This window comes from Podarcis vaucheri (genome assembly GCF_965113315.1).
Source record: "Podarcis vaucheri genome assembly, chromosome: 5".
In the NCBI taxonomy this organism is placed as follows: Eukaryota; Metazoa; Chordata; class Lepidosauria; order Squamata; family Lacertidae; genus Podarcis; species Podarcis vaucheri.
The window spans coordinates 33,297,664-33,369,752 of NC_138763.1; positions in this window are offsets into that span (position 1 = coordinate 33,297,664).

Sequence of the window (72,089 nt, forward strand, 5' to 3'; positions counted from 1 at the left end):
ACCATTGTAATTTTTAAATACTACTTTCAAATATATATTTTTCTTTATTTTTTAATTTTTCTTCCAGAAACATATTGTACAGGGAAAAAATATGGTGATTACTTTAACATGGTTGGACTAAGGCTGTAACACAAACCACACTTACCTGGGAGTAAGACCCATTGAATTAAATGGGATCTTCTTCTTTTTCTTCTTCTCCCAAATATAATAGAAGACAAGAGTTTAGAAAAATATATATGAAAGAAAGTGTGTCAGCTCTGACTGACGATACAAATAATTCATCAATCCTAATTTAAACATATATATTAATGTAAGTCGTCCATATGTCCAAATAGGTAGCCAAATGAGATCAAATATTAAAAGATACTAGCAGCCTCATTAATGTTGTTGCTCGGGAAAATTCCAACCCAAAAAATCAGTGCAGTTTTGGAAGGTTCAGTTGGCCATCTAGTTTTAAAATGGCGTCCAGATGTATCCAAACATAGACAAAAACCTTCCCCTGGTTTTCAAGAATCAGGATGAAAAAATGGGTTGCAATATTTTACTAAGCCTCTATTGGAAAGCCAGGTCAGCAACAGAGGGTTTCAATCTTGATCTTCCTTGATTGAATTATACCATCAAAGTATGGTATCTTTCTATTCAATATGGGTTGGATTTAGACTAAGGTTTCATACGCACTTACCTTTGCTACACATTTCTAGGCACAGGTCCATGCTTTCCAGTGCTGTGTCTAAGGGCTCTTTAATTATTATTACAGTGGAACCTCGGTTCTCGAACGTCTCCATTGACAAACGATTTGGAACCCAAACGCTGAAAACTTGGGAGTAATTGCTGCCATTTTCGAGTGCGCCTCAGAAGTCAAACGGCTTCCATTACATGTTTTTCCATTTTTTCAATGGATTTTACCGATCACCCATTGATCCTCGGTCTTCAAATGTTTCGGAAGTTGAATGGTCTTCCAGAACGGATTATGTTCGAAAACTGAGGCTCCACTGTATTTGCCCTGGCACTTTCCCCATGAAAACCGACTCTTCGCTGCTGAATCCATGGAAAACATGAATTGCCATTTGTTCCAATTCAGCGTTAATTCAGGAAAAAAGTCAGAAATGGATTGGGAAAGCGCAAACCTGTGCCTAGAAAGTGTGGGACAAAAGGCAAGTGTGGATGAGCCCTAGGTTAGTTGATTTTAGTTCCTATTGAAATCAATAATGTCAAATTAAATCCCATTTATTTAAATCTCAACTAAGAGCAACTAACTTAGACCCCATCTTAGACTTTTAAAGCAGTATTATAGCAGTTTAAACAGTAATGGTGGCACCTCCCCAAAGAATTCTGGAAAGTGTAGCTTGTTAAGGGCATTGAGAGTTGTAAGGAGAACTCTATTCCTCTCCCAGAGCTACAATTTGCAGAGTTACCTGGAGAGAGGAACTGTTGTTAAACCACTTTGTAACTGCAGCTCTGTGAGGGGAATAGGGGTCTCCTAACAAATCTCAGCACCCTTAACAAGCTACAGTTCCCAGGATGTTGGTGGGCAAGCCACCACTATTTAAAGTGGTATGATGAAACTTTAAATGTATAGTGCATATGGGTCCTAATTTTACTGGGGAAATGCAACTGAAATATTGTATAAATTTCTGTGCAGGATGAAGACTCCCCGCCCCTCAATTTTTTACAGATAACTGGAATCAGAAAAAAAAAATGTATATAATGACCTTTCACAGATATCCTTCCTGGTTCAGATATTGTAGAGGTATTGCCCCTGCAGAAATATTGCTGTTGCTTTCTAACTAGAGGTGACATACTTTGCCCACACTTTGCAGAGATCAAAATTTTTGTCATCATGTATGAGAGACCAAGTCCTCTACAATTACAGTGACACATTGGTGCTCCCTGGACTTAGAAATTAAGCTGCTTTTACAATGTGGATTGTTGCCTTTTAATCACCCTACATTTATAATAAAAATATGTATTAAAAATAATTTGTGTATGCAGATTGAGCAAATCCTCTGGTGCTAATTATCACAAATCTAAGTTGATGAATAGTAGCCTCCCTGCTGACCTACTCAGACCTTGAGGAAAATCATTCCCTTTTTTTTGCCTACTAAACCATTGAGCTATCTAGAGATTTTTTTTTTATTTTAGCTTTGCTAGACCTATACAAATTTAACTGCCAGCCACTTTATAACAAGGTCCACAGAGATATATACTCAAAAGTGGTTCTGAAAACCTGGATAAGGAAAGCAAACACCTTTTATTTCAAATTATCTCACTTTATCTCTGCAAACAGTCACCAATTGGCACAAAACTGATTTAATCTGGATGAGGTTGAGAGCCAAGGCATAACTTTGAAGCCCTCATAGAGTATTGGTTAAAGGTACCCTGCCTGTTTAAAATTTTAAAAGATGATGCTGTTAAGGTGCTACACTCAATATGCCAGCAAGTTTGGAAAACTCAGCAGTGGCCAGAGGATTGGAGAAGATCAGTCTACATTCCAATCCCAAAGAAAGGCAGTGCCAAAGAATGCTCCAACTACCGCACAATTTCACTCATTTCACATGCTAGCAAGGTTATGCTTAAAATTCTACAAGGAAGGCTCAAGCAGTATGTGGACCGAGAACTCCCAGAAGTGCAAGCTGGATTTAGAAGAGGCAGAGGAACCAGAGACCAAATTGCAAACATGCGCTGGATTATGGAGAAAGCTAGAGAGTTCCAGAAAGACATCTACTTCTGCTTCATTGACTATGCAAAAGCCTTTGACTGTGTTGACCACAGCAAACTATGGCAAGTTCTTAAAGAAATGGGAGTGCCTGATCACCTCATCTGTCTCCTGCGAAATCTCTATGTGGGACAAGAAGCTACAGTTAGAACTGGATATGGAACAACTGATTGGTTCCAAATTGGGAAAGGAGTACGGCAAGGCTGTATATTGTCTCCCTGCTTATTTAACTTATATGCAGAATTCATCATGCGAAAGGCTGGGCTGGATGAATCCCAAGCCGGAATTAAGATTGCCGGAAGAAATATCAACAACCTCAGATATGCAGATGACACAACCTTGATGGCAGAAAGTGAAGAGGAATTAAAGAACCTTTTAATGAGGGTGAAAGAGGAGAGCGCAAAATATGGTCTGAAGCTCAACATCAAAAAAACGAAGATCATGGCCACTGGGCCCATCACCTCCTGGCAAATAGATGGGGAAGAAATGGAGGCAGTGAGAGATTTTACTTTCTTGGGCTCCATGATCAGTGCAGATGGTGACAGCAGTCACGAAATTAAAAGACGCCTGCTCCTTGGGAGAAAGGCGATGGCAAACCTAGACAACATCTTAAAAAGCAGAGACATCACCTTGCCAACAAAGGTCCGTATAGTAAAAGCCATGGTTTTCCCAGTAGTGATGTATGGAAGTGAGAGCTGGACCATAAAGAAGGCTGATCGCCGAAGAATTGATGCTTTTGAATTATGGTGCTGGAGGAGACTCTTGAGAGTCCCATGGACTGCAAGAAGATCAAACCTCTCCATTCTGAAGGAAATCAGCCCTGAGTGCTCACTGGAAGGACAGATCGTGAAGCTGAGGCTCCAATACTTTGGCCACCTCATGAGAAGAGAGGACTCCCTGGAAAAGACCCTGATGTTGGGAAAGATGGAGGGCACAAGGAGAAGGGGACGACAGAGAATGAGATGGTTGGATGGTGTTCTTGAATCTACTAGCATGAGTTTGATCAAACTGCGGGAGGCAGTGGAGGACAGAAGTGCCTGGCGTGCTCTGGTCCATGGGGTCACGAAGAGTCGGACACGACTAAACGACTAAACAACACCCTGCCTGATTTGGTACTCTGTTGTGCAGCAGCTCAGCTTTGATGCCAGATGAGATGATTGCATCTTCATAAAGCATTTTCTCCCTGAAATGAAAGCACGTGTTGTGGTGGGGTCTGCCAAGCCAACCCTCTGTTGCTAAGCAGGTAAAAGGGAGCTGGCCTGGGGCAACGATAGGATGCCCAGGTTGCTGGGGCAAATTGCATGTTGCAATGTGGTGGGTGGGACCAAAGGCTTTAAATATTGGGGCACTCAGCTTTTGCTTTATCTCTCGCTGAGTGCATCAGATCACCCGCCCTGAGTTCCGGTTGACCTTCCTATGCCTGTCATGGGGTCGTCTGCCGTTGGGGCAGGGGCCTAGTAGGAATTTTGTCCATTTGGCTGATTGGCTGGTGCCATTTGGTTTTTGCCTACTACTTAGCAACTTGTAAGGTTGCGGTTAGGCACTGGTTATAAAAATTGGTGGAGGAGGGGTAAGGATAGGCTGGGCCTGCCCCTCCAATGGTGGTGTGGAAGGGAATTCTGTTAAAGGAATCCAGGGGCTTGCCACGATTTCGTCCAATCCCTGAAATGGGACCAGGGCTGGCAAGCCCTGGGGAGCATGTGGGTGAGCAGTGAGGGCCTGTGACTCAGCTCCATTGCTCCCCATATATTGTTTTCCCTTCACTGGCTTCCGAGGGAGTTCGGAAGTCAGTTTTGTCCCAGGCGGGGGGACAGATAGTCTTAACCAATGCCTAAGCAACCACTCACAGATTATGTATTTTAATAAAGTTGTGGCCAAAATTATGCCAAAAACCTTAAACAAAAATTATGTGTGAATTGTGAATTATTTTGAGGGGTGGCTTGGGGACCTCGGCACGCAACAGTGACTACAAATAAAACAGCTGCCACAGTTTATTCACACAAAGCCCTGATCTATGATTAGAGAAGAGACAGACCAAAAAGTGCCCTTGAACACACATTTATGAAAATTACTTACGTGGGAAGAACATGATTCTCCATCTTTACCCTCCAACACTGATTGTTCGACAACCAGTGTTTGTGACATAGAAGAAACCTAAGAATTCAATTTCTCTCATGAAGTCAAAGTGCCTTGAAAGAGGGATCTGCTAGAACAGGGAAATCTCGTTTCTTTGAAAAACATCCTGAAGACAAGTGAACTGGTGACTCACTCTGAATGTCAACATGGCAAATAAGAACCGTGTATATGTCTTCCTTTGAGACCTGTGCTGACATGGCTATCTAGTCCCTTAAAAGACCTGTCTCAGTTGTTTACCAAACTACTTTAATTGCGTCCAAGGAAGGAAGGAAGGAAGGAAGATCGCATGGCTATGTTTGGAAGGCAAGTCTAGTTTTGGCTGAAGAAGCTGTGAAAACTCCTTGTTACATTAGCCATAAGTATAAGAAAAAAAGAAGAGAGAAGCCCAGTACAATGCACGAAGCAGCTGCACGTAACCCTCACTTTAGCATCCCATGTACCAAATGTAGTTAACCACATCATTCCCAGCCAGCATCGTATAGTCAGGGTGATGAGATTGTTTAGTAAAGGTAAAGGGACCCCTGACCATTAGGTTCAGTCGTGGCCGACTCTGGGGTTGCGGCACTCATCTCGCTTTATTGGCCGAGGGAGCTTGTGTACAGCTTCCGGGTCATGTGGCCAGCATGACTAAGCCACTTCTGGCGAACCAGAGCAGCACACGGAAACGCCGTTTACCTTCCCACCAGAGCAGTACCTATGAGATTGTTTAGTACCTAGGAGCAAAAGCTTGAAAGAGGCTGCCATAGCAAGAAATCACTTATTACGAATCAACTATAGTAAGGAGGATATTGGGTGGAAGAAGCCTGTCTTCTATACCAATTTCAATTACTATGGTCTAATTTACATTCAGTCATCCACTGAACAAGTACAGATTATGTGGACCCATGTCTCTTGAGTCAGTGTATCTTGGATGAGATTCAAGCGATAGTAGAACCCTTTGTAGTAAAGGCTTTTCCCCATGCTGTTTCTGGCAGGCACCAAAGCAAAAGTGTCCGAAAGCTCATGTGATCCTGCTGTCATCAGGCATTCTGGGCTCATTTTTTCCATCTGAAAGTCAGACAGCTCTAGAATTGGAAGCGTCACCTTTGATCTGCCCCCTTCTTGACTAGAGACAGATCTCAGGGCCCAGCTATTTCATGCAAAACACTGTAGCTAATTTAATTTCTAGAAATAATAATATGCTCTTTTATTGCACCCTCTTACTGGTATATCAAATTCTTTACCAATATTAACTTAATCCCACAGCAACTCTAGCAGATATTACAGTGGGGAAAAATATTCTCTCCCCCCAAAAAGTTAATAGAACTGAAAAGTTAAGTTAGTTGGGGTCACCAATAGCTCACCTAAATCTCTTTAACAACAACCAACAACAAAGGACAAATATAACCTACCTATATTTACAGATATTGCTGGAAACAGGATTAGCCAGTTCAGGGATTTTGCTATTGCAAAAAGGTGTTGGGGGACCTATTACATGTCCTATTGTTTTGACAATCTACGAAGTGCTTTGGCTCCGTTCAGACATGCTTCCAGGTGAAACAGCCAGGAATGAGCCTCAGGCTTACATATTTCCTGCTCCGCTCTTGTCTAGCAATTCCCTCCCTCCCTTCATGGCTTGCAGCAAACCATTCCCACCACATATGAACCAGCACACTGTTTTGCACTTGCCATTACAGGTAGCTTGCAAACTAGAATTTTGCAAACTAATTTGGGATTGCAGTGGTACCACGGGTTACATACGCTTCAGGTTACAGATGCTTCAGGTTACAGACTCCGCTAACCCAGAAATAGTACCTCGGGTTAAGAACTTTGCTTCAGGATGAGAACAGGAATCGTGCTCTGGCAGCGCAGTGGCAGCAGGAGGAGCCATTAGCTAAAGTGGTACTTCAGGTTAAGAACAGTTTCAGGTTAAGAACGGACCTCCGGAACGAATTAAGTACTTAACCCGAGGTACCACTGTATTTTCTAATCATGGTTCATCTACAAGCTTAGAAATGGAATAGTTTTTTTTTTTAATATTTATTGCAAGTTTTTAACAAACAAAAGAAATCACCAAACATATGAAATACCATCACCAAAAAGTAACAATCAAAAGAAAACAGAAACAACCAAAGAAATAAACATAGACAAAAAAGAATGCAACAAAAACCACTGTTCATAAAGCATATTTCCAAATGGAATAGTTTAAGCAGGCACCTTAAACAAGCACCAAGAGCTGTATGTCTTCGCACAGCACATGAATAACATTGCAATCCTACGCACACTGGCCTAGGAGTAAGTTGCATTGAACACAGTAGGTTTTACTTCCTAATAGACACACACAAGGTTGTGCTGTAAGCTGCCATCTTTTCTCCCACGGGCACGGTGATGACCACAGACTTTCGAATGGAACTGGACAAATGCATGGGGAATAAATCTGTCATCAGCTGGTAGTCATGACGGCTAGGTAAGACTGCTAGTTTAAGAGGAAGTACACTGCTGAATTCTTGTTTGTTTGGAGCATGGAAACAACAACTGGAAATGAATATTGCTTTTGCATTTCCCAGGGGCATCTGGTTGGTTGCAGTGGGAAACATGATGAATTAGAATGTAGTCCCAACATAGACATTGGGGGCGGGGGGAGGTCTCTCTGGCTCAGCCTGCTGTTTCACATACTACTGAGATTATATATTATTCTTGTCTTGGTAATGGACTGGATGAGAGCCAACAAACTGAAGCTCAATCCAGATAAGACTGAGGCACTGTAAGTGGGTGGTTCGCTAGACTGCAGGAATGGTAGGTTGCCTGCTTCTGACAGGGATTACACTCCCTCTGAAGGGGCAGGTATGTAGCTTGGGGGTGCTCCCGGATCCATTACTGTTGCTTGAGCCTCGGATGGCCTCAGTGGCACAGATCCAGATTTGGCTGGGGACCCAGCTGTGCCCTTATCTGGACAAAGATAGCCTAACGTCTGTTGTCTATGCCCTGGTGACCTCTAGGTTAGATTGCTGCAATGCATTATACAAGGGGCTGCCTCTGAAGATGGTACAGAAACTTCAGCTCTAATACCTCTAGGACCACCTCTCCCTATATGAACTGACCTGCAAGCATCAACTGAGACCCTTATTTGTGCGCCCCCTCCATGAGAGGTCCAGAGCTTGGCCACACAAGAATGGGCCTTTTCCATGGTGGCTCTCCATTTGTGGAGTGCTCTCCTAAGGGAAGCTCACCTGGTGCCTTCATTACATATCTTTAGGTGCCAGGAGACAATTTTCTTCTGTAACCAGGCCTTTCACCAATTAAACAATCTATGGCCTTTTAAACTGTGTGGGTGGGAGGATTATTGCTTTTGTTTGTTATTCTGTTATGTATTTGTGTGTTTCCATACTGTAAACTGCCCTGTGATTTTCACATGAAGTCTATACATTTAATAAGTAAATAAATTAAATAAAAATAGTGTATCTCTAACTAAAAAGCAGCAGGAGGAATTGAGCTTTCAGCAATGCACAATAGTTGGAAGGACACTCAAACCTAACAGTTTTGTCTCTGTTTCCATTTGTCATATGTTGGAGGTTTAAATTATCCTTGGCCTGGTTAAGGCAGGACAATCTTTATAACATTTTAATTATTGTAACATCTACCTTCTGCCCTTCGTCCCATTTGGATTTCTACCTGCCACATTCTCCCCAGTTGAGAACTCTTTTAGTTTCCAAGTCATCTATAAATTGTCTAATTAAATATATTTGAAGTTTTGATCTTGAGTCTCAATATTAAAGGAAATGAGCTATAAAATATTTCCGCAACATTCAAAGAAATCCAAAACTTTTTGTAAAAAATAAGTATTCTTAAGCTTTGGCAAATCCTGCACCCACCATTACTATTTTTTAAAGGCAAGAATGTTAGAAAATGAAGTGAATAAGGAATAATGAATAAAAACCAAGCTGATTGTTATTATTTCTGATGTCAATAAATTAACATTTCCTTGACATTTCAGCACACCTGGCAGTATGGTCCAAACAGTGCTAAGAATCATTACACACACACACACACGCGCACACACACACACACACACACACACACACATTCATAATGGAATTGTGATTTAAGGGAAAAGTCTAAAAGAAAGCTGAGGGTCACTGATCAGAAATGCAGACATGAGTTATGGTCTGAGCACATACCATATGAGCACATGGTCTCCAGCTAGCCTCAGTTTAACATAGTCTCTCAGACACATCCTCCAAACTATTTAACTTTTAACTATTCTCCTTAGAAAAACCCCACAGCAATTGCTGATTAAGAAATGAGAATGACTACATTTCTTAAACATCTGGGAGAGGCCTCTGCTGAAGGCAAGGTATGGCCCTGAGTTAGCAGAGAATCATCAAATCCTTCTCAATCTAAATGTCGTGAAGATGAAAATAGATGTTTATAAAAAAGAATTTTAGATTTCATTTTCACAGATCTATATAAAATGAATTCGGTGATAGCAAAGAAATAAATAAGCCATGTTCACTGTTTCCCCAGGTGGTTTATTATTTTATGGCATTTCCCCATGTCTCAAGATACAATGCAACACTGGAGGTAGAACCTATCTGTGGATTTCCTAGGAATTATGTATGCTTCTCACCAGACCACATTGTACAGTTTTGCCAAGCACAGATTTATTCTCCTCCCCCTCCTCACCCAGAAAAGACACCTACATGTTAGCCTTCCTACATTACATTTGCTTTCATCTTAAAAAAAGCACCTGTGTGCACTCTCATGTATTTAGGGAGTATCTTGAAAGAAACCATCAAGCAACCATCAATAATCTGGGTGGCTGTTCCTATTGCTTTGGCTGGATCATATGTCAACTAATTTCAATTTTAGAATATTTTAGAACCTTCTTTGTCAAATACTGACAGATGTCTGTATTTTTTAAGGCTTCTTAAAAAAAAAATCTGATTAAACTATGCAATGGAATGCTTCCACTGCATTGCCTATATAAAGGAAAAAGGAAATGTATGCATTTTGTATTTTAGACTGAATCTCAATGGCAAGACTTTAGAAGGCTAAAAATGTAGGGCTTTATTGTAGCTGTCTTTTGGGGTTGCAAATTGTTAACATCTGTCTCTTAGTATCATTTTTTACAATAGTCTACTCTCGAGATACCCTGCTAATGACTGTAATTTTCTAGTCAGCTGCTATTTGTCAAGGTAGTTTAAAGGTCACTTTTTTGCTATGTGAAGAAAATGGGTCTGGGTGGGTATTCCTTTTCTTTTACAGGAAACAGAGATTATATTAGGATTTGGTTTTTATACAGAAATCATTATACTGCCCAGCACAGCCAATATCTCTTTCCAACATCTCTATTCCTTTTTTCCACCCTCACATTTATTTCCACCTTTTCCATGGCATTTTGATCCGTATTCCTTCTAATGACCACATTGCTTCATCTTTGTTTTCTTCTCCCCAGCTATGTCAAGGGATCATTACTTATTCATAATCTATTATTAAAATGTCAGAGCTTGATTAAACAGACGGGATCATTAGCGTCTTTCTTGTTCCTTAGCCTTAGGGTTCTTTCATACTTCTTCTGTTTGGAACCAGGGTGGGCAATATGAAGACCTCAAGGCATTTTGTGTACAGACTCTGGTAAGAATGATCAGAATTATAACATTTCCTGAAGGGAGAAGTACAAATTTCTACCCCTTGTTGTTACAGAGAGAATTTTGAAAAAGCAGTGTAAAACATTTCCATTGTAAACCAAACCTTAATGGATTGGAGATATGGGTGCGACCACTTCAAAAAAACCTTTCCACCACTCATTTAAAGTGATACCAGTATAAAAGCAAAACACTTTAGCAACATTGAGGGCTAGCAACAGTCTTAGAATTTCCATAGGTAAATGTTTCTTTAGCCTTTGCTCTGGTAAATTCTGCCTCTGGTTTTTTAATAGTAGACCTATTGGAAGTAATCTTTCATTGGGGCCAATCAAATAATGGCCTTTCTGGATAGCCTTATCCAGCATTGTTCTCTCAGGCATTCTTTGGCTCCATTGCCTGAGGGATCTTTGCCTCTCAAATGACAAAATCTAGCGACAGCCTTGAAATCTTCAAGAACTCCCTGGGAAATGTTGTGAGCGACATATGGCTCCTCTCAAAATTCCTCTTACATTCTGGTTCTGCCTGAGCAGGACAGCCCTCACCTGAACTTGTTATTTGACTTTAGGTAGAAGATTGATGACAGCATTATTGCCAACTGGGTGGTAGGGCTGGGGTTGGCTGGAGAACCTGAGAAGGCCCAAGTTTTGACCACAAATGGAATTATGGAATTAAGAGGCCACCTTATCCCTTGCTGTGGTCTGTGGGACAGTTTCTTCTGCAAGTTCCAAGGATTTCAGAAGCCCACTCTGCAGTAACTGCAAGCAGGGCTTTTAGCATAGCTGCCCCTGTTATGTGGAATAACATTATTGAGATACAAAGGGTACCCACTATCTGCACTTTGTGGAAACAATTGAAAACATATTTTTAAAAAAAATCCGGCAGGCTTTCCCAGCAGGTAGATAGATGGGTCCTTATCAGGAGTGGCTGTTTCGTATCTTTTGGTTTTTGTGCTTTTAAACTGCCTGTTTGCTATTTTTATTACCTTGGGACAATGTTTTTATTATTATTGAGAAAATTATTATGGATAATTGTTTATCATTTCAAATTTCTGTGCATAACAACTCCTAGGTCATGGTAAACTGTTCATAGGTCTTTTGAAAAATTGAACCACTATTTTTACTCTTATAAACTATTCATCATGTAGACTATTTTCTCAAAGTTTCTGGCATTATTCAATATTTCTCTCTCACACACACAGTACAGTCTTATACAGGTCACTAATCTGTTTCTTTGATAGCTAAACCAGTCCCTAAAGCAATCTGCTGGCACAAGCAATATTCAACTTATTAACACTTGAGCCAGCAGGAGGGCTTGGAGACAGAGGTCTTATAGCAGTCCTCCTTGTGTTACCAATAAACAAATAAGAAGTAAATTAACAGAAAAAAGTAAATTGGTTTTATTTAATGTGAGATCTGAATCAAGTCTCCACAGCCCTGGTCTCGAATTCACCATGAGTTGGGAGATCTTGGGAATTAGACTCTTCTACTGCAAAACTGATCTACAAGTCAGTATGTTTGCTTATAAAATCATTTCTATACATGCAGTGCTCTCAAAACGCCTTATGAACCATCTAAAAACTGAACAGTAGAAACAATACACTAAACAAATAGAACCAAGGTGGTAATGAGGAGGACAACAGGGTAACATGAAAACAGCAGTTAGTACCATAAAAAAAGTTTTCACTCACTGCTAAAACAATCTATGTGAGGTATTCCTCCTCTGCAAATTGGGTTGGGGGATACAAGGCAGTATAATAATAAATCACACCTGGAAAATGTTTTTGGAAAAACAATGCTGGGGTTGTAGGGCTGTCAGGGTGGATGCACACATGAGCATACACTTCAGTGTATTAAAAGCACTTCAGAGTATTAAAAGAACTGGCAGATGTGATCTCAGAACCACTGGCAGTCATCTTTGAGAATTCCTGGAGAACAGGCGAAGTCCCGGCAGACTGGAGGAGGGCAAATGTTGTCCCTATTTTCAAAAAGGGGAAAAGAGAGGACCCAAATAATTACCGCCCAGTCAGTCTGACATCAATAGCAGGGAAGATTCTGGAGCAGATCATTAAGCAAACAGTCTGTGAGCACCTAGAAAGGAATGCTGTGATCACCAATAGTCAGCATGGATTTCTGAAAAATAAGTCATGTCAGACTAACCTGATCTCGTTTTTTGACAGAATTACAAGCCTGGTAGATGAAGGGAATGCAGTGGATGTAGCCTACCTTGATTTCAGCAAAGCATTTGACAAGGTGCCCCATGATATTCTTGTAAAGAAGCTGTTAAAATGCGGTCTTGACTATGCTACCACTCAGTGGATTTGCAACTGGCTGACTGACCGAACCCAAAGGGTGCTCATCAATGGTTCCTCTTCATCCTGGAGAAGAGTGACTAGTGGGGTGCCACAGGGTTCTGTCTTGGGCCCGGTCTTATTCAACATCTTTATCAACGACTTGGATGATGGACTCAAGGGCACCCTGATCAAATTTGCAGATGACACCAAACTGGGAGGGGTGGCTAACACCCCAGAGGACAGGATCACACTTCAAAACGACCTTGACAGATTAGAGAACTGGGCAAAAACAAACAAGATGAATTTTAACAGGGAGAAATGTAAAGTATTGCACTTGGGCAAAAAAAAATGAGAGGCACAAATACAAGATGGGTGACACCTGGCTTGAGAGCAGTACATGTGAAAAGGATCTAGGAGTCTTGGTTGACCACAAACTTGACATGAGCCAACAGTGTGACGCGGCAGCTAAAAAAGCCAATGCAATTCTGGGCTGCATCAATAGGAGTATAGCATCTAGATCAAGGGAAGTAATAGTGCCACTGTATTCTGCTCTGGTCAGACCACACCTGGAGTACTGTGTCCAGTTCTGGGCACCACAATTCAAGAAGGACACTGACAAACTGGAACGTGTCCAGAAGAGGGCAACCAAAATGGTCAAAGGCCTGGAAACGATGCCTTATGAGGAACGGCTAAGGGAGCTGGGCATGTTTAGCCTGGAGAAGAGGAGGTTAAGGGGTGATATGATAGCCATGTTCAAATATATAAAAGGATGTCACATAGAGGAGGGAGAAAGGTTGTTTTCTACTGCTCCAGAGAAGCGGACACGGAGCAATGGATCCAAACTACAAGAAAGAAGATTCCACCTAAACATTAGGAAGAACTTCCTGACAGTAAGAGCTGTTCGACAGTGGAATTTGCTGCCAAGGAGTGTGGTGGAGTCTCCTACTTTGGAGGTCTTTAAGCAGAGGCTTGACAACCATATGTCAGGAGTGCTCTGATGGTGTTTCCTGCTTGGCAGGGGGTTGGACTCGATGGCCCTTGTGGTCTCTTTCAACTCTATGATTCTATGATTCTATGATTCTATGACTTCAGGTTACAGACTCCACTAACCCAGAAATAGTACCTCGGGTTAAGAACTTTGCTTCAGGATGAGAACAGAAATCATGCTCTGGCGGTGTGGCAACAGCAGGAGGCCCCATTAGCTAAAGTGGTGCTTCAGGTTAAGAACAGCTTCAGGTTAAGAATGGACCTCCAGAACGAATTAAGTACTTAACCCGAGGTACCACTGTATTCGGTTTCCATGTGATAAGCTGTGTGCCTATATGGATGCATACACAGAAATTATTGATACAAGGAGGGTCCTGATTTGGCTACAATCCTCCCCCATGTGTAGTAGGGAGGATATGTTTGTGTAGTAGGGATAGTAGTAGAGAAATTCAATTAAGTTTGGATTTAAAGGCAAACCAGTGAAATCTGCATTTTCAAAACAACATGCAAAGCAAAAAGCATTCTTCAAATATTCACACATCTCTGAATTTTGCGATGGAGTTCTCTGGGCAAGGAATGTGTGCAAAAATGCATCTACTAGGGTAGAGTGTGCAGAGTACATGCATATGTTAGTGAAAACAACATATAGAAACACATTAATTTAGGGGTAATAGTTAACAAGAAAGAAATGTTACTGTGGGCAAGTAGCATGTAAAAAAAGTGTACATTAGGATAAATCTGTACTGAAAAGCTGGTGAATTTTCATGAGGACTTAAGCAATAATAACCTCAAACTGATGTGAATATGAGAACTGAAGACTGGATAAACAACAAAATTAAAGTAACAAAAAATGACAGTTTTGCTCCATTCCTAGTGTTCAGCCCCTTCTCATTCCAGCTGAGCACATGGCTGGAAGAAAGTTTGGCAAGCAGGGGGCATAGCCACTGGTCATCGTGATCCCACTTCTCCCATCCATTCATGTATTTCAGTTTCTATGCTTTTGTTGCTTTTTCTCAATGAAGAGTTACCAGAGGTAGGAGTTCTCTTCCAGTAGCATGTGTGTCTCTGGATTGAATGGGCTGGAGACAGTGGTGTTTCATCCAATGGAGGGGGATGCTGTGGATGTAATCCAGTACTGCAATCTGAAGAATCAATCTTAATTCACTTAACATTCATTTGTTCATTTCCCCCACAATCTATGATTAAATAGACACTTTATATGCATCTTAATTCACATTAGCATCAAAATAAAGGAGACGTAGAAAAGTTTCTACCCTGCCCACGTCCCCACAATTCTGAAAGAGACAACACGGTGCAGAGGTCTCATTATCATTGAGGTGTTATTTGGATCATGGATTCATTGCAGACTAATGTACACTCCAAGGCGGTTAATGTCACATGTGTCATTGCTTCTGACAGCTCCAATTAGGTGAAGGTTGCCATCATGGCAAAAGGGGAGGATGGGTCAAACAGAACAGTGATTGGGGTGGGTAGTTTACTGCTCAGAATGCAAAAAAGGAAAGGGGAGAGGAGAGGAAACCTCACAGTGCAGTGAATAGATAGGCTCACAAAATGAGTCATACTCTTAGAGTAGCGGATGTGAAGAACACTTTCCAACAGTGTAGCGCTTAGCAGCATATGTGGGTAGAGAGCACAAGATGTTCTCTATCTTATCACTTATGAATCTGGAAAAATAATTACTATGTAACCTTATTGTGGAAGGTGACAGCAGCGCCATTAACTGAAAGCTCTCATGGACCACAAGTCATTTGATCATAGTGCTCAATAGATAGATAGATAGATAGATAGATAGATAGATAGATAGATAGATAGATGAATGATAGTTAAACCTGTGAAAATGGTCCCTATCCATTTTACACATCCACTCACAAACACACTCATATATCTTCTGAGTTTGTTGAAGTTGAGCTAATGATGCTAGCAAAAAATTATTTTTTAAAAAATTATTCCAGTGGGAAAATATTTCCATAGAAAAGCATGCCTGTGTTATATTCATTTTTGCCTAAGTAAAATGAATTCCTCATGCATTCTTGCTTTGCTCGAAGTCATGCCACAGTGTGAACCTACCCAGTCCTAGAACTGCAAGTTATTCTCAAACAGATGCTGGAGACAAAGTGCTCTGTTAAAGCCCACCCTTTATGTATGCCCTAAGTCCCCTTTCCTTATAACCATTTAAAAACAAACAAACATAACTTTCTAGAAATTATGCACATAGGTAAAGGGTAAAGGGACCCCTGACCATTAGGTCCAGTCGTGACCGACTCTGGGGTTGCGGCGTTCATCTCGCTTTATTAGCTGAGGGAGCCGGCGTACAGTTTCCAGGTCATGTGGCCAACATGACTAAGCTGCTTCTGGCAAACCAGAGCAGCGCACAGAAACACTGTTTACCTTCCTGCTGGAGCGGTACCTATTTATCTACTTGCACTTTGATGTGCTTTCAAACTACTAGGTGGGCAGGAGCTGGGACCGAGCAACGGGAACTCACTCCGTCACAGGGATTCGAACTGCTGACCTTCTGATCGGCAAGTCCTAGGCTCTGTGGTTTAACCCACAGCACCACCCGCGTCCCTCCTAATTATACACATACATTATAATAAAATGAGACAAATGTAGCAGATGAAACATAAAATGGGGGCATCAGATAAACATGCATATGTCTAACTGAGTGTCTGCTGAAATAGAAAAGAACCAACTGAGCTTCCTGGGGCAAAGTAGGGTTGGCCAAAGAATCTGATTGACTTGTAATATGTTTGCAAAATGGACTCCCATTCAGGTGTATGTAGGTGAGATCCTGCACCTATATGTGTGCATGGTCCTCTAGCTAATCATGGGCCCTGATGGCTTGGGAGGAGGATGGCATCATTGATCCTATGGGAGAGTTCACGTGAGCATGACCCCCATAACATCCAGTGTTTCAATGTAGATTGTATGCTAATAAATCCTTAGGGCAGTGCTGGGGAACTTGTGGTCTTTCAGATATTGTTGAGCAACACCTTTCCTGGCCATTGATCTTACTGGGAGATGAAGTCCAGCTACTTCTGGGTGGTCACAAGTTCCCACTACACCAGTGTGGTATAGTGGTTAAGAGTGGTAGACTCGTAATCTGGTGAACCGGGTTCACGTCTCCATTCCTCCACATGCAGCTGCTGGGTGACCTTGGGCTAGTCACACTTCTTTGAAGCCTCTCAGCCCCACTCACCTCACAGAGTGTTTGCTGTGAGGGAGGAAGGGAAAGGAGAATGTTAGCCGCTTTGAGACTCCTTCGGGTAGTGATAAAGCGGGATATCAAATCCAGACTCCTTTTCTTCTTCTCTTCTTCTTCTTCAATCCCATTCTCCTTACAATCCTTCAAGTTTGTTTGACTAGCAATGGAAAACTAAGCACTCACCAAATGTAACTCATTTTTGTCAAATATGTACATTTCTCTGCCCTTTGCAGCTCACTGGCATCTCTTCCCAGAACAAAAATGATGAATGCACCAAAGAAGGTTAATTACCCAACAAAAAAAATCTGAACCACTAAACAAATTCATTTTGATTGGTAGTTATCCACCATTGCTCAGCAGGATATCATAATAAGCTTCAACAGGAAATGAAGCATGAAAAGTAGGTGAAAATAAATCAGGTGGGGTCATGCACACGCCCAAAATTATTGATGGACCCAGAAGTCAATAAACAGAAATATATATTTTAGTTATTTCCCCTTTTTAATCTTACCCACTCTTCATTTCTCCTACTTTGACTGGAACATAGTTCTTTCTGCCCACCTCAGGGAGGGCTCTTGGAAAAGGGATTGTCTGATGACATATATTAATGCCACTACTTCAGTTGTATAAGCTTTTATTCTAATAAAACCACTCTGGCATGTAGTTCTATGATCGAAGGTTTGAAGATATCAAAACAGAGCCCTGCATGATGCACTTTAAAGGAGCAATTTAATTGAGCTACAATGTCAGGGTCACTGCGGAGACAACCTGGGTTAATAGCCTTCAAGAAGATCGGGAGCGTGAGGAGGCACTGACCAAATCTCTCAACATAATGGACAGCAGCAGTGTGCCGAAGATAAGAACCCTTTACTCAGCAGTTGCCTGAATATGATGGACGATCATAGATTTTGCATATTATCACTAATTTATGCAAGAGTTAGTGTTCCAGGGCTGAAATGAAACCATAAAACTGCTCGGGGGTTGTTAGGTGAATAGCGCTGATGGGTGGCTCTCTTAATCCCCATTTAGAAACTCGCTGACTGGAAAAGCCACACTTTGCAACTATCACAAATCAGTCATTAGCATATTGACTATCATGCATAAAAGCAAGAATGATGTATGCAGATTAGTAATTTTAAAAAGCCCAACAAAGCTGACCATATTACTTCTGTGCATATTCTCTCACGGAAATGCAACACATTTCATTCCATCTTTGCACATCAATACGTTTCTGAATATTTCTAGGCACAGATCTTTAAGCAATGAAGACTTAAGACTTTGTCTGATTCCACAGCATTGACCTCAGGGAAATGACCACCTGCCACATATTAAAAATTAGACATAGATTCTCACCTACCTTGGGGCTATTTTTTTGCCTCTGATTAGTATAATCTCACAACTACTTTGGATGTGTTATTGTCTAGGGACAGCAATGAAATAAATAATTTAATTCAAAGTTGCACCGAATGGAGATATTTCGGTTACTAATGTCCTTGGTGTTCATGCTCAGAGCAGTGGTCAGTGACACTGCATTAGACAAAAGTACTGAGCTCTGTAGCGAGACATGGATTCATTCTTAATTTGTCCATTCTTGTCATGTTAATTTTTTAAAAAAAGCCAGACCAACTTTCCGCTCTCTGTGGCTAATACGAGTTTCAAGGGGAGCTGGAATAATAACAAAGAGTTACCCCTGCAGTCACATGGCCCCAGCTCAAATCACATGCTTAGATGCTTTGAAGCATTGAAAAAGATGGTCCTTAGAAGCTCTCAGGTGAGACAGGGTTAAGATCTACCTTTGTGTGTCCCCCCCCCTCTTTCTCTTTTCTTTTCATTTTCCTTTCTTTTTAAAATTTTCATTGGCTTTTTTTTTTTGTGTGTGTGTGTGTGTGTGTGTGTGTGTTCCTCTCTTTCTCTTTTCCTTTCCTTTTCCTTTGTTTTATATTTTTTATTTAGTTTAGGGTTTTTTTTACTGTATTGTATCATGAAAAGTTTCAATAAAAAATTATGAAAAAAGGAAAAATATGGCCCTTAGTATAACTTCAAGATATATATTTTGATTTTATCTAGTATTTTTTCCCTTTTTTCTCTTTTAAAGGGGGACACATCTAATTATACTGAACACCAATGCAGTTACCTAAAAGTAAAAACCCTTGAACACAGTGAAACGAACTTCCAACTAAACATGCACAGTTGATTACTTAATCCTTAAAAATAATTTAAGATGTGGGTGATTTCCCCCCCAAATATCATGCCCAATTTATGAATTTTGTTCAGTAGCACGAAAACTAGCAGTATGCTAAAAGTATTTTCATAAACCCTGAAAATGTATAGCACACGCAGTAATTTAAATAATAAAAGGAAACAAAAATGATGGTATCTTTTAACATACATTTCTGTGCAAACAGATTAAAAACAGATGGTTTGAGGGAAATAATCCTTCATATAAATTAGCTATTACTAAGTTCTAATATAAAATTAAATTTATTGTGGTTGTGAACTTGGCAGGAAGTCATCTTGGCATGAAGACTAACCTTTGTTTATTGATATTTAAACTTGAGAATGATGTATATTTTGTATTGTAACCGGCCAAACATTGCAGCCGATACACTAGAATTACCACTGGTGGTGTATAAATAAATACAACATAAACTCAAAATGATACGCCCAAGAAAGCCCCAGGCAAGAACAATCCACATAATGTTAAGCACTTGGAAAACTCATTGATTTCAATGATAGAAAGTGATGCATATCCTTAACTCTCCCATTGAAATAAATGGGACTTCCAAGTGCTTAACTTTCAGTGGATTGTGCCCACTCTTTTATTTCAAATTTATGCATGCCTACTCAGAAGTAAGTGTGCACAGGATTTCAGCTTCACAGCTCAACTCTCTCCCTGCATGCATACTTAGAAGTGCCACTATGTTCAATGAAGCTTACTCCCAGGTAAGCCTACACAGGACTGAAGCCTTGCAGTGTCATCCTGTATTCAAAAGCGAATCCCACTGAGCTCAAAACCACTTACTCCCAGATAAATTGTAGTATTGCAACCTTAATCTCCCAATATAATACTCCAGCAATTGAAAATAATGCCTCTTTTGTTTTCATTATTTTACAGCAGTTTACAGAACAGCTGTTCAGCCAACCAGCATAATTATTCCACATTGATTTGCTCTGTTTAAAGTGTTAACATATCTATAACTCTCTTGTTATTGGGATACCATAATGCTTTTAATATCCTAGTCAGAATTAAAGAGAAAAACGGTGTCCAGGTGTCATAAATAAAGTTGTCTGGTGGTCTGCCACCAGGCTCATCTTGTTTTGGCGAGAGGGCAAGCTTGCACACTGATAATAAGTTCTTCAAAAGCTGGTTTCCAACCATAGGAGTGCTCGCCACATTTTCCAGCTTTTTCCCATGTAAAAATTCCCTTCATCAAATCGTCCTTGCAATGCCACAGTCCCTTTTATCATTTCCAAATGCAACAAGGTGCCTTGAATTCTGTGATCCGCCCTGAGACCTGCGGGTATAGGGCGGTATATTATTATTATTATTATTATTATTATTATTATTATTATTATTATTATTACCACTACATCATGGAAGGATGCCACTTCCAGTGTGATCTTGGAATAATTGAGGAGTGACCTAAATGATAAGGCGTGAGGATACCAACACTTGTCTGTAAAATCAGCATTCTTCAAAACTGCATGCATAATTCTGTGAGTCTTGCCATTCTGTTCCTCACGTCACAGTTCTGTTCCTTTTGGTTGCACAAAACTGGCTTGGGGTGCCATTTGCAGCCAGTCAGGACAATGCAAGACACACAGGAGTTTGTGCCATGCTTCACTCTGCCTCTTCAGTCCTTATAGCACAGCACACCACTTATGCAAGTGAAAAGGAACCAGAATAGTTGGAGGTCTTGCGGTGGATGGCTTTGGGGGAATTTCAGCCTCATGGTTTGGCTTATGGCTGAGTTTGTTGCTTAGCAGCTTTTAGGTTTAAGGGCTTTGGTGTTTTGGAAGTTTTGACAGATCTGCCCATACCTATCAGTAAACACACCCCAGTCTCAAGCTCTCCGTAACCAGCTACCCCAGCATTCCATGATTCAATTAAAGCTATGGCTGCCATAAGTCCGGAATCTCCCAGACATAGCCAGGATTCAGCATCTGAGCAGAAAACATAAAAAATGTCCAGAAAAATGCAGACGTGTGGCATGTCAGAAATGTAGATTTTGGCGAGTTTCCTTTAAAATAGCTCAAAACTCATTTTTTTCCTGATATTTTGCCCCACAAAAAAGCAAGTAAAAAAAGCTTTGGCCAAAAAAAAGCTCAACAGATTTTCACTGTTTGAAATATGTCAACCCTAAGTAAAGCACAAGGTAAGACACCACAAAGTCTTCTCAGGTGGCTTCTTCTGGGCACACAGATGTGGAAAATCACAGGAAAAAAGGTTAACATAAAGAGAAACACACACACACACACACACACACCAATCCCAGTCATCTCTGATAATAAGGGAAGCTGAACCCCAGAGCCAGTGTGGTGTAGTACTTCAGAGCGGTGGACTCATAATCGGGCGAACTGGGTTCGCTTCCCCACTCTTCCACATGCAGCTGCTGGGTGACCTTGGTCTAGTCACACTTCTTTGAAGCCTCTCACCTCATAGAGTGTTTGTTGTGGGGGAGGAAGGGAAAGGAGAATGTTAGCCGCTTTGAGACTCCTTCAGGTAGTGATAAAGCGGGATATCAAATCCAAACTCTTCTTCAGACCCACCAAAATGATAATGAAGTTCCGAAGTGTCCTGGAAAAAAAGGGAGAAATGGAAGCCTCTTTCTGAGGAGGAACTGAAGGACAGGATTTGGCACGGTGCTAATTTGCATTCACAGTGCACTCCTTTCCAGTCCCTACTGAAATATTGGAATGTGTTTTTATATGCAGATGGATGTGCATAAAATTCAGGCCCACCAGTTGTTGTGCATGACTAGAACTGGACGAGGGACAAAGTCTGTTGTTGGAAACCTCCCCCGAAATATTCAATGCAAGTGAAACCAAATATTTTTACTGATGCCTTTCTTCTTGCAGTTGACAAAACATTTCCGAGTTCAACTATCAAGGGAGAGTTTGTTCTTCATGTTATGATCATTGCAAGGCAGTGGGAATTATTTTGAGCAGGTCTTTTCTGCCATAGTCAGCAACAGCAGGCATCAGGCACAGATTGTCTTTGGAAATGAGCTGCTTTGGGTATCTAGAGAGAACAGCAATCTGCAGTGCCATGGCAGTTTTTGGCAGACATGACTTAGCAGCAGTCTGCCCTTTATCTTCCTACCAAGGGAGCGACAACAGTATGAAGTAGTTTTAATGCACTTTGAAAAAAGAAAGAGGCTGTGTGCATACCATGTATTTAAAGCACATGGCTTCCCACCAAAAATCCTGAAAACTGTGGTTTACTCATCACAAAGCTACAATTCCCAGCACCCTTAATGGACTACAGTTTCCAGGATTATTATTATTATTATTATTATTATTATTTGGGGGGAGTAACGTGCTTTATGTATGCAGCCAGAGAGAAATGAGCAATTCATTTTCAAAAGATGAGGCATTTCACAGATTGTTTTATTCCCCTGCCCCAATCTTTTCATTTGCTGGATATCCACAACCAATCCACCACAAATATTTCCTACCTCAGTTCTAGGGAAACTCATAATTGGATATTAGTATAATCTTGCTTTCCTCCTTCATTTAGCCTCCTGAAGGTTTCAGCTCTTTTCACGCATTACTCACATCTAGAGGTAACCTAAGTTCTGGTTTTTGTATTGTATTGTGTCTAGATGCACTTCAGAAGTATTCTGCAGATCACCCTGACAGTTTTTTCTTCTTGCTACATTTTTCTTTTAGAATGAAGGACCAGCTACTCCCATTTACCTTATTATCAAATGAGATTTACAAAAAAGAACTGCAACAAATTTCCAGTAAAGTGTATGTTGTACTATGATCTTAGTTTGATTTTACATGGGCAGTGTATGCTGTATAAGAAAATGAAATAAATTTCAGAAAACTGAAATGGATCTATTTATCAAATGTTTGTAGTTTAGAAAGGCATATGAATATCCCTCCTCAGCTAATTATTGCCCCTCTCTGTTCATTAAATGATCAGTCTAATGACCAGGGAGAGGTGATCTGCATCACTGTAGGAGGGCTGGGCTCTCCTCAATCCAGTGGTAGCTGTTTTATTTTTTTATTGTTGTTGCCACCACCAAAATCAGTGGATTGTGAGGGAGAGATTAGCTTGGGGAGGAAGGGTCAAACCCCCGGCTCACTACTAGCCATATATATATATATATATATATATATATATATATATGCAGGTTTTGGTGTCTTCGGGTGTCTTCCCGTGTAAGAGTCGGGGTGTCTGTGCGACGTTTCGACGAGGTCTCACTCGTCATCTTCAGGCTGGTGCTTTCGGCTTCTTGTTACTGGAACAGAGCAGAGTCTGGTGTTTGAGTTCCTATAAATACTGTTGAGGGGTGTGGTGTATAGCCTCCAACGTTCTGGGCAGAGAGGAAGTTCCTAGATTAGTGTGCCTTTTCTTCTTTTGTTCCTTAATTACTTGAGGGATATCTTGGGTGATTTCATGAGTGATATTCTGAATATCACTGGGTGGGTCATTAAGTGTAGATTAGTTGCTAAAGCTTTCGTGTCTTGACCTCTTGAGCTTGTGAAGAGTTTTTCTGAGAAGATGGCTGTGCTGCATTTAGTTGTGCTCTGGCTTGGCTTCGTGTATAGGGGCGAGCTATGGTTTTGTGCCTTGTGCCAGCCAGATCTGTGTAGGGATTGCAGGGGGGTGCAGCATCCGGAGGTGCCACTATAGTTTGGCTACTGGATGGAGTCTGTAATATGTCTGTGGAGAGGGTCTGGGTTTGGGTCTGGTGTGGTTGATTGGTGACGGCGTTCTGTGTGCCTCTGGTTCTGGTGTCGGTTTTTGTGGGGAGGGCTAATTTAACAAGAAGCCGAAAGCACCAGCCTGAAGATGACGAGTGAGACCTCGTCGAAACGTCGCACAGACACCCCGACTCTTACACGGGAAGACACCCGAAGACACCAAAACCTGCATATATATATATATATATATATATATATATATATATATATATATTAAAATTGGCAGCAAAATACATTTTTAGGACAAACAGAAAGACTGCATTTTTTGTCAGATTTTATTTGTCCAGGCAGGCGCATTATGTGACCCAGGAGAGCAGCAAAATAACCAGACTGTACGACGGTGATGGAAAAAAATCTGGCTAATTCTTTATTGACAGCAGCAGGCAGGGCAAGGGTTGGCATGGCATTGGGTACTAGGATCGGTTCATCATTCCACAAGCCCCCTGTTGATGGAATAGATCTGCTGGGTTTGGATCGCTCCAAACCTGTACGAAGGGAGTTGGCCTGTGCTGAACCTTGCCATGCCGCAAGCCAAGCAAGCAAGGTCTCCCTGGGGGACCAGGGTGCAGATTCCAACCAGGCAGATACCGAACCCAAACTTGGGTTTGCCATGGTCAATCCTCCACTCACACCCCTTATGGGGACCCCCCTATACTATGTCGATCCTGACCAATGCCATTTCGGCCCTCATACAAACAATGTTCTTCTGCCTAACAAAGGAAAGCCATAATTCCACTGAGGGAAAGGCAAAAAGAAAGAAAGAAAGAAACACACACACACACACACAACCAAGTGCCAATCAGGTTGAGAGGAAAAATATATATCCTTTCCAGCCCTGTCAAAATTGCTCAGCGAAGGCTCTAACCCGAGGGTGGGCAGGTGGGAAGCTCTCAGTGCAAAATGGCTGTGAGCTCCAGAGGAAACTGCCTTCTATAGGCCTTCTCCTCCCCTTTGCAAGGGCTCACGGGACAGCATTTTCCCATGAGTCCATCACACAGAGAAGATACTAGGCAAAACCTTGCCCAGTATTTTGCTGCAATCTATGGGTCACAGCGCTGCTGGGAAAAGGTGCCCTGTGCTTATTGGGCACAGAAAGGGGCTTTCAGATGGGATGCTATGCTAAACAAAAATGGGAAACAAGAGGGGTATAATTTCAGAATTAAGAAAGAAACTTCTTTTTAATGATTTATGACAATGTTCTGTATGCAGTGGGATCGTGGAATGTGCATAGGAGGCGATCAGTGTTGCAAGTTTGTACAAGCCACACCCAGATGACCAAAACAACATTTGGACCCTACTCACAGGGCCTCGAATATAATGTACACCCTGATGTCTCATACACAAGTAAAATTATGGAAGATATAATCTGAAGCAGCCATTTGTCATTTGTCTGTGGATAATTATGTAACTGCAGCCACAAACAAACTATAATATTTATTGCAGATCAACAAGCAAAAGACAAACATGAACCTCAAACCAACATTTTTTTGACACTACAGCATTTCCAAAACCTATGTTAAATAACTAATGTACTCTGTATGAAATGAATAAAACACTTTCCTGGAGCTGCCTGGATTAATTGTCGTAATAATTTGGAGAAATAAATTATTGTGTAATTTAAAACAAAACTCCATCCAGTTATTATGGATATCCCAATAATATTCAGTGAATAATTCATTCAAAAGGCCTTTCCTCATCTATCGGATAAATTATTCACAAACAGATCGCAAATAAATTCACAAAGAAAATTAGACCGTAACCTTTAGAAAGACTGAAAATCCAATTGACCTCTAGTAAAACATTTCTAAAATGGGGAGTTAAAGGGAGTCTGTGGAATATTGCCCTTAGAAGAAGAAAGTGACTTTATAAGTAATCCAGAAATAAAAATTTAAGTTCCTATACTTTAAACATTTGCTTGTCTCTGAGACAGGCATTTCTTTGTGTGTAGCTTTGGCTGGTGGGATATGTGCTGGTATGGGACCACTTGTCAGTTATAACAGATGCCTGTAGTATAGTACTAATATTCACTCTTGGTCAATCCTCCCCAGGTTGCATGCCAGCAGTGGGTGTGGCAACTCCACATTCCCCCATGCAAGCACACATAGCTTCCCCTCCTCAACTGATTGGTGCAGAACTGTGAAATGCCTTTCACATCAAGGGTGAGGGCCAAGGGTGAGGGCCAAACTGATGACTACACTTAGGAATGCTTGACAAATTCATTCTTCATCAATTCTTAGTCCAGACTTATGGACTAATGTGTGTGGATCACTACTTAGGCCAGCCTTTTAATGACCTAGGGATAGCTAATGTGGTGCTCTCCAGATGTTGTTGAACTGCAACTCTCATCACACTCATCCAGCTAGGGATGGTGGGAATTCAAATCAAAACTTTATTGTGGTTCAAAGACCCATAAAACAATTTCAAAACTAGATACAGTTAAAACGACCAGACAGATGGAAGAAACCAAGGCAGTCATTTTGTTTTATCTAGGGCATAATGGGCTCTGTTTCTTATAACCTCCAAAAGAAACATTGCCACGGCCAGTGTAATATCATTTGACCTGTCTTCCAAAAGATATTTAATATGGGAGGCTTCGGAGTTTCCTGGCAAATTTGCAGACAAATCACCCAATGGTGATGAAACATTAGGTTGATTTTGTTCTTGACATAATAGCCAGTAAGTTCTATGTTATCTTTAGCAATAAATATGAGAGCCAGTGTGGTGTAGTGGTTAAGACTTGTAATCTGGTGAACCGGGTTTGATTCCCCGCCCCTCCACATGCAGCTGCTGGGTGACCTTGGGCTAGTCTTCTCTTGGGCTAGACTTCTCTGAAGTCTCTCAGCCTCACTCACCTCACAGAGTGTTTGTTGTGGGGGAGGAAGGGAAAGGAGATTGTGAGCCACTTTGAGACTCCTTTGAGTAGTGATAAAGCGGGCTATCAAATCCAAAATCCAATACAGTGGTTAAGTACTTAATTCGTTCCGGAGATCCGTTCTTAACCTGAAACTGTTCTTAACCTGAAGCACCACTTTAGCTAATGGGGCCTCCCACTGCCGCCGGGCCGCTGGAGCACGATATCTGTTCTCATCCTGAAGCAAAGTTCTTAACCTGAGGTACTATTTCTGGGTTAGCGGAGTCTTTAACCTGAAGTATCTGTAACCTGAAGCTTATATAACCCGAGGTACCACTGTAACATATAAAAAGTGCATGCTTAGCAAAAGGGATCTGGCTAGTTCCATTTTCTTCACAGACCTATTACAGTGGTACCTCAAGTTACAAATGCCTTAGGTTACAAACGCTTCAGGTTACAAACACCGCTAACCTGGAAGAGTTACCTTGAGTTGAGAACTCTGCCCCAGGATGAGAACGGAAATTGTGTGCCGGTGCTGCAGCGGCAGCAAGAGGCCCCATTAGTGAAAGCATGCCTCTAGTTAAGAACAGTTTCAGGTTAAGAATGGACCTCCGGAACGCATTAAGTTCATAACTAGAGGTACCATTGTACTGTTTAATGCACACTGGTGGGGTGTGGAGGGTGGCAAAATAAGTGTACCTCCTTCTGCTGGTTTCTACTACCCTGCCAGAGTGGGCATGTCCCTCCAACCAGGGACTGTTTGAACAGCCCTTGCTGCCAGCACCTCATGGTCAAACATTGGCTACTTGGCCATCTGAAAGCCCCTTTCTGTACTACTTGACTAGGCTGGCAACAAGGTCCCCCACAGTGACACGGGCTCCCTGCCAACCTGTATAGAACAACAGGTGATCCATAGTTTTCTTTTCTTTTTTTGAAGTGCAGCAGTTTGCTCAGCAGACATTCCATAACTCCTGGCATCCAACCAGGCCAGACAGACTGGACCAGGTAGTGGCCACCCACATACTTAAGGTCAGAGCACATATACGTTTCTGAGCACAATTCAAAGTGTTGGTGCTGACCTTTAAAGCCCTAAACGGCCTCGGTCCAGTATACCTGAAGGAGCTTCTCCACCCACATCGTTCAGCCTGGACACTGAGATCCAGCACCGAGGGCCTTCTGGTGGTTCCCTCATTGTTAGAAGTGAGGTTACAGGGAACCAGACAGAGGGCCTTCTCAGTAGTGGCGCCCGCCCTGTGGAACGCCCTCCCATCAGATGTGAAGGAAATAAGCAGCTATCTTATCTTTAAAAGACATCTGAAGGCAGCCCTTTTTAGGGAAGTTTTTAATATTTAATGCTGTATTGTTTTTAACACTCGATTGGAAGCCATCCAGAGTGGCTGGGGAAACTCAGCCAGATGGGCGGGTATAAATAATAAATTATTATTATTATTATTATTATTATTATTATTATTATTATTATTATTTTATTGTTATTATATGTAAGGGGAAATGACTTATACTGACCTCCTTGCCATCTTGCCCCATGTCTCTAAGTCCCACGAGACTTGATATTTCACGAGACTTTGCCACAGGTGCCACATGTACCTTCAGTTAGCAGCTACCTGCAGTGTAGTGGTGCTTGAGGTGGCAGCGTGGGGCAAAGAGCAGTGGTGCCTCTTTTCCTCCAGCCGTGAATTGGCTTGAGTGAGCCCTCAGTGTCAGGCTCTTCTGAAAATTCTCTGTGATTTGCAGGCCAAGGAGCTAGCACTTTGGCTCCAATGCAGTGTTGCAATGTTTTATTCCTCCTCCTGTTTTACACGGTTTGTATCTTTGTGCATTTTCAAACATAAGATTATGAATTACATCCTTAATGACTACCCTTATACCACTCCATTTATATCAGAGACTGATAAATTAGCACTTTGGGTCCTTTAGGTCTCTACTTCACATGTTGATTGGCACTTTGCAGATCATTCTCGGTGCTCTTAGTTACCCTGGTTACTTATTTTCTTTCCAGCAAGGAGGTCCTGATTCATCATGTTTAATGAGAAGTCTCATTAATATGTTGAGACTACTTGTGCCTGAAGTGAAGCACTTGATAAATTCTAGCCTTAAGATTGTTCTGTTAAATTTTTGGTTTATAATTTTTATTTAAAAGGCGCCACCTCCATACAGTTGCTCAAGAGGATTAACATTTCAGCTGTGGATTGTTCAGTTTATCTGTGTCGTGCAAAATGGCAGGGGCAGAGTATTCTGCCATTTTATTTCAATTTAATTCCCTATGGCTATGATATCAATGCTCTTCATTTATTTCAATTTTTCAGAGCATTTGTATCCAATTTGTCTATTCTAAAGGGATACTCAAAGCAGCTGACAAGAAGACGACATCACTTCAGTAATACAAGAAAATGAGCAAGAAGAAGCAACACACAAATTCAAAAACATCTATAAATAATAAAAAATGTTAAACCAGCTAAATACCTGAATATACCGCTTGAATGCACCATTTAAAAAGGCTCACCAGAAGAGCAGTGCTTTAGCAACCTATTAAAAGATGGAGCTAAATGGGCCTCCATAGGGAAAGCTTTCCATGTTAATAATAATAATAATAATAATAATAATAATAATAATAATAATTTATTTATACCCCGCCCATCTGACTGGGTTTCCCCAGCCACTCTGGGCAGCTCCAAATTGAATATTAAAAACACAATGCAGCATTAAACATTATAAACTTCCCTAAACAAGTCTGCCTTCAAAGCCACAACAGAGAAGGCCCTGTGGCTTGTGCCAATACATGGTGCTTTAGACAGTAGGGATACCTAGAGCAGGTCCTTCAAAGTTGACTTCTGCATTTGGGTGGAATAATATTGCTGGCAGTGGTGTGAAAAAATCATATTGTAGGCCTTTATAAGATTTTAAAAGCAGAAGAAACATATTGAGTAGGGTAGTCACTGCTAGCTTCTTGATACGTGGATTACTGTTGCTAACAAGGGCAGGGGAGGTAGGGGGCCAAGGTGACAGACAGACTAGTGCAGTACAAACACACATTACAATATTTAAAAGGAAAAAACCTTCCCATTTTGCCAATGTAAACATTTCTGCAAGTCTTTCTCCCTAATACAATGCATTTTCGTATGTTCACTAATACCATTTTTATGTACGCGCTCTCCAAATATATGCATTAATTTGCTAGGAAACGACATAACAAAATTTGGAGAAGTGCAAATTTGAAAAGAAAGCTGCACTTTAGTTCACATACATGTTTGGAAAGCATTGTTTAAGTAGATTTGCACTAAACTGAGTTTCTACCCCATTCCTCTGGGTAAATAGTGCATGCGATTCCCATCCCATTCCATCTTCTAACCATATGCAATAATGAGTAGTATTCAAACAAAGTTTTTACTCAGAGCAGACCCATTAAAATCATGGACATGACTAAGTGAGGTCTATTAATTTCAGTAGGCCTGCTCTTTCTAAAACTTAGCTGAACACCACCTAATGATTCAGAAACTCTTGTACGTTTGACCTGCACACCAATTCTACATAGCCTTGCTATCTCTTGGCTACCACTAAAATCTGAACCAGTGCCCTGGTTGCTCTCAATTAAATTCAGCTGGATTTTTTTTAAAAAAATAACAATTTTCTATGGAGTGCTGCTGCTGTCAGTAACGCAGAACCAAGAGCAGACATTAACATTTCAATTAATAATTGCATTTACAATAAGCCATTGTCACCACAATGACTCCTCGAAAGAAGAACCCTTGCTGAAATTGCTGTCATCCTTATCGGCCTGTGTTTGGGTTCCTTTCTGCCGACGGACCGTTCAGAAGTTATAAAGTGACAAGCGCCGCAAGTCCACCAATAAATAGTTCAACGCCATTTTTCGAATTTAGTATCATAGGAGCTCAACCGGGAGGAAGGTGAATGAGGGCAAACTGCCAAGCAGTTATAGAGATTTTACAATCAATATCCCTTTATAGCAGAGAGTGCTTTTTCCCCTGTTAATCCCTCTCCTTTTAGGACTGAGCGCCAACACTGTGACTTTTTCATTCCGTGATGACTCATTAGGTGGCAAATTGTATAATACCAGTGTGGAAAAGAACAGATACTAGACAAAGCTGGCTTTGGGCGGGGTTATGGGGCATTGCGAGAAGACCGCCTTGCCAAAGAAAAATGCCAGATTGCCACTTTGTATTTTACAGCTTGAACTCTTCTCGAAAGTGCTATCATGCCTGGCTTCTTGCACAGTGTTTTCTGAACTTGTGATACTGGGGGAGGAGGGAGGGGGGGAAAACAGGCTTCTGATTCAGCTTGTGGAGGCTGAACACAAATGGGAGAGACAATCTGCTGTGCTGAAAGAGTTGAACCAGGAATGCCAATGAAAGTTTCTCTCTCTTTCTCTCTATGAATGCTGCAATGATTACAATGCTAACAAGTTGAAATTTGCAAGGGGGAAGATTTATTGTGTGTTTTGGGGAAGAAGGGGGTGAGGTAAGATTGTGCTGGTCCCGGGGGGTTACCGTGCGGCATGGTCCGAGTCCAGTCCGAGGTCAAGGGTGTGGTATGGTGGCTGTCCGTCAAGGCTGAAGTGGGGTCCAAGGGAAGGAGTCGGGTGTGGTCAGGCACTCTGGCAGAAGACAGGACAGGGTGCCAGCAGGAACAGGTTACCAACAATGTTGCTCCCGCAACCTGGGACTGGGCTGGCTGCCCTGAGGCAAAGGGCGGTCCCGGTCCACAGGTGACTCGCCTCTCCTGGCCTGGAGGCGAGCACTCCTCCTGCGGGAACTTAGTTCCCTCCGCCTCTCTGCCCTGAGCCTCTGCAGCTCAGGAGAGGCTGGAGGGTTACTGGACCCAGAGGCAACCTCACCTTCCCCTGACGGGTCTGAGAGTGGAGCACCTACAGGCAATGGGTCCTCGAGCACCTCCAGAGCCAGAGCAGATTCAGCTGGTGTATGCTCCTGAGGATCTGGCACAGGTGAGGACCCTTCAGGCTCAAGCCCCAGCCCCGGCTCAGCTGGTCCTGGAGGCAGGGACTCCTGTGCAGGCTGGGATCCCTCAGGTTCAGCCTCTGAATCCGATTCCCAGGCCATCACAAAGATTTCCATCTCAGGGGGCACATTTCCTAGTAGGAAACCCTTTGTGGGAGCGGGGGGAGGGGGAGGTGTCACACGACAGAGGTGGGCAGTCTCAGAAGCAGAAGTGGCAGAGTACGTGTAACTTTTACCATTATACAGTAGGCGGCATTCCAGTCACACAAAAGCTAGAGGATTTAAGCGGCCAAGACAGAATATCTTTCTTCATTTCATTTTAGGACCAGGTGCGCAGCTTGGGAGTCATTTTGGACTCGCAGCTGTCCATGGAGGCGCATGTCAATTCTGTGTCCAGGGCAGCTGTTTATCAGCTCCACCTGGTACGCAGGCTGAGACCCTATCTGCCCATGGACTGCCTTGCCAGAGTGGTGCATGTTCTGCTTATCTCTTGCTTGGACTACTGCAATGCGCTCTATGTGGGGCTACCTTTGAAGGTGACATGGAAACTAGAACTAGTTAGAATGCGGCAGCTAGACTGGTGACTGGGAGTGGCCACCGGAACCACATAACACCGGTCTTGAAAGATCTACATTGGCTCCCAGTACGTTTCCGAGCACAATTCAAAGTGTTGGTGCTGACCTTTAAAGCCCTAAACGGCCTCAGTCCAGTATATCTGAAGGAGCATCTCCACCCACATCGTTCTACTCGGACACTGAGGTCCAGTGTCGAGGGCCTTCTGGCAGTTCCCTCAATGCGAAAAGCCAAGTTACAGGGAACCAGGCAGAGGGCCTTTTCGGTAGTGGCACCCACCCTGTGGAACACCCTCCCACCAGATGTCAAAGAGAACAACAACTACCAGACTTTTAGGAGACATCTGAAGGCAGCCCTGTTTAGGAAAGCTTTTAATGTTTGATGCATTACCATATTTTCATATTTTGTTGGAAGCCGCCCAGAGTGGCTGGGAAGCCCAGCCAGATGGGCGGGGTATAAATAATAAATAAATTAATTATTATTATTATTATTATTATTATTATTATTATTATTATTATTATTTGTATACCGCCTTTCTGTATTACTATACACAAAGCAGTTTACAAGCAGAAGAAACAACAAAATAGACAGCAAAGATCACACACATAATAACAAGCTGATCCAATACAAAAAGCCACAAAAACCTTATAATAAACAACTTACTGTATATCAAATATTCAATAACTGATTAGAATATAATAATAAACAGTAAAATTAAATACCAGCAAATAATAATTAAACAGTTATCAATCACAGTAAAGAATTACTAAACTATAATCAATAAAAATAACAGCAAGTCACAATGCATAAAATACCACAGAACATACAAAACTATGTGAAAGAATCAAATTGAGAAACAAGGACATACAACTTATAAAAGCATTTAAAAAAATAAATCACTGAACTCCTCTTCTCTCTTTCCAGCTGCTTCTGCTATTCTCAAAGTTATGGTCCAGGAAAGGCTCCTAGGCCTGGAGGGTGGGGGAAGGTAGGTGGAAAACACCATAGCCTGATGAACAACAGAAAGTCCCTAAAGTGTAGATGGTTTCCCATGAGGGAAGACACAATGATAACAGCAGGAACCTTTATTGAACTAACAGAACAGGACAACCGAGGCATAGCAACTGCTTATATACATTTCTGACGGCCTGGGCCACTCCCACTCCCAACGTGACTGGCTATCTAAACTTCCAAGCTGCAAATCATGACTCAGAGTTTAAGGGCCAATGGCAGAAGCCCAAATCCTGAAATGTTCTGTGACTGGATATCATGTATCAAATCAGAACATAGGGGCTCAGAATCCTTAGTCCAGACTCAAGCTCAGGCAAACACAGACCACCGAATACATAACAGTCCCCTCACTTGATCTTCAAACAAAGCAAGCAAGAGGCATTATCACAACTCAATGACATATTCCATTCAGGCAAAAGCACTCAAAGAGGCTATGGAGCAGGTCCTGAGGGACTTTTCTTGGAAATAACCATAACAGCTACATAGAGAAGCCTGGAGGGTCACATTTTGCCCATAGACTGGAGAGAATTTACTTCCTGCTCTAATCCTTTATTGGTTCTCTAATTTGCTCTGCCACATGCATTTGAATTTTCATGTGTTCTGCTTTAACTAGGATAATTTCTAATAAAAATTCCAGAGTGGGAGCCATATTCAGTTGAGCTGAGTTCATCCACGTGCCCCTTCCTGCATTACTGGCATGCACATAATAAAACACCTCAAAGTGGATTATAATTGCATCAACATTCTTCTTCAAGGGCAATTCACTGTTGTGCAAGATTTCTGACCTGATTTTTTTAAAGAAGTGGCAACAACAACACTTTTTAAAGAAGTGGCTCTTCCAAATTATACTTCTGAAACTGAGAAAGCTGAAGGAGGGCTTTTTGTGGTTGGAAGTACTGTGAGCTCAGTTCAATTTGGGTGTCCAGAACAGATTTCTGGGTTAGGAATTCTAAATCTATACCACTTGCACCTGGTTCTGGTTGGTGGCTTTTAGGATTCCAATAGAAGAAGAAAGTAAATCCAGAAAACCTAAAGTTTACCCACCCTCCTGTTATAGAATGTGTGAGTCCATTTAAACCTGAAATCAAGTCTGTTATCCTTAGCACTACATCCACATGCAACCGTGCAAGTTTGGTAATAGAAAATAGATTTATGGACTCCTTTTCCTGAAGTGCAGGCATTTAATCTGAATTCACTGACAGTCTGGCTGTTTTACAGCAAGTGGGATATCAAAGTTCTTTGAGTCTGAGAAGCAGAAGAGTTGTGCCTTCCCTGATTGCCTGATCAATATTCCACTTGAGTTGTGATATCAGTGACTGGTTATTGTGCTTTCTGACTAAATTTCACAGCCTCTCGCCTGACATGTAAACTGTGGGCATCTCTGTTGCAGAATTAATTTCAGAGCAGAATAGTGAGTTTTAAAGTACCTGTAAAGTACTAGGAACAAAGCACCATCAAAATATATTTTACTACTGCTTCTATTTAAATGTCTGTGTTCCAGGCACTAAATGGAATTCACGTGTGACACTTCTTTTGCCAAATCAATTTACAGATTAAAGTGAAATCCTGAAAAGTGGTAAAGCTGAATGTAGGCACAGAGATGTGTTTTGCTCTGTGTTGGACTCAAAGCAGTGACTAATAGAAAAGCAAGATATTTTGGGAGTGTTAATACCATGAGCCTCTCCATCCTATGCTCAGTGTGTGTGTGTGTGTGTGTGTGTGTGTGTGTGTGTGTGTAATTTGGGGAGTGGACACACTTTGTATTTAGTATGACAACCAAGTTTATATTGCAATAAGAGGATTTGTAGAAATATGAGCTTTTCTATTTTGAAAAAGAGAGTGTTGGCTCTCAGAATACTGAAACATTGATTGTTGAATAGAATTGACTGACAGTGGACTCTTGAAAAACAAAAGAAGGCACTACTTTACAGAGTGCATCATTTATTCACCATAAGATGTAGTTCCACTAGCTTAGCTGGTGTTAAAGGGGATTAGAGACATACTGCTAATGGTGAAGTTCAATGTGCCAATAATTTCAAGTTGGGGCCTGAGACAGCCCAGGCATTTCATGAGAATAATTTATGCTTGGAAGACTGCTGTCAGAGAATGCGAAGTGCTCAAAGGAATGGTTCTGGCTCCTGGGTAGTGGGTCAGAGGTGAGACACTCAAGTCATCAGCAAAGACAAAATATGTAGGTAGCTGCCCATATTTTTGATTTTAAAATGGTGGTGGGCTATCGAGTATGTGATGAAGCCAAGCAAAAAAGTAGATGTCATGAAAGACACAGAATGTCTATAAGAAGCATCAAGTGCGGAAAATCTTCCTTCACCCATCATGCTGTGAGTTTCCTAGCACCACCCAGCATCCATACCGTACATTTAAACCACTCTTATACCATTTTGTCATGGTTTTGCCCAAAGAAGCATGAGAACCGTAGTTTGTTAAGGGTGCTGATATTTCCCAGGATTCTCCCTACAATTCTCAGGATTCTCCATGGAGTATGAGTGTGTCAAACACATAGCGTGGGCCTGAACTCTGTGCGAGGAAATGTGGAATACAGGAGCTGGAGTCGTATGAACTGAAATCTTGTTAGAGTCATGATTATTTGTGCATCGTCCTCCCACCAGCTTGCCTGCTCCATAACGCTGAGTAAAGACAACCGTTTGGGGAGTGCTGACAAGTCAAGCTTGAAGACAGAGATTACAGAATGCATGGGAAATGCTCTGAAGTATCAAGATTAGCATTAGCAATGTGTGTTGCTGATACTAGATGAAGCCCGTGGTGGTGCTGTCACTGACTCCTATTGAAACTATGAATCTCATTGAGTAGTAGCCTAGGGGACATGAATAAAAATATATGGAAAGGAGGAAAACTAAAAATGAAAGATGCATTTAAGGCATCAAGCTCCCGAGGCTAGAAGCTGATAGCCACACACATTAAGGAACACAGATGAAGATAGCGTTGTCAGGGGTGATAACAGATTATGAAATACTTCTAAAATAAAATGAAATAAAAGGATTCTGCCACATGTCCGAATAAATCAACACTCACTAGGGCTCCCATTGGGCTTGATTTCTTCCCTCTGCTGTAATAAGCATGCTTGATTGCCAAGGCCTGCCATTCCTGGGGCCAAATCAAAGATATAATATTCACTTCTTTCAAAAGATGCAGCAAGCGAGGCAATAGAAGAATGCAGATAAATCAATTCTGCATGCTTAAGCCCATCTTCCTTTCATGCATGGTTGGCGATGGAAAATGATTTTCTTCCCACCCTGCCTTCTCATTTCTGGAGCTATGAAAAATAGATTTTCCTACAGTAATGAAGCACAGGAAAAAACAGCTTGTTATAAACTGATTACACTTTAGATTGGAGGGCTGGTTCTCATTAGCTTTGTTAGACTGGATGTCAACCTGAGATTGAAATCATTCTCACGGTGAAGCGGGGAGACTCCTTATGCAATAACACACTTCTGCAAGGGGCTCCACCCTTCCAAAGAAAGGTTTAAAGGTTTGCTTTGGAGCACTCAGGTGCTGAGCAGAGGCAGAAGAAACTCCTTATATCATATTTTGGTACCGCAGCAAGCACTGCCATGACCTGCTACACAACCTGCTTCATGCAGCACCATATGATGTGGGAAAATATTGAGGTAGGAATGGACATCTGAATGGTGTAGAAAAATTGCAAAAAGTGTTGACCCTAATGAGGGAGCACCATTTGGGTTCAGCATGAAGCAGCAAAATGTCTTGTGTTGGGAGTGATAACAAACAAGTGAAACAAGCTGGAGATGTGACTCTGATAAAGGTAAATGTGAAGGGGCTTCTGAAGGACCTTTCCTCCAGTGATGAATAGTAGCCTGAGTCTGTGTTGGGGGGATATTGATGAAGAGCACAGTGGGGACAAAGTATGTAAGCTGCCCTCCCTACATTGTGGTGCCTTCACCTGCTAGTTATTTGTTTAAATACATCTTTCACCCAAAGCCAAACCTCAGAGCAAACTTAATGTCTAGTTGGACTCCATGACTCTTTTTTTTAATGGACATCATTTTGAAGTTTAATCTCTGTGTTTTCTTTAAAAAATATTTTTTTATTTTTGTGTGTGTTTTACATGGTTGTAATCCACCTCAAGTTTACATGTGATGTGGGACATTATATAATTTCTATGAATGAATAATGAATGAAATGTTATTGAGGATAATATGGTAAACTGCAATTATTTAATTCAATGATTTAATTTAAAATTGTAGCTGGATGCTTTTAAATGCATTTCTTCTCTTAACCATTTGGAGAGAGACAGAGGGGGGAGGGATGTGGTTCCCCCTCCTTTCTAACCGTTTCTATATTACATTTTTTATTAGTAATATTATTTTGGTATACAATGGTACCTCGGGTTACAGACACTTCAGGTTACATACGCTTCAGTTTACAGACTCCGTTAACTCAGAAATTTTACCTCGGGTTAAGAATTTTGCTTCAGGATGAGAACAGAAATCATGCTTTGGCAGCGTGGTGGCAGCAGGAGACCCCATTAGTTAAAGTGGTGCTTCAGGTTAAGAACAGTTTTGGGTTAAGAACGGACCTCCGGAACGAATTAAGTACTTAACCCGAGGTACCACTGTATTTTAATTTGAATACATATTTTGGTTGACACTGTTCTTCAATATTGTATCAGGGTATCATATTTATAACTATTTATCTATGTATGCTTATTACTGTGGTTCATATAACTATGATGATCAAAACAACAACAATAAATGAATGTAAGAATGAATGAATGAAAACACAAAGTGCAAGAAAGGAAATATCTGGCTTTTGTTAATCCCATACCTAAGGCCATACCTGAAGCTAGATTCTGTGTTCCTTGTCAAAATCTCTGGTACTTTGTAGCCAGCCTCCCTGGCTTCTAGCAGTTCAGTTAATGGCCAGTATAAAAGATCATAAGTGAACTGCTCCTGTAGGGCTTTTATTTTATTTTTTAGAAGGCTGCAGAGCATGGGGAAAGGAAAGGAAAGCTAAACCTGGCACCCACCAGAATTTTAGAGAGATTCTAGAGCATTCTGCTAATGAGGCAAAAAAACAGAAGCTTCTCTCACGAGGGGAGAACACTTTTTTAAAAACTGGAAGGCACACTTTTTGGCCCTGTGCTAATTCTTTGCCAGCATATGTTCAAAGTGTGTTGTTCTCAATCAGGAGCTAAACCCATTTGCCCTGGAACCTTGGTGATTCTGCCTGCACACCCACTTTCAGATATTAATCACTTTATATCTGCAAAATACTATAAAATGACCCCTTTCTCAGGAAGACGTTAAACAATAGATCTTCACAGAAAAATCTCTTAATTTTTTTGCTTACTCAGAAATATTAGAGAATTCCATCCACTGCCTAAAGGACAAATTGTTCATAAAAAGGAGAAGCAGTTCTCAATAAAATAGATTAAAGGCTCTAATGATGGTGCCATTAATTCTCTTACAATTCAATCTTGCCTTTACAAAAAGCACCAGCCTTTGGTACTCAATTATATTTCAGGGCCTGATTTATGAAACAATCCCAGCAGCATTCCTAATAGTACAGGTAGCTGTCACAGTACGGAAAGTGAGTGACAGCATTGCTATTAAAAAGGAAATGCATGATGTTTGAATCCCGTCGCATTTTATATTCCATCTTCTTAATTGTTGCTTTGGGGTTGCTATGAAAGTTGTGCATTCTTTCAGCCAGGGTGCTCCATTTTTCTAGAGTTCTCACAACTGATGAGTTACTGGTGGGGAGAGTCCTGTTGCCCTCAGGTCCTCCTTGTAGACTTCCTGGGTGGCCACTGTGAGAACAGGAGCTGGACCAGGGCCACATTCACACCATACATTTAAAGCACCATGATTCCACTTTAAACCGTCATGGCTTCCCCAAAAGGTTTCTGGGAGCTGCTGTTTGTTAAGGGTACTGTGAGTTGTTAAGAGGCCCCTATTCCCCTCATAGAGTTCTTCAGAGCTCCCTGTGAAGAGGGATTGACCCGTAAAGCACTCTTGAAATTGCAGCTCTGGGATGGGAACAGGGTTCTCCTACCAACGCTCAACACCCTTAACAAACCACAGCTCCCATAACTCTTTGGGAGAAGTCACAACTGTTTAAAGTGGCATTGTAGTTGTATGGTGTGAATGTGCCTAGATGGGGCTTTAGTCTGATTTAGCTGGGCTCGTTTTATGTTCTTGTGTTAAAGTTTCCAAGGCCGTGTGCTCCCCTTCAGCCTTAGGGCTGGTCTCTATTGCCATGATTCCATAGCAACATGAGGCTAGGTACCAAACATGCACAACCCTTGGTCTATAGTGGTTTGGAGACTTCACTGTGTGTATGTTCCCCGAAAGCTATGCTTTGCCTGCTACCAAAACTTAGAACACCTTGTTTAGAAACAGGAGTGGTTTAAAGCCAGGGCCTGCCATTCAGTCATGTGGAATTTCTTTTAGACAAGTTCCTGGTTGCCACTACAAATCTCCCCCAGCCAGATACCTGGTCAAGTGTACAGAAATGATTGCCTGAAGGGTCTCACAGCCCTGTATTTCATATCCATGCTATGCCAACCTATCAGTTTTGGATATCACATGATATATTTCCTTAAGCTCCCATTCATGTGATCCATGCTGGAGATCCAATGTTGTGTGTTAGAGTTCAAATTCTCACTTAGCTATAAAGCTCACTGTGTGGCCTCTCAGCCTAACCTACCTCACAGCGTTATTCTGGGATTAATTGAGGAGCCAGAGAACCACATATGTCACCTCAAGCTCCTTGGAGAAAATTGTGGGATATAGATGGAACAAATAAAGAAATAAATCCATCTATTGTCCATTCACCTATAATTTGAATGCTATGACATGATTGTTTGGTTCCTGCTCAAAGCTATAATTAAGTAATGCAAAATGCATGCTAGCTGTTGCTCTGTGCAGAGGACAGAAGACAGGTCAGGAGCGCACACTGCTTGCCATATGTTCCCTCTCCTTATGCCAAAGAAAGCTCTCTACTGTGGACATGTGCTGCTCTGGTGCAAGGTTTAAAAGGCAGGAGCGTATTGTTTAATTTTACATAAATTAATTTTAGGTGAAGGCATGGAGATGGCAGGCAAAGTGCTGGAACTGGAAAAACATATTGAAAGGGCAAAGGAAGGAGAAAGTGGAGGCCAAGCTCTGCCTTACATATGCAACCTATTAGAGGGAGAATAAATTCAGAAAGCCGTGCCATAAGCTTGCTTGCTCATCCAGCTGCTGCAATTGCAGCCGTCACTAACCATCACTGCTGCCAGTGGTGCTCTGTCAGCAATGTGGAGGAAAAAGAGCAAGGTATTTTTCCATGAAGAACCCTTGCCCGGCCTTGCTCCCCTGCCTGGGGAAACCAACATTGGAGCAAAAAGCAAGTGATTTAATTGCTCATGAAATTTCAAAAACTTTCCTAAGGACCTAGCATCCTTTCCATTCTGGCTTCAAGTAGAATTCCTCATTTATACAGATGAAAGTTTGTGTATGTAGAAAAACAAATGCTAGGTGAATTGATTGTTAACAGAAAATTATTTTTGTCAAAGTATAGTTTGCTTTTCCCTCAACTGCTGAAAAGTGAAATCTGGCATTTCTTTTACAGCAATAAACAAATCACCTTTTATTTCCACTTTGAATAGTAGTTAGGCCAAACTAGATGTTACATTCATTTATTTATTACCGTATTTTTCGCTCTATAACACGCACCCGACCATAACACGCACGTAGTTTTTAGAGGAGGAAAATCCATGCCACCCGTAGGCATTCCCTCCATAACACGCACAGACATTTCCCCTTACTTTTTAGGATGAAAAAAGTGAGTGTTATGGTGCAAAAAATACGGTATTTCATTTTTTAAAAATACCCTACCTTTTCTCTGAGCAGCTCAAAGTGGCATTTTTGTTTACTCCATTATATCCTCACAACAACCACGTGAAGCAGGAGTGGCTAAGAGATAGTGACTGGCCCAAGGTTGCCCAAGCTTTGTGGCTGATTTGGGATTTGAATCCTGGTCTCCCAAGTCCTACCACAACACTCTAACCACACTGCCAAATTCCCCTTCTTCTTAAAATCTCCTATGCCAGGGCTTTTTCGGCTGCGGCTCCAACCTGGTGGAACGCTCTGTCACAAGAGACAAGGGCCCTGCAGGACTTGACATCTTTCCGCAGGGCCTGCAAGACAGAGCTGTTCCACCAGGCCTTTGGTTAGGGCACAGCCTGACTCCCTCCTTCAGCAATCTTTACAATACTTTAGTTTATGGTTGCCATTAATTTTGATTTTAATTAATTCTTATGATGTTTTTATATTGTTGCACTTTTTTAGTGTTGTTAGCCGCCCTGAGCCCGGCTTCGGCTGGGGAGGGCGGGATATAAATAAAAATTTATTATTTATTATTATTATTATGCTTCCTCTTGCATTGTTATGGAAGGACCTCTGACATTTTGCTAGCATTCCACAAGCAGAAATCCCATCACAGGATATCTGAACCAATCATACATCTGTAATTTTTCTATTTCAGCCTTCTTTAGGAATGACTGAGGAATTTGACCATTGTGAATTCCAGTTCAAACTAGCCCAGCTGGTAAATAACAGTAAGCCAGGGAGAGCCAGTGTGGTTTAGTGGTTAAGAGTGGTAGACTCATAATCTGGTGAACCGGGTTCGCTTCCCCGCTCCTCCACATGCAGCTGCTGGGTGACCTTGGGCTAGTCTTTGAAGTCTCTCAGCCCCACTCACCTCACAGAGTGTTTGTTGTGGGGGAGGAAGGGAAAGGAGAATGTTAGCTGCTTTGAGACTCCTTCAGGTAGTGATTAAGCGGGATATCAAATCCAAACTCTTCTTCTTCTTCTAAGCCAAACCAAGGCTTAATGTGAAAAAGCAAATATGCAGGTTCCCAAAGTGAAGATTTTGGCCACTGTACTCATCCCTCAGTTCTGTTGCTGCTGCAGAACCAAGGGCTAAACTACAATTCAGCTTAGCACAGCATAACATTTGACTTGGTATAACATGGGTTTATGCTTTGTCTCCCCCAGACAAACCAAGAGCAAGCCAGAAGCAAACCTTGGTTACAGCTCATGAGGTATTTAGAGCATGACAAACCATGAGCCTGGATTTGAATGCAACATGAAACCAAATCATGCTTTTCCCCCAGTTAGTGCAGAAGCAGCTGGACTGGGGGAGGAACACAGCAGCCATGATTTTCATGGCAAAAACTCAAATGTCCAATTATTCACATGACGCCATGGTTTGGGTCCCTACTAAGAGTGAACTAAGAGTTCTCCAAATGTGATGACTCATTTCAATTCAATTGAAGAAATGTATGAAAGGAAAGTATGTTATTTTGATAGAAAATAGATATTTAAATCCACATTTAACTTAGAAATTTCACATGTATTTTTTATACGGATTAATGCAGCAATGGGACAGTACCTTCTTATGAATGAAGTTATGTGATAGTGACATGGACCAGAGACAGACTTGATTCTCCCAGTCCTGGCCTTGTTGTATTTGCCTTTCATTTACATTTAAAGAGTGGGAGCATGTATAGAATACCATAGCTTAGCTTAAAACATATGGGTGTAAATGGGTGTATGAGTTAAGAGGAAGGAAATAACACTTTTTCTATGAGAATCTGCAGCCATGGAATCCTATACTTTGGGAAGTGGAGGCATTTTTTTAGCACATTGTGTTCTATCATCATTTTTCTTCCCTGTGCCCATCGTTTAACAAACAGAGAACAGTTTGTCTCCTCTCCCTTTTGCAAGTTCAGATGAAAACAGTACTGACTTCTATGGAGCTTGCATCCACTGCTGCCTGGTCAGGTTTTCAAAGGTTGTTGGAAGAATTTAACCCCAATATAGCATGCCTTCAGATTTCACTTCTTCCCGGCCTCCGATTCCCACTGTGTATGACACTGTGAAAACAGGGTCAAGCCCCTATTAAGAAAGGTTATAAGAGGTTAAAAAGAGGAGGGTTCATACTTCCCGTTGGTTTTTAGACCCATTGCTATACCTGCTTCAAACTGTTCAGGAATTATGTGAACCGTTGACTTGGTGAAAAATACAGCATTGATATACCAACTCTGATTTCGTCTTCTGAGAAGCATCCTAATATTAGAGAAAACTTCAGTGGCCCAGGAGAAAACATAGGAAGTTGCCTTGTATTGCGTTGGACTGCTAATCCATTTAGCTCAGAATGGTGGACACTTCCTATGGTGATTTTATCTAGGACTTTCTGCTTGTAAAACAAATGCTTCAAATAGTAATACTAATAGTAATGTGTATATCACCAAGAAACTAAATTGTACTTTTTGTCTCTGAACAATAGCAATAATGTAACAGTAATAATAATCAGCATTCACATTTTATTTATATTAATACTAAGCTTTGTAATGTTCAAATCACTTCACATGCATTCTTAAAAGCTAAAGCTAAAGGACCCCTGACAGTTAAGTCCAGTCATGAATGACTCTGTTTTTGCAACGCTAATCTAACTTCACTGGCTGAGGGAGCCAATGTTTGTCCGCAGACAGTTTTTCCGGGTCATGTGGACAGCATGAATAAGCCGCTCCTGGCGAAACCAGAGCAGCGCACGGAAACACCGTTTACCTCCCTGCTGGAGCGGTACCTGTTTATCTACTTGCACTTTGATGTGCTTTCGAACTGCTAGGTTGGCAGGAGCTGGGACCGAACAATGGGAGCTCACCCCGTTGCAGGGATTCAAACCGGTGACCTTCTGATCGGTAAGCCCTAGACTCTGTGGTATAGACCACAGCACCATCCACATTCTTACAGTCGTTCCTATCACACCTATTATAAGGTAAACCAGTATTATTAGCCCCGTTTGGGGGAAAAGGGAAGGTAAGGTTGAGAAAATGGAGAGTTGTCTGGTGATTTCAAAGTGGATCCCAGATTTCAGTCTTCTGAGTTCGCAGCTCAGTATTTTCAGCCACTATGCTAATAGAGAAAACACATTAAGATGATGCACACAGCCATAGCTTTAGGCTGGCTGGAGGTGCCATTATCTCACAAACCAGTCCTGTGTTGCTGCTTGTCACAAGGGTCCACCAATCTTAGGAAGGCATAGTGGCGCTGGGAAACTGGTGAAAAAAGTGGAATTATGGCAGCAGTGGATGTCATGGTGAGGCTGCACCACATTCCTGACCACTGGCCATCTGAGTTGCTGCAGCACACTGGGCTGGAGACAAGGAGGGGCACAACAATAAAAATGCAGCAGCAGGGCCCATACAACAATGCTGTGAGTGTGTTTGCACTGTCAGTGGTGGCCCTTGTGGTCTCGAATTTCAGTGGCACCCTGTGCGACACCAAAATCTCCTGCCCCCCCAACCTCTTGCCTTCCATTCTACATCATAGTTGCGGAGTTCCCTGTGGCACCCCTAAGCCTCCCCGCTCGGTGCCACCAAACCAGCTGCACTCCCTTAAATCTGCCTCTGACTCTGTGCCACCCTTACCTTGGCTGTGCAGTTGTGTTGGTTACTGCACTGACTAAGCTGAACAGAGGTCAGGTGAGCACTGCAGCCTTGCCCATGCTGTCCGCTGATGAATAATGGAAAATTCATGAAGATGAACTTCCATGCAGGACGGGATCCCAAAAGTCAATGGTTGGTTTGCCCTTTGATTTTCTTCTATTGGTTTTCCTTTGATGGCCTTTCCTTTTCCATACCTTTCCTTCTGGTAGTTTGAGGACAAATGGCTCAGTTGGGAATTTGGCAAACAACTGGAGATGGATGCCATCTCTTTACACAATTATGATTCTAATGAAGCAATAGTTACTGCCATTAAGTTTGAATCTGTTCTCTGAGATTAAGCAGATTCCTGATTAAGCATGCCCCGATTAAGTTGAGTGCACGGAATAAGTGTTTTATTATTATGCGCCAGTGGATGTTTTGAACTGCTCAATTAAACAATTTCTGTTTTTTTCCCCTACTAGAAGGATTAAATATCATATCCCCAGTAAGTACAAGGAGAAGATTATTGCTGTACAATTCCTTTTCCGTTTGGGGAACAGGCCACTGGAATAGTCAGCTAAGTAAGATGTGGATCCATCTTGGATACACACACAGAGAGGGTGGGGTGTTAAATATGCAAATACTTTACGAACTATAAGGGAAAAGAGCACTTCAGAACATTTTGTAGAATGAAAATCCCCATTGTTTTATAAATGTTGTGCATTTATTTGAATGTCAATACTGCGCTTCTTGAATTTCTTTCTCTTCCCGTTCTCATTTATGTTTTATCATAATATTTTCCTCTTGTTTGCTCTGCTGATACTGATTATCTTGATTTATGATCACAGCCAGAGCAGCTGAAAGAGCCATTTCCCCCCATATTACAACACTGAGGCTAAATAGGTAAAAGAAATAATAATAAAATAAAAACTGCTGGATGAGGAAAATAGATTTTCTCAACTGCAGCACTGATTATAGACTTGGTTTCATCAAACAGCAAGGGATATAATGACCTCTCAGCTATCTGTCCTTGTAAAAGATAAGAACGTTCTCTTTCATCTCCAGTGGAGCATTTATAAATCGTAATGCCATTTTAGAGTGATTTAACATAAAACAAAGGCAGAAAAGGGAAACATTTTGTACTGAACATCCAGTAGGAAGAAGAGAGTACTAGGCTCACATAATTTAATATCCCTAGTGTCTTTATTTAAATACATTCGCAATTTGAAATGCATTCAACATTTTCTGATATGGTCCATAAACACAACATCCTTAGGGTCCTGCTTTTTACAGGTAAATGCAGCAAATAATATTAATGCAAAAAATTAAAAATGAAATCCTATGCTGTCATTCAGCTTCTTTTTGATCTGTTAATGTAGGGGAAAGAGATGCAATTATTTCCAATTGCCCCTTCCCACTGCCGTTCCCAGGTAAGTATTTATCAAATTGCAGCATAAATTTAGCCTGGATAATCAAGTCCATTTATATATATCCCATTTCTGCAATCAATAATTGTAGATTCACACCAGATATATAAACAGCAAAATGATTACATTCATTACAAAAATGGATAAATCATCAAAACAATCTCAGGACACTTTCAATAATCAATGCACACTCAGTCACTAACAATTCATCACACTACACAACCAACAACACTATAATGATAACATTAAATAAGAAGTCCCAGTTAATGTACCCAAGCTGAGGGTGGGAGTAGGGGGGAGGAAACACAGCCAAAGGCAGTGGCAGCAAAAAATACAGATGAATTAAGATGAATAGCCATAGACACAATATGGATATTAAAATGCAAAGCTAAAATATAAAATGTGATATTGATGCTCTATGTGCCAGATGACAATATTAAAAAAAAAATCCAGAGGAGTTAGATTTTAACAAGCAAGCAGTCAACAAAGTGTCCATCAGCAAAGTGCATAAAGAATCAATGCAGTGCCAGATTTATGTATAAGCTAAACAAGCTATAGCTTAGGGCCCCACTCTCTTGAGGCCCCCCAAAAATTTAAAAGAAAAAAACCCTAGATGTACATTTTATTTCCAAAATATAAGATAAGAAACAAATAAAACCTACATACAGCAACAGTGTTTTGTGTTGTGTAGGCTCCTATGATGTAAGTACTGGGCCCCGCCTGCTAGCCTGCTCCCTAAAATAGCACTGGTTTGCTCATATCTATATATAGGGTGCCTACATTCTGCATGTGCAAATGGCTTTAGATACCTATTAGGTCCATAAATTACCATATAGCATATATTCAACACACACAAAACAGCGACAAATTGTTGTTGACAAAGGACATATAAAGGGCCCCATTACCTTCAGTAGCTTAAGGCCTCATCAAAGCTAAATCTGGCCCTGAATCCATGTTACACATGTTTGGATCCAGTTAGAAAATGTGCTGCCATCTTCTTCAAGGGAAGCTCCATGTATGTGTTACAATCAACAAATAAAAAATATTGTCCAGAAAAGCGCACAGCTGGCAAATCAGCTAAAGCAGCAAAATCCCACTCCTGGCCACGGTCATTGAATGGGTCCTTAGGAGCAACACCAGCTCCTAAGTGTCGGAAGTCATGGTTGAGATCTACTGCAGTCTGTTAGCCTTACACATAAGCTCAGAAATCCTTGGTTCAAATCTCACTGCAGTCATGAACTTGCTGGATGACCAAACAGCTGTCAGTTCAGATCCCTATGTGCACTATGGTCTACAAATTTCATAGCCTTTGAATACACAACCCAAGTGTAAGATGGGGTGGGGTGGAATCAACATGAGAGTTTGGGCCAATGGATTTGAACATTCTGGCATGTTACAATGTGCAGTTGTTGCAGAAGAAAATATCATTTTTTACGAGTTCGTAATGGATGAAAAACATTCATTGCCTGAACTTGTCCAGAGCAAGTATGAACTGCAGTAAAGGGGGTCTGACTATAGTGCAGAAGCACAACTGAAGTCCAACATAGCTCAGTTGGTAGAACATGAGGGTCGTGGGTTCAAAGCCCATGTTGGGCAAAAGATTCCTGCATTGTAGGGGCTTGGAGTATATGACCCTTGTGTCAATTCTACTATGTTGTGATGTCATTGTATTAGTTCCCAGATCAACATTGCAGCCACTGGAACCATTGCTGTATCAGTTCTCATTTACATTCCTTCGATGATGATGATGATATACTTTTATTGTTATTGTACAACCTGTGTACAATGATATTAAACAAGCCTCCCTCCCCCCACAAAACACTCAATCTGTTATCAAAAAACACACCACCTCTCAAGTCATTTTTGCTGTGTTATTTTTTGTTCAACAGCCTAACAGCCCATGGATAGAAGCTATTTTTTAGCCTGTTGGTACAGCTGATTATACTTCTATATCTCCTGCCCAAGGGTAGAAGATTAAAGAGGTGATGGCCGGGTGTGAGTCATCCCTGAGAATTTTTTTTCACTCTCCTAAGGCAACGATCCCTTGCAATGTCATCTAACAGTGCTGTATTCACCACCCTCTGAAGAGAATTTCTGTCCATGGCTGTCAGGCCAGCATACCACACTGTGATACAATATGAAAGGACACTTACTATTGTGGACCGGTAAAAGGAGTTAATCAGTTGTTGTTTAACATTATTCTTTTGCAAGACCCTGATGAAATGGAGTCTCTGTTGGGCCTTTCTGATCACCTGAGTTATGTCGATTTTCCAAGTGAGGTCCTCACTAAGGTAAACTCCCAGTAAAATATGACACATTTTACTGTATTGTATGGCTTGGTTAAGTCTCCATCGCTTCCTGAACATTGCAGGTTGGAATTGTTAGAGGAAGGGGCAATGTGGTCAGAACTCCGCCCCCTTCCAATGTCCCGAAGATTTCCTGGATCTGGTCCATTGTATGTAGATCGGGTCCCTGCATTCCCCTTGCCTTTATTGACAAGAAATGCTGGGGAATGTGTGCAAAATCTGCTTTAAATATATGATATATGCATTCTGCTTGAAAAACATATTGATGTTGCCCCATTTAAAAATGATTAGAAATTAATTTTTTCCTTTGCAACTTTGAATGACATTTACTGAAACAGAAAGTGATTTTGACTTTCTGATAGTCGAAGGGGAAAGTGCTGAATAAACCCATTATCTTTTGTGCCTGTGTGTGTGTGTGTGTGTGTGTTCTTCCATTCGCTTTGATGTACAATAAATAAAAAATGAACTGACAGCTCGAAAATATGAAGACACCCTCTCGTTGTCACTCGGCATTCTTACAAATCTGATCCACTTGTGCTGTGTAAGCTGTAGGCGCCTTTGAAGTTGGAAAATGCTACCACAGGATCTCATAGCATTGGTAATTAAGACATAGTGTGGCAAATCAAAGGAGACGTGCTACCAAGAATCCACAGTTCCTTCCTTTAACGAAAAAAGGAGGAGGGGGAAAAAGCAAGCTGGAAGTCATGATAATAAATCAATTGGCTTTGCCTTTCAGGAAGAAAAGACCTGTAACTTGTTACATTATAACTCAATCCCATCTTGTGTCCGAGATCAATTCCTCTTTTCTTCATGCTTTTTAATCTTTGCATTTATTTTTTCCTTAATTTCTTTCCCTACAAAGGGAGGCTAATATTACAGCCTTGCAAAAGGAAGCTATACCTTTACACTAGAGAGAGGGTGAGTGTCCCCCCCCCATCCCTCTTCAGCTATTATTCTCTCTTTCCCCTTTTGGTCACCGTCCTTGTTTTCCCCACAAATCTAAATGGTTCTGCCTTTGCCTTCAAGCTGAGCAGGCAAAACACAGTATATAAAAGGATTATTAGTACAACTGGTATCATAACACATTAGAGCCCCAGGAGCCTTGTGTTCTAGTTAGCAAAGACTCCCTTTCCGTGTCGTAGCATATGAAAATATATAAACTATGCAACATTCTTTCCCTTAAAGACAAATGGATAGAGGCTCTAATTGGAAAGATTTGAAAACTACCCTGCTACCTTAATCTGCTTACTATAGATAAACTGCTCTACACTGGCATGGATTTTCAGATAAGGCAAAGTAAGAGATTTCATGAAAATGTTTGGGGCCTTTATTTTTTCTCCATCTCTGCAATTTTTTAAGAGTTTGTTTTTGCTTCTAGACAGGTAGTGGCACTGGGAGCTATAAAATATAAAGCAAGGGCTGAGGAATAAACATCTTCAGGCTTAACATATAAGTAAGATGTAATATAAAAAGATATCTCAAAGTACTGAGAACATGATGCTGCCTTTCCTTTTATATTTATATAAGGGGAAGGTTTGTAGCTCAGTGTCAGAGCATATGTTTTGAATGCAGAAGGTCCCAGGTTCAATCTGAAGCATCTCCACACAGGGAGTGTCTCCTGTCTGATAACCTGGAGAACTACTATTGATCAATGCAGGCAATACTGAAGTAGATGGACCAATGGGCTGATTCAGTATAACATAGCTTCTTCTGTTCCTGTATTCATCTAGGGACACAGGTGGCACTGTGGTCTAAACCACCAAGCCTCTTGGGCTTGACGATCACAAGATCAGCAGTTCGAATCGGCGTAATGGGGTGATCTCCTATTGCTTTGTCCCACCTCCTGGCAACCTAACAGTTCAAAAGCATACCAGCACGAGTAGATAAATAGGTACCACTGCAGTGGGAAGGTAAGCAGTGTTTCCCTGTGCTCTGGCACTCGTCACAGTGTCCCGTTGCACCAGAAATGGTTTAGTCATGCTGGCCACATGACCCAGAAAGCTGTCTGTGGACAAATGCCAGCTCCCTCAGCCTCAAAGTGGAGATGAGCGCCGTACGCATAGTCAAATCCGACTGGACTTAACCATCCAGGGGTCCTTTACTTACCTTTACCTTTTTTATATTCATCTATGTTTCTAGAATACCGGTAAACAGAATACTGATGTGACGAGTCTTTTCTCCATTCACTCGATGCTGTTGTAAGTTCCTCTTCCTTCTTCTGGCTAGCAAAATGATCTACAGCCAGTGTTCTTGATGGGAGGAACTTGCAGTGATTCTGTGTCAGGCACCTGGCTGCAGGAGTTTCCCCCCTACCCACGAAGTAGGTGGTAGTGATCAAGAAGATGAGAAAACAGAGTGAAGAATTACACACCCATGTTAGATTTACTGGTGAAACAATGTCAGAATTAATACAGAGAGTTTGCATGGGTGCTGTGAGCTCTATATTGAAGCAATCTTCAGCCTTCATTTGCACTAATGTCCATTCAGTCTCAGAATTGGTCTGAGAAAAGAAAGTACTTTTTCTTTTTCAAAACTCAGAAACTAGCTCAGTTTATTGAGTAATTGGGAAGGAGGCAGAAGGAAGGACTTCTTTGGTTCAGATTTCATTCTGAACCGAAGAAGAACTTTCCAGAGCACTTTGAGGTCACCAGTGAGGTGACCTCGTGGAATATAACATTCTGCAACATTGGCCATTTGCCTTGCCTTCGGAGTGATGATGATGATGATGATGATGATGATGATAATGATAATAATAATAATAATAATAATAATAATAATAATAATAATAAATTTATTATTTATACCCCGCCCATCTGGCTGGGCTTCCCCAGCTACTCTGGGCGGCTTCCAAAAGAATATTAATATACTGTGATACATCAAACATTAAAAGCTTCTCTAAACAGGGCTGCCTTCAGATGTCTTCTAAAAGTCTGGTAGTTGTTGTTCTCTTTGACATCTGGTGGGAGGGTGTTCCACAGGGAGGGCGCCACTACCGAGAAGGCCCTCTGCCTGATTCCCTGTAACTTGGCTTCTCGCAGTGAGGGAACCACGAGAAGGCCCTCGGTGCTGGACCTCAGTGTCCGGGTAGAATGATGGGGGTGGAGACGCTCCTTCAGATATACTGGACCAAGGCTGTTTAGGGCTTTAAAGGTCAGGACCAACACTTTGAATTGTGCTCGGAAATGTGATATTGCTAAATATCTGAAACATCCCATGAAAACATGGGACTGATGCTGAAAAGAGTGTCCCTATGTTCAACTTTCCCATGCATGTCAATGACATAATGATGACCACTATACCTCTACCCACGATCCCTATCATTGAGCTGGATCAAGCTGCACTAAGTTAAGTCCCATTTATTTCAATGAGTCTACTCAAAGTATTGCTATCTCTCAATACAATTCATTGACTGTGCCAGGTAGGAAGAAATGAAATGTCACAGCACAGGTTAAGTCACACAGGTTAAGAAAGTACTATACCAATAAATTCTATTTTATCCATGACCCCCTTACAAATATAGATGGATACACTTCTATTAGATATGGCAGTGAAAGAGAAGCCTCCTGCTCTTCAAACCCCTTTAATGGTTTGTTTGTGGTGCAGGACATTGCTATTGGTTTGAGGAGGATCCAGCAATAAAGCAGAGTGTTTTGTTGTTGAAGGAGAGAGACATGAAACACTCTTCCATAGTCTAACACTAGTTAGGGAGATATATCTCTATTTCATTGGCTTGGTTCCTAAAATAAGTTCACAGGAGGGATGCTTTCTGTTCCCTTATCTGCCTTGCAGCCAGTAGCAGTTGGAGGGATTGCGTGGAAGAGGGGCGGCTGTTTATCAGGAGGGAGAGTGGGAAGGGCAAAATAACAGAGATGTCAGCACTGTGCAAGCCTCTCAGCTGAAAGGCAAAAAACCCCTACTTGGCTCCAAAGGCAACCAGTTAAGGGAGGAGTGGGTGCCACAAAAGGCTGAAAGAGGCCATAGGAGGGAGAAAGCAGGGCTCCAATAGGCTCTGACCTGACCTGCCCCCCATGTAAGCATTACATGAGGGCACACAGATCACTTAAAGCCATGCCCGGTCTAGTTGCTGGTGCAGCTGCAAACTCCCAGTGCTGCTGGAGTCCGGTACACTCAGTAGGGAGCGGAGAGGTCTTACTTTTGTTTTCTTTGTTGATGCCTAAAAACTCAATTAAAAATATTTTCAAAAACATCAAAGGGGAAAAAGAGCTTTTATCAATAAACTCATTAATATCAATGAGGAGAAAGACAGCTTATCATTGAGTCATCGTCTGGCAACTGCTCAAAATACTCCTAAGAAAAGGAAGCATATTGGACACGCACCCACACATTTTGTTCTAAGTGTAAAGGAAACTGTTTTATGCAAGGAACTGTTTTCTTTTTCTTTTTTAGTTAGTGGGCAGTTGTTCTGGAAAAGAAAGGAAATCATCCCACCTGTTTGTGGCCAATTTGCGCAGTGCAGAAGTTGAGAAACGATAAGTATATTTTGGCCTGATTCACATGACATGGTAAGCCATGTGGACTTGTGGACTCTGGGAGAGGTGCTCACACCTGCTTTGATTCCCCCCCCCAGCCTTTGATTTACCTGTGCTGTGCTGCGCCATGTCAAAGTTTGCCTTAGTGTATCCTCCAAACCTGGGCTTATTGTTAATCTCTCTCCTCACCAAACATGAACTTAGAACAGGTTAAATAAATCCTCTTTGCTGCAGATCCTTCAGCAATACCAGCTGGACACACCTTGGACATGCCTGATCTCATCTGATGACAGAAGCTAAGCAGGGTTCGGCCTGGTTAGTACTTGGATGGGAAAATGCCTGGGACTGCTAGATGCTGTTGTAGAGAAGGGCTGCAGCTCAGTAGCAGAGCATCTCCCTTGCATTACATACACAAAGATCCAGGTTCAATCCCCAGCATGTCCAGGTAGGGATTGGAGAGACCTCTCTCCAAAAACCTGGAGAGCTGCTGCCAGAAGGTAGACAATACTGAGCTAGATGGACCAATGACCTGACACAGCAAAAAGTGAAAAGTGAAAACCCAAGCCATTGGTCTCATATGTTTCTTCCTGGGGTGTGTGGGCAGCTCCTCTGTGTCATTTGAGAATAGCATTACACATAAACTACTACTAATATATATATATATATATATATATATATATATATATATATATATATATGCTTTCGTAGATTTTCACGGGTACAGGAATGCAGGTTTTGGTGTCTTCGGGTGTCTTCCCGTGTAAGAGTCGGGGTGTCTGTGCGACGTTTCGACGAGGTCTCACTCGTCATCTTCAGGCTGGTGCTTTCGGCTTCTTGTTACTGGAACAGAGCAGAGTCTGGTGTTTGAGTTCCTATAAATACTGTTGAGGGGTGTGGTGTATAGCCTCCAACGTTCTGGGCAGAGAGGAAGTTCCTAGATTAGTGTGCCTTTTCTTCTTTTGTTCCTTAATTACTTGAGGGATATCTTGGGTGATTTCATGAGTGATATTCTGAATATCACTGGGTGGGTCATTAAGTGTAGATTAGTTGCTAAAGCTTTCGTGTCTTGACCTCTTGAGCTTGTGAAGAGTTTTTCTGAGAAGATGGCTGTGCTGCATTTAGTTGTGCTCTGGCTTGGCTTCGTGTATAGGGGCGAGCTATGGTTTTGTGCCTTGTGCCAGCCAGATCTGTGTAGGGATTGCAGGGGGGTGCAGCATCCGGAGGTGCCACTATAGTTTGGTTACTGGATGGAGTCTGTAATATGTCTGTGGAGAGGGTCTGGGTTTGGGTCTGGTGTGGTTGATTGGTGACGGCGTTCTGTGTGCCTCTGGTTCTGGTGTCGGTTTTTGTGGGGAGGGCTAATTTCCAGATGTCTGGCAGGCGGGACGTGTCGTCACGCTTGTTCATGTTGTGAGGGTGTTTCTCTATCTCGATGGCTTCCATGATTATTCTCTTGTGGTGATGTTCCATGTTAAAGAGCAATTTGGAATCTGCAAAATTAATTTCGTGTCCTGTTTCTTTCATGTGTTGGAAGCTTCGATGTGTTGTGAGCTTCGATGTTGTATCTCTCTTCACTCAAGTGCCCATTAATGAAGCCTTGACAGCCATTCAAAACAAATACAACCCCCCCAAATACATCCTGGACCTGACCAACCACTGCCTAACCAACACGTACTTCATCCACAATGGACAAAGATACAAACAGATAGAAGGAGCACCTATGGGATCACCCCTCTCACCGGTCATCGCAAATTTGTACATGGAACACTTTGAAACCAATGCTTTAGACAAGTCAGAACACAAACCCAAACTTTGGCTCAGATATGTTGACGACACCTTTGTAATTTGGCCACACGGGAAAGAAAAACTAGATAGCTTCCTCACACATCTCAACAGCCTACACCCCAAAATACAATTCACTATGGAAATAGAAGACAACAACCAACTCCCCTTTCTTGACGTCCTAATCTACAAAAAACCTGATGGCTCCCTAGGACACACTATCTACCGGAAAAAAACACACACCAACCGCTACTTACATGCACAATCACACCACCACCCTGCACAAATAAACTCCGTAGCCAAGACTCTCATCTCCAGAACCAAACGCCTGGCTGACAAAGACCACTTGACAACTGAGTTACAGAATCTCTCAAATGTGTTAATCGCCAATGGATACCAGAAAAACAGGGTTACGAAGCTAATCCAAAAAGAAACACCCCCCAAAAACCAAGACACAGAAGAAAACAATGGCATGGCCCTCCTTCCTTATATCAAGGGCACTACAGACAAAATCAGCAAAATCCTCCATAAACACAATATCAAAACAGCCTTCTGCACCAACCAAAAAATAGCCAATATCCTCAGAAACCCAAAAGACAAAATCCAGCTGGAAAACCAAGGGGTCTATGAAATACCCTGCAAAGTCTGCCCAGCCACGTACATTGGACAAACAAACAGACAAATAAATGCACGTATCGCAGAACACAAGAATGCCGTCAAAAAAGAAGAAAAAACTTCCTCTCTTTTCCAACACATGAAAGAAACAGGACACGAAATTAATTTTGCAGATTCCAAATTGCTCTTTAACATGGAACATCACCACAAGAGAATAATCATGGAAGCCATCGAGATAGAGAAACACCCTCACAACATGAACAAGCGTGACGACACGTCCCGCCTGCCAGACATCTGGAAATTAGCCCTCCCCACAAAAACCGACACCAGAACCAGAGGCACACAGAACGCCGTCACCAATCAACCACACCAGACCCAAACCCAGACCCTCTCCACAGACATATTACAGACTCCATCCAGTAACCAAACTATAGTGGCACCTCCGGATGCTGCACCCCCCTGCAATCCCTACACAGATCTGGCTGGCACAAGGCACAAAACCATAGCTCGCCCCTATACACGAAGCCAAGCCAGAGCACAACTAAATGCAGCACAGCCATCTTCTCAGAAAAACTCTTCACAAGCTCAAGAGGTCAAGACACGAAAGCTTTAGCAACTAATCTACACTTAATGACCCACCCAGTGATATTCAGAATATCACTCATGAAATCACCCAAGATATCCCTCAAGTAATTAAGGAACAAAAGAAGAAAAGGCACACTAATCTAGGAACTTCCTCTCTGCCCAGAACGTTGGAGGCTATACACCACACCCCTCAACAGTATTTATAGGAACTCAAACACCAGACTCTGCTCTGTTCCAGTAACAAGAAGCCGAAAGCACCAGCCTGAAGATGACGAGTGAGACCTCGTCGAAACGTCGCACAGACACCCCGACTCTTACACGGGAAGACACCCGAAGACACCAAAACCTGCATATATATATATATATACACACACACACACACACACACACCCTGCCCAGCCAAACATTCAAAACGTCCCTAAACAGGGCTGCCTTCAGATGTCTTCTAAAACTCAGATAGTTGTTTATTTCCTTGACATCTGATTGGAGGGTGTTTCACAGGGCAAGCACCACTACCTAGAAGGCCCCGTGCCTGTTTCCCTGTAAGCTCACTTCTCTTTTTTTTTTTTATAAAATTTTTATTAGTTTTTCAGAATTTTTTTATAACAAACAAACATATAAAAAGACAAACAAACATGCATAATTTCATAATATCTTTTCTTAAACTTCTTTTCTCGGACTCCCCCATACCTCCCCTTTCTGCATCCTCATGTCCAAATTTTTATAGCAACTTGTAAATGTTTTTTCCACTCTAATTCATCTTAGTCCTTTCTTAATCAAATCTTACATTACTGCAACCCTTTCTTTCTAGAAAACCTCGACATTCTAGCATTCATCAAGTTTATAATAGTCCTTAAGATAGATCTTAAATTTCTTCCACTCTTCTTCCGCAGTCTCCTTTCCCTGATCACGAATTCTGCTGGTCATCTCCGCCAATGTCATATAGTCAATCACTTTCATCTGCCACTCTTCCAAGGTGGGTAGGTCTTGTGTCTTCCAATACTTTGCAATCAATATTCTTGCTGCTGTTGTTGCATACATAAAGAAAGTTCTATCCTTCTTTGGCACTAATTGGCCGACAATGCCCAAGAGAAAGGCCTCTGGTTTCTTAAGGAAAGTATACTTAAATACCTTTTTCATTTCATTATATATCATTTCCCAGAAAGCCTTAATCTTCGGGCATGTCCACCAAAGGTGGTAAAAAGTACCTTCAGTTTCTTTACATTTCCAACATTTGTTATCGGGCAAATGGTAAATTTTTGCTAGCTTGACTGGGGTCATGTACCACCTATAGATCATTTTCATAATATTTTCCTTTAAGGCATTACATGCCGTAAATTTAATACCGGTGTTCCACAACCTTTCCCAGTCAGCAAACAAAATATTGTGACCAATGTCCTGTGCCCACTTAATCATAGCTGATTTAACTGTTTCATCTTGTGTATTCCATTTCAACAGCAAATTATACATTTTTGACAAGTTCTTAGTATTGGATTCTAACAATTCTGTCTCAAGTTTTGATTTTTCCACCTGGAAGCCAATTTTCCTGTCTTGTTTATAAACCTCCATTATTTGATAATAGTGGAGCCAGTCTTGTACTTTGGGTTTTAGTTTTTCATGGCTCTTTAATTTCAATTTCTCTCCATCCTGTTCTAAAATCTCACAATACTTTGGCCATCCGACCTCCATATTGACTTTCTTGTATGCCTTAGCCTCTAAGGGTGACAACCATCTAGGGGTTTTGTTTTCCAACAAATCTTTATATCTCATCCAGACATTAAACAACGCTTTCCTAACAATGTGATGTTTAAAGACACTATGCACTTTGATTTTATCATACCATAGATATGCATGCCATCCAAATGCGTTATTGAAACCTTCTAAGTCCAAGATATCTGTATTCTCGAGGAGCATCCACTCTTTCAGCCAGCAAAACGCTGCTGCTTCATAGTACGATTTTAAGTCCGGCAGGGCAAATCCCCCTCTTTCTTTTGCATCTGTTAGTATTTTGAATTTTATTCTGGGCTTTTTGCCCTGCCAGACGAATTTCGCAATGTCTTTCTGCCACCTCTTGAAACAGTCCATCTTGTCAATAATCTGCAAAGTTTGAAACAAAAATAACATTCTAGGCAATACATTCATCTTAATCACTGCAATTCGGCCTAACATTGACAATCTCAAATTTGACCATATTTCTAGATCTTTTTTAATTTCTGACCAGCATTTTTCATAGTTGTCCTTATACAAGTTCAAATTTTTAGATGTTAAATTTACCCCTAGGTATTTCACCTTCTTAACCAGTGTCAAACCTGTCTCTTCTTGGAATTTCTCCTTCTCCATATCTGTTAAGTTTTTTCCTAAGACTTTAGTTTTTTGTTTATTCAGTTTAAATCCAGCTACCTGGCCAAATTGTTGAATTATCTCCAACACCCTTTTCGTACTAGTGTCTGGCTCTTGTAGGGTCAATACTAAGTCATCTGCAAAAGCCTTTAACTTATAATGTTTAGCTCCGACCTGTACGCCTTTAACCTGCTGGTCATTTCTAATCATATTCAGCAACACCTCCAGAACCAAAATAAAAAGCAATGGGGAAATTGGGCACCCCTGTCGTGTTCCTTTTTCTATCTTAAGTTCCTCAGTTATTACATTATTTACAATCAACTTAGCTTTTTGTTCAGAATATATTGCACCCATACCATTCTCAAATCCTTGCCCTACCCCCATCCCATGAAGATTCTTTTTCATAAAACTCCAAGAAATATTGTCAAAGGCTTTCTCCGCATCCACAAATATCAAAACTGCTTTAGTATTTATGTTCACCTCTAGCTTTTCCAAAATATCTATTATATTCCTGACATTGTCTGAAAGGTGTCTCTTTGGGAGAAAGCCTGCTTGGTCCTTATGAATCTTCTCCATCAACACTTTTTAAAATCTTTTTGCTAAAATGTCTGCAAAAATTTTGTAATCCACATTAAGTAATGATATTGGGCGGTAGTTCTTCAGTTGAGTCTTTTCAGTCTCTGTCTTTGGTATGAGTGAAATATATGCTTCTTTCCACGATTCAGGTGCCTTTTTTCCCTCTAAGATCTCGTTGCAAACTTCCTTTAATGGTTGTATCAACCATTCCTTTAAAGATTTGTAGTATCTGGAAGTCAATCCATCTGGCCCTGGAGATTTGCCCAGTTGCATGTCCTGAATGGCACCCTCTATCTCTTGTTCTGTTATTCTCTGATTTAAATCCACCTTGCTTTGATGAGAGATTTTCTGTAAACCATATTTATTAAGGAATTTATCTATGTCCTCTTCATTTTGTAATCCTTGGGAGTAAAGTTTTTTAAAATAGCTCAAAAAGCAGTTTCTTATCTTATTTCCGTCCACTTCTAGGCTTGTGACTGTATTTAATTTCTGCCTTTTCTTTAGTTGCCATGCCAAAAGTTTGCCACATTTATCTGCCGATTCAAATGTCTTTTGTTTCATTTGCTTTATCTTCCACTCTATCTCTTGGTTCATCAATTCCATATATTGTGTTTGGTATAACTTAATCTCTCTCAAAATCTCCTGGGACTTTGGTTTTGATCTTAATTTTTTCTCTCCTTCTTTTATCTTTTCCAGAATCTTTTCCTTTTTCTCATTCTGCTTTCTCTTCTTTATTGAATTTTGTTGGATCAAAAATCCTCGCATCACAGCTTTACTTGCGTCCCAGATTACTCTTTTTTCCACATCGCCCTTTAGATTTATTTCAAAATAGTCCTTTAGAGTTTTTTGGGCCTTCATGTGGATCTCCTTATCTCCTTATCATAGTGAGGGAACCACCAGAAGGCCCTCGGAGCTGGCAGTGCTTTTTTTTCTTTTTTAAAAAATGTTTATGGGTACTCTCATTTTCCTACTCATATTGAAATACTGACCCTCAATGAGGCCAAACTTAGATTCACAAAATGCATAGGGGTATGTGTACCCCTGAGTCCCCCCAGACAGAAGCACTGCCTTCAGGAATACTGAGCCGAGGCCGTTTAGAGCTTTAAAAGTGTGACATAGACTGGTTCCTAAAATATGATCTCTAGCAAAGGGTGGTCAATCTCCAAAGAGAAAGAAATGCATCATCCAAAATAAGACAGAGATTTGCACTACATTTGCATATGCTAATACTCATATAGCTGTACATTTAGAAATGATTGCAGTAGAAATGGCAGACATCTCACCATGGTCTGCAGAACTGTGACCAGATGACCTCAATCTGCTGACCTGGTGTTGTGCATTTTCAAGATTTTTCAAATCAAGAACTGTCCTCTGAAAAATAGGACAAATGGTCACCCAACTCTAATAGGTCCTGTTCTTAAAATACCGTATTTTTCGCCCCATAGGACGCACTTTTTCCCCTCCAAAAATGAAGGGGAAATCTGGGTGCGTCCTATGGGGCGAATGCAGGCTTTCGCTGAAGCTTGGAGAGCGAGAGGGGTCGGTGCGCACCGACCCCTCTCGCTCTCCAGGCTTCAGGAACACATCCGCAGCCTAGGCAGCCCTGCGGGAGTTCCCGCAGGGCTGTCTAGGCTGCGGATAGCAGCCTGCTTCCTGGAGCGCTGGGTGCCCCGAAAGCAGAGAGCCCGGCACTTTGCGAACACATCCGCAGCGTGTTGGAGCCCTGCTGGAGTTCCTGCAGGGCTGCCCACGCTGCGGATAGCAGCCTGCCGCCCAGCGCGCAGCGCACCCTGAAACAGAGCGCCCCTCGCGCTGGGCAGACATCGGCCAGCCCCACAAGCTCGGGGGGCAGCGGGGAGGCGCAGCGCCGCCATCCCGCTGTTCCCCGACCTGGTTTTGGGAGAGAAATAAAGGAAAACATTTTTTTCCTTTATTTCCCCCCCCAAAAAAACTAGGCGCATCCTATGGGACAGAGCGTCCTATGGGACGAAAAATACGGTACTTCTGTTTAAATTCATGAGAAGAGAAAGATGAGCCAAGAAATATTTTCTTCCTGTTTTGCAGTGTGTAAACTTTGCTTCTAACAAATACCCACCTGTCAGGGGATGATTAGCTGCTTGTGCTTAAAATAGTGCCCCTTCAGAGTTTGTGCGGCCCCACAAACCTCTGTGTGTGACAGAGCTCCTCAGACATGTCTGCTCTAGTCACTAGTAGAGTCTGACAGTGGCTGCCTGCGGAAGCGCTTCCAGCAAAGAAGTTCCTTAACGGAAACGCGTCTCCTGGACTCACGACGTGGCAGCTTCCGGCGAAGCAAGGGTCTCCCTGCAGTTGCTTCTGACACCTCCCCGCTATTTTCGCTGGAAGTGTCTCTCACCCCTTTCTCTCCCCTGCTGTTTCCTGCCTGGGCTGCTGCGTCTCTCTCAGCATTACTGAGATCCTCCTCCAGAGACCCCTCGCTCCCCCTCCTTGTCCCTGCTTTAGCTGCTGACTCTCTCCCAGTCTTTGGGAGCCCTACCACCTCCCTTTCCTCTGATGTCAGTTCCCTGACATCCACCTCCCCTCCAGGGCCCCCTTCTCCCCCGCCCCTACTCTCTCCTCTGGGCGGTGAGGAGCTGAAACCCCGAAAAGAATCCTCTTCATCTTCAGACGTCTCGAACATTTCCCTCCATCGGTCTTCGTTCCGACTCGCTGAATCCTCCTCCACCTCGGAATCAGAGAACCCCTCCAACTCTTCTTCTTCGTCGGTGGTGGCGAAGTATTCCCTCCGGAACCTCGCCACTGGCTGGGGTTTACGAGGGAATCTCTGATGAAAAGTTTCAATCAAAACCTCGTCATCTACATCCTCTGCCCTGACCCAGGTGTTTTCCGACTCCGGCTCCCCTTCCCACATTACCAAATACTCTACTTGCTCTCCCTTCCACCTGGAATCGAGAATCTCCGCTACATGGTAGCTGTGTTCTTTTTCCTCCATAGCTGGTCCCCTATTGACCCTCCCCTCTCTGTCCCCTATATACGGTGACAGCAACGACCTGTGGAACACTGGGTGCAACTTCATGTGGTTCGGTAACCGGAGTCTGAAAGCCACTGGGTTGACCTGTTGCGTGACTTCAAATGGGCCCAGTCTTTTGGGTCTTAACTTCTTACAACCTCCTTTAAATGGTAACCCTTGGGTGGACAGCCACACCTGGTCCCCCACCCTAATGCTTTCCCCTTCCCTTCTGGTTTTGTCTGCCTGCCTCTTATATTCCTCCTTCGCCCTGTCTAAATTAAGTTGGAGCTGGCGATGGATCGCTTCCATTTCTTCAACGAACTGTTCTGCGGCTGGAACGCTCCAGTTCTCCCCTTCCCCCCCTGGGAAGGCTCGGGGATGACACCCGTGATTAGCCAAAAAAGGGCTCATCCCCGTGGACACGTTCTCTGCATTGTTGTAGGCAAATTCTGCCAACGCCAGCTTCTCCACCCAATCATTCTCTCTGTCATTCACATAACACCTCAAATATTGCTGGAGGACACCATTAGCTCTTTCCGCCTGCCCGTTGGTTTCTGGATGACGGGCAGTAGAGAAATTCACCTCTACATGCAATAAGCTCATGAGCTTCCTCCAGAACCTGGAAGTAAATTGTTTCCCTCGGTCAGAAACCACCCTCAAGGGGGCGCCATGCAGCCTAAACACATTTTCCACAAACAATTTAGCGGTTTCTTCCGCTGTGACCGCATGTGAGCAGGCTATAAAGTGGGCCATCTTGGTTAACAGGTCTACCACAACCATGATGGCTGTTTTCCCTTTGGACCTGGGCAGATCAGTCATGAAATCTATTGCCACTGCCTCCCATGGCCTTTCCGGCGTGGGTAGTGGTTCTAATAAACCTGCCGGTGCCCGCCTCTCCCCCTTGGCTCGTTGGCATCGGTCACACCCTCTCACATATTCCCGCACATCTTCCCTGACCTTGGGCCACCAGAATTCCCTGGTAACCAGCCACATGGTTTTGTGTTGCCCAAAATGCCCTGCTGTGGGGCTATCGTGCAGTTGCTTGAGTACCTTTTCCCTCAATTCCCCTTCAGGTATGTATAACGCTCCCTTGTAGTACAACGCCCCATCTCTCTCCTCAAAACCCCCGGGTTTGTCTCCCTCCCTCCTGAGACCCCTGAGTTTGTCCTGGGCGTATTCATCCTGCACCGTTCCCTCTACCAGTTCCCTTTGCCCCACCAATGCCGCCCCACACACCCAGCGGTCCTCGGGAATGACATGGGTCTCTTCGGGTGCACCCTCTCCCTCCAAATATTCAGGTTTGCGTGAGAGAGCGTCCGCCCTAACGTTCTCCGGGCCTGGTACGTAACAAATCTCAAAGTTAAATTTGGAGAACTCCTGGGCCCATCTCAACTGCCGTTGGTTGAGCACTCGCGCAGTTCTCCAATACTCTAGATTCTTATGGTCCGTGCACACTTGCACCTTCTGTTGTGCACCAATTAGCAGGTGCCTCCATCTCCGGAAGGCCTCATGAATCGCAAGAAGTTCCCGGTCGTACACCGTGTAGTTCCTCTCAGATTTGTTCAGCTTTCGCGAAAAGAAGGCACACGGTCGCCACTCTGACCCCTCCTTCCCTGGCTGCAGAAGAAGCACCGCCCCTATGGCTCTGTCAGAAGCGTCTGTTTCGACCCTCAGCTTTTTTTGTAAATCCACATGTAGAAGTTGTTCATCCGAGGCGAAGGCCTTTTTCAGTTCCTCAAACGCTCGCTCCGCCTCCCCCGTCCAAACAAACTTCTTTTTACTGCTGAGACAGTCCGTGATGGGCGCCGTCAGGTGGGCGAAGTTTCGGATGAACTTACGATAAAAGTTTCCAAACCCTAGGAACCTCTGCACATCCTTCTTGGTCTTGGGTGTTTTCCATTCCAGCACCGCTTGAACCTTGCCGGGGTCCATGGCCAACCCCTTGTCTGACAAGCGGTACCCCAGGAATTCCACCTCCTTGGTATGAAACTGACACTTCTCCAGTTTCACCCACAGTCTGTTGGCTTGCAGCCTGCTCAACACTTCTCTGACGTCTCTCACATGTTGCTCCTCATTCTCCGAATACACCAACACGTCATCTAGGAAGGCCACGCAATTCTTGTAGAGCAAAGGCCCCAGTACGTGGTTCATGAAGGCTTGAAAACACGCGGAGCCTGTTTGTAATCCAAAAGGCATAACGAGGTATTCAAATGCCCCCAAAGGGGTGAACATGGTGGTCTTCCATTCATCCCCTTTCCTTATACGTATCAGGTTGTACGCCCCCCTTAGGTCCAGCTTTGTAAAAATCTTTCCTTTTCGCACCCTGGTCAAAATATCATCAATCCTGGGCATAGGAAAAGCCGCCGGCTCTGTCACTGCATTTAGGCGCCGAAAGTCACATACCAGCCTCGGCTTGTCCGTGTTTTTCTTATCCACAAAAAACACTGGGCTACCCCCCGCTGCCTTGGACTCTCTGATGAAGCCTCTCTTCAGGTTCTTGTCAATGAACGCTCGCAACTCCTGCATTTCCCTGTCTGACATGGCATACAACTTGCCTACAGGAAGCTGTGCTCCAGGGAGTAAATTGATCTGGCAATCAAAGGGCCTATGCGGGGGTAGTTGGTCAGCTTCCTTCTCGCTGAACACGTCGCTGAGATCAGCATACTGTGGTGGCACCTTCCCCTTCTCCATTACTTCAGTCCCTGCTAGGGTGGCTTGGGCCCCTGCTGACCCCTTTTCCCCCCTGCAGTGTTCTAAGCAATGTGCTGAACCGAAGGAAACCACTCTTTGATGCCAGCCCACCAGCGGATCATGTAAGGCTAGCCAGCTCATTCCCAAAATAATGGGAGCGCCTCCCAAGGTGGCCACATTAAACGCTATCAGTTCTGTGTGCCTTGCCACCCTCATTATCATTGGGACGGTCTGCAAGCTGACTCCTCCTCCCAACAGTTCCCTGCCATCGATCGTGGTCACCTGCAGGGGGTTGCTTAAAGGGATAGTCTGTATCTGATGTTCAGCAACAAACTCCTTGCTCATAAAATTGCAGGAGCTGCCTGAGTCCAACAGCGCCTTTATTTTTAGGGGGTGTCCATTTTGCAGCTCTAGCGACACTTCAATCACTAGAGCAGGTCGAGGAGCTTCTGGCACGGGCACTTTCACTGCTCTTTGGCCTGGCTGCAGTGCCCTGACTCTGGCAACCAGGCGTTGGCTTTTACCTGCTCCGTTTCTCCCTGCTCTTCCCCCTCAACTGCTCCCACCATCCCTTGCCATTCCTTCCTCTGGGGGCAGACTCTGGCAAAGTGGCCTGGCTGTTGGCAGAGATAGCATTTCCGGGCTCCCTTTCCCTCCTTCTTCGCCCCCTCACTGGGCTTTGAAACTGCGCGCGCGCGGGCTGTTCCGATTTCCATCGGCTCTGCCGGCGGGAAAGCTGGCTCAGGAATGTCTGGAATGCGTAACTCCTTCCAACGTTCCCCTCTCCCTTCCCGCCTCTCCAAGGCTCTTGCCTCCTGGCGCGCTCCAATGGTCAGCGCAGATTTGGTCAGCTGATCCATAGACACCGCCCTGGGGCTCCTGGCCAGCTCGTCCTTCACAGCTGAAGAAAGACCTTCTTCAAATAGCATCTGAATTGGTGCTGCCGATAAATCCCACCCCAATCTGTGAATCAGCATGGTAAATTCAGTCCAGTACTCACGGACAGATCTGCTTCCCTGCTTGCAAGCCATTAGCTGTCTGCGCACCACCCCTTCCTCAATATCGCTGGAAAACATGATATCCATTGCACGAAAGAATTTCATAGTGTCCTTTAGGATATCGTTGTGCGTTGCCATCAGGGGTCGAACCCAGTCCCGCGCCCCCTTCTCAAGATGCCCAATTACGAAAGCAACTCGCGATTCCTCATCAGGGAACTCATCAAACTGCACATTCAGGGCATATTGCATCTCAGTCCTAAAGGCATGGTAATCCTTGGGGTCCCCCCCAAACTTCTGCACCAATCCTGGTACCTTTCTGGGGAACTGAGTGGTTCTCCCCTTTTTGTCAGCATCCTGAGCCCTTCTCTCCTCGAGCCTCGCCGTCTGCAGCGCAAGTTGGACCTCCAACGCTCGGTATCTTTCTTCCAAGCTTGGACCAGCTCCACCCCCTGCTCCTCCGGCTCCGTCTCCGGCTGGGTCGCTCATGATGCTTTCTCCTGCACAGGCAGCGTACAGAGACTGTCAGACTGCTGTCAGGGGATGATTAGCTGCTTGTGCTTAAAATAGTGCCCCTTCAGAGTTTGTGCGGCCCCACAAACCTCTGTGTGTGACAGAGCTCCTCAGACATGTCTGCTCTAGTCACTAGTAGAGTCTGACAGTGGCTGCCTGCGGAAGCGCTTCCAGCAAAGAAGTTCCTTAACGGAAACGCGTCTCCTGGACTCACGACGTGGCAGCTTCCGGCGAAGCAAGGGTCTCCCTGCAGTTGCTTCTGACACCTCCCCGCTATTTTCGCTGGAAGTGTCTCTCACCCCTTTCTCTCCCCTGCTGTTTCCTGCCTGGGCTGCTGCGTCTCTCTCAGCATTACTGAGATCCTCCTCCAGAGACCCCTCGCTCCCCCTCCTTGTCCCTGCTTTAGCTGCTGACTCTCTCCCAGTCTTTGGGAGCCCTACCACCTCCCTTTCCTCTGATGTCAGTTCCCTGACACCACCATTTAAAATTAACTTGCCTTTTCCCCCTTAGATTGTAAGCCAGCATGTGCATCTCCTGCAGAGAAGTAACATGATGGGTGTTAAATCCAGCAACACTCCTTGCTCCCAGAAGAATATATTCATAAATGTTTCCCACCCCAGTGATTCATTTCAATTCTGATATCAAATAGAATCTGCTTTGCACCTTAGGCTGTCAGATATATATGATGATCTTGGGTCTGAATTTAAAACCCATCAGGGGAATGGTAGAGATAACACCACTCTCACTACAGGTTGGGGAGACAATATAAATCGCTTTGGATATTGAAGTGGGCCACTGAGCACTTGGATAGATTTCACTTTGCGCTCTCAGTGATGCAAAGAACCAGATGTCAAAAACACCACAACTGCTGCAGTACTGCTCCTTCCAGACCAGATGTCTGTAAATGTTTTTGATTTATCAATGTATGTACTTGTAGATGTTATATTCAGACATTTACACACTGGCTGATTAAAGGGGGAACATGTTTTTTTAAAAAAACCAAAAAACCAAATCACACCTATATTTACCCTCCAGATTTGCCAATGATTCATCAAACAGCTGTGAAATGTTTGTCAGAAATAGACATCTTGAGGAAGTTCACCCAAGTCTTAGAGTACAATCCCAAAGTCTGTGCTCAGAAGTAAATCACAGTGAACTCGCTCTTAGAAAAGTAAATATTGGTTAGTAATCTTAAAGTCCTATTTTGCAATCAGGAGATTACATAGGACTTATGTCTGTGCCCCATCTTAATTGGTAGAAGCCATTCTAGTTCATGTTTGGAGTAAAGATTCACTGTGCTGTTATCATGGTTCAGCTCTGCCCAGACCTGGAACCTGAGGTCTACTAAGACAAGGAGGAGGGTGAGTGGTCAGATCCCCCTCCTCCAACAGGTCTCCTTGCTGCCAATGATCCTGAAGATCCTGTTGAATCCTGATATCCCTGTTCCAGGACTGCAGGTCAGAACAATTGCATCATGGGCCCTCAGCTCTTTCTTTAAAACTGGACAATTCCCTTACCAGATAGTGTTCTGCTTTGGTCATTTTTGCAGAAGATTGTTATGAAACTTATCACTATTCAACTTCTGGCACACCAGGATAGCATCAGCTAGGGAAAGAATGACGTATCCAAATTTCTGTCCACAATAACCTTGTCAGTCCTTTTGAACTGAGGTTTCCTTACTAGTCCAGGATCTGTCCCCAAAGGCTGCAACTAGCTGATGGCCCATGCTCATATATCTTGAGTTATCTTGTATCTGAGAGGATCTATGACAGCCCAGACTCCCTGTATTCACAATGCAAGTGAGCTACGTAAAGCTGATTTCAGACGACACTGGACAACGATGAATGGCAGGCCCAGTTGTGGGAAATTGCAATCAAACATAACTATGCATGAGTGTTGGTTAATATGTAAAGGGCTTAAGAGTTAGATTTCTAGACTCAGCTAGGTCACACACCCTTCTTCTCTGATGAGGAAATGAAGCCTTCTCTTCCTGCTCGCTGCCTCATGTAACTGACCAAGGAAGATGTGCCTAAGCAAGTTCCAAGCTTATAGCACGTGTTTGAAACTATCTTTCTGCATAATATTTTTCTGCCTGTGATCTTCTTGCTGCTGCTTGGATAAATGCATGAACCTGACCTTTGAAACATTTTGTAAGTAAAGCATTTTAAACGTACTTAACAGTGTGTGGTCTGCTCATTGCAAGAGGAATAGAAAGAGGGGAGTGCTTTGTAATCAGACTAAAGGGGATATGCAGAAAGTTTAACAGTCTACATTCCCAATGCTTCATTGTGCTGCTTGATTTCATGATTTAAATCTCTGCTACTGTGGGTCACATGAATTCATATTTTCCTCCCACATCAGTGACCTTCAAGTGGGATGGGGCCACTATTATTCATGTAGTTCAGTCATCACTAACCAGTCTATTTATCAGATTCAGGCCTGTCAAATCGAGCCTGCACCACTCTAATATATTGCATATGCTGGCTGAGGGCAGCTTGCAGCTGTGATATAATGGGATCACAACAGCTGGGTTGATGCAGTTAGTGAGAAACATCCTGTCCTTATAGTCAAATGACATTTCTGATTAGGGTAGGTTTATGTACTTGCCTAAAGGCCTTGCAGTGATGTTGATGTTGGTAAAGTGGTACCTCGGGTTACAGACTCTGCTAACCCAGAAATACTACCTCGGGTTAAGAACTTTGCTTCAGGATGAGAACAGAAATCGTGCTCCAGCGGTGCAGCAGCAGCAGGAGGCCTCATTAGCTAAAGTGGTGCTTCAGGTTAAGAACAGTTTCAGGTTAAGAACTGACCTCCAGAATGAATTAAATTCTTAATCCAAGGTACCACTGTATGTGATTATGCAATATCTGTGGGTTAAATCAGGAAACAAAAGGTGCCTAAGAAAACTATGCTGGATAAAGTTGCTGCATGGTGGAACTGGGGAACCTGTGGCCCTCTAGATGTTGTTGGCTTACAGCTTTCATTATTTCTTACCATTTTGATGGAGTTCCACAACATCTGGGGTGCCCCAGATTATCCAACCCACCTTCATAAAGGGGATGCCTTCATATAGCGTTGGTTGCACTGGCCTATTTATTCTGAATGTTTGTATGTGATGCCAATAAAGGTTTGACGATGATGGTGGTGATTTCCATATAGCATTGGTTCTCACTACTGGGTTGTTGTAAAAGTTTTGACTAATTCATTTTTGTGATTCTTAAGGAGATCTTTATTAATAACATCTAGTAACATTCTAAGCTAGGCATAGGCAAACTCTGGCCCTCCAGATGTTTGGGACTACAATTCCCATCACCCCTAGCTAACATGACCAGTGGTCAGGGATTATGGGAATTGTAGTCCCAAACTCCTGGAGGGCCGGAGTTTGCCTATGCCTGTTCTAAGCAATCACACACACATTCTGTCTATATGCTCTCTCCCCTCCCATCTCTTCATCAAATACTGAGTCCTCCTCAGGACAAACTTCTTGAAATATAAACTTATAGTTAACACAATACCACAATGTGGAACTGGTAAAAACTTATATTACTACAAAAGTGTTAGAGCATCTGTATTCTTGCCTACTCCTTGTTCTTAGCTGAATACAAGATAACAGGAATGAAATGCTTTGTGCACAGTCCTAATAACACAATTTTCTTTGGAAAGGGATTAATAAGAAAGAAATGCTACGGAGAAAGAGAGGAGTTTGAGGCACAGAGGAAGAAACAAACATAGTGCATGAGAGTGTTCTGAGAATGTGGATTGTTCTCCCCCCCACCCACACACACACACACCCCATCGCTGAAATAGGAAATTGTTTTCCACAGATCCTACTGCTCTTGTAATCATTTCTCTGCTAATTGTATTGCTACCTTGGTGAGCTTGATAAACTAGATGTTGGTAGCATCTACAGCCGTGGATTTTCTTACAGTTTTCCAATTTCCAACTGAACTGCTTGGAATTAAATGTTCCCAACAAAATACCCATGGTAAAAATCTATTACTAGGGTTGAATGACTATGTTAGTTTTGGTTCTATCAGTTTCTCATATTTCCAGTCTTAAATATAGTTCTCTACAGCAATGTGCAAATATTGTTATTGTTATTAAAAACGCTTTATGAAAATTCAGCAGCAATTTTATGTGAATTTCTCCTAATAAATAGATTTCAGATGCAGTTTTGACTAATGTTCACATTTTTGCAAGCACTTTCCCCCAATAGATCTCATTTCACAATGTACATTCTGTATTTTATCTAAACATACATTTAAAAATTTATTTGGAAACATTTTGAGCCATGAACGGCACCATAAAGTCCTAAGACTGAAAAATTCAAACTGCATTCTGCTCTGAGAATTAGAAAACGAGGTATGGATCAGGCCACATCATATTAGAATTCACAGACAACCTATTCATCAAGTACTGCCAGTCTGTTTAGGCCACCTGAAATGAGGGATGGAGAAGAAAATTTGATTCATTTTGTTCTGTTAATATCTTCTATTAATGATTGAATATCTCCTATTAAGGGGAAATACTTTTGCAAAAACGTGTATATTAAACATGAAAAAGATTTATATTAGGCTAAATTTGCACTAAAATGCTGTTGAATTTATGTGAAGACTTTAAAAAAGTATTCACAAACTGATATGGAAATTTGAAGAACTGAATTTAGGATTGGAAAAAAAGAGAAGCCAGACTGGTCAGATTTGTCCATTCCTACAAGATAGTCACCCCCATCCCATGATTTTGTTGCACCACAGCTTTAATAAATGGTAATTCTGGCCGTGTACATGATATTCTTGGGCCAGGGCTATGTAGGATTGTGTGTAAATGTCCAGGGATACATTTCCATACATGTGTTCTAGGATGGAATTATAGTCTCCAACTCTGGCACTTTTCACTACAGCTACACAATGAATTACAAATGCACTGGCAGGATAATAAATATTGAATATTTTTTCTTAGGTAGTTAGGGATGAGATTTGTATCATGACATTACAGTTTTTCTCTTTCTTTCTTTCTTTCTTTCTTTCTTTCTTTCTTTCTTTCTTTCTTTCTTGTTATGTACTTCAACAAAGCTTTCTGTGTGGTTTACAAAACACACACACACAAAGCCAAGATAGAATCTCACATCATTTGGAAACAGAGCAGATCATCTCTCATGGGTCCCAATTTACCCCTGTAGGACCTCAGAATTCCTAAATTCTTGGATGGACTAGATGCCACCAGCAAGACCTTCTGTAATAAGCATAAAATTGACTGGCTCTGTACAAGGGAAGATGGTCCAATATTATCATGAAGTTCTTTGTTGATTTTAGGCTTTTAAAGCTGGTTGATACCAGCTTTAAAAGTATGCATATTCCTGCCCTTTGTTAAAGAGTTAAGTGAGGAGGAAAGGAAATTTATTCCAAAAAGAAAAATTGCGCAGGAACCCAGCATGTGATTTGATACATAGTGTTGTTAGCCAGGATCTTCAGTCATGGCAGGAGCAAAAAAGCATAATAACCTTGCAAATGGCTCTGTTGGGAACCTGGTTTACATAATCAGTCCAACATTTTGTAACAGACTTCAGTAATTCCTTTTGGTAATTTTTCAAAGCATGGATATCTTGGCATACTTTTAAGTTAATCTAATCATAGCCCAACATTGAGTTTACGGTTTATTTATCACCAGTCCATACTTTTTCAGCTACGAACCAATCTGATAGGACCTACTTCCAAGCTAGTGCAGATGTCTCTCAGGCATTAAAGTCCTTAATGTAAGTGGCAGTTGCATTCCTGATTTGTGGAAGGCTGCAAACAAGGACTTAGAATCAATGGACCCTTACCTCCTAATTTTCTTCAAAGTCCTTAAAGTGGGCTCCATCACTCCCTACTGCGTAAAATGCATCTCTTCTGCTCACAAATGGTCATCTATGATGCCTTCCTTTTAGGATGACTTTTGGAGCAGAAATATTTTCTTTCTTAGGA